Consider the following 62857-nt stretch of genomic DNA (forward strand, 5'->3'; position numbering starts at 1 on the left):
TGCATGGACGGGCTCTATGCTATGCATAACATGCTAGCATATTCCTATATATATATATATATGAGTTAGGCTGGGGTGCTATGGATAGCATAGTGGCCTCTATGCTACGGCTCAGTATTCGAGTTTTCAAAATCCAAACGGTCGATCCGAACCGTTCATCTTATTCTCCATATTAATATCTGCTTGGAGACCAAATTTTATAATTTTCTGAATTTTTTTACTATTTATTAAGCCACTTTGAAAATCGCTAATCCAACGGTTTTACTGTTTTGTGCAGCCACCGTTGGATCAACAATTTTGTAAAATACTTAATAAATAGTAAAAAAATTCAGAAAATTATAAAATTTGGTCTCCAAGCAGATATTAATATGGAGAATAAGATGAACGGTTCGTATCGACCGTTAGGATTTTGAAAACTCGAATATTGAGCCGTAGCATAGAGGTCACTATGTTATCCATAGCACCCCAGCCTAACTCTATATATATATATATATAGGGCATGGCTAAATTGCTGCCGGCAGCATTTCTGTCGACAGTGCTGCCACCGTTTTTTTTATTTTCTGATATCCAAACAACAAATCCAAACCGTTAGATGTTTAATCTATATTATAATCTACTTGAAGACCAAATTTTACATTTTTTGGAATTTTTTTACTATTTACTAAGCTGGTTTGAAAACTGTTGATTTCAATGCTATAGAAATTTACTGAAATCAGCAGTTTTCAAACCATCTTAATAAATAGTAAAAAAATTCCAAAAAATGTAAAATTTGGTCTCCAAGTAGATTATAGTATAGATTAAACATCTAACTGTTTGGATTTATTGTTTGGACATCAGAAAATAAAAAAAACGGTGGCAGCACCACCGGCAGCAATTTAGCCGTGCCCTATATATATATATATGCAATTTAATAAATTATTCATCCAGTATGCAATTTAAACAATCAATTTAAGAACATATATCACATTTGTTGTGGTTTAAAAGTGTAAACGGTCGGATACGAATAGTTAAAGGTCTTACCGTATCCGTATCCATTATAATTTTTCGGATACGGATACGGATACGGTCGGATAATTTTAGTGCTTTTCCAGATTCGAATCCGGATGAAATCGGATATTATCCGATCCGTTTACACCCCTAAGTTTCGCGGATTCAAATATATATTTGAATACAAATAATTGTCAGATATGGATACAAGTATGATTTTAATTTCGAAAGCAGATATGACTACTGATATGAATAATTATCAGTATCAGTGTTTTAATTTTTAAATACATGTATGTTTCTAGTGCTTCAGGTAGCGTACACAACTAAGCAAGAAAATTATTAAATAAGATTAATTAGTTAATTATGTAGTCGTGGAATGGAAATTGCTGGTAAGTTGAAGATTGGCATGACAAGGATGGTTATCTTCTTATTATATTATAGCTTCTGATACGGTGCTGCGTTGGACATTGACACAAATGTTATCTACATGATAACGACGCAACGAAATCTCCTTTTAATTTAACAGTGAAGTGTTCGAACGGTTTCGTGCTGCAACTTTCCAAGTCCAGTCTTCATATTTGCAAAAAGAAAGTTTAAAAGGGTACTTTTTTTTCTTTTAAATAAAGGAGTGATAGATATTGTGTTGGGTTTTAGGCCCAAATAAGCTCAGCCTAATAATTGCCTTGTTCTCCTCTATTTCTTTGCCGCGATTCATATCCTCTGCATTAACTCAAAAGAGAATATTTTGAGTTAATGTATCTCAACTATTTTATTGGCTTTAAGATCTGTGTGGACTAGATCTGCACTAACATTAAAGATCTGTGTAGACTAGATCCTCACTAATTTTTTGAGTTAATGCATCTCAATCATTTGATTGGCTTTAAGATCCGTGCAGACTAAATCCACACTAATATTAAAGAGACCCTGTGTTAAAATCAGACGACCAGATTGTCTTCATTTAAAATCAAACAACTGAGATGCATTAACTCAAAAGATTCCCTTTTGAGTTAATGTAGAGGATATGTGTTCCGGCTAACCTACGTTTAATGTGGTTGATGCTTAGCGGCTATTTGTGCTAAATAGAGAAAGAGAGAGAGGAAGAGATAGTGAGATAGAGTGATTGTTTGTATTAATATTTGGAATACTCTTGTTATCTCTTGTTTGATAGTGAAATTTGTCGGTCGTTTGTCTTTCGGTTGAGTAGGCTCGACCGAATCACATAATCTCTATGTTTGCTCTCTTGTATACTTTTTGGAGTCGATCTATCTCCTGGTAACATATTTCATCCACTTTGATATATTTGCTTGTATGCAAGATTGCATTTGTTTCTAACTTCTCGGTTCTTATTGGTATACAATTTTTTGGGTCTATTGCGGGTTTTTTGTAGTTGATACGGAGTGTACCGGTATTCCGCATTTCTAGATTTAACCCGAACAAATTGTATTTCTTATCTGCAACTTTTATGTATACTTTAGATTGGTTTATATTTTTTAAGAAAATATTTATACCTTATCTTATTAAAATAAAGGGTTATTTTTTTAATGAAAATATCTTTTTAGTTTATCTCGAGAGATTTTTTATTTCAATTTTGGGTTGATACGGGCCGACATTTTAGATTCTTATTTACATTCCGATATCTTTTTCTCTTTTGGTAAACAATAGCTCGGCCCTCTGAAAATTGTTTCAAATTACATTAGCAAATTTATTTAGAGTAAATATTATTGACACAAAATTGACTTTTATCCTTTTGGGGAAAAAAGAGGTTGCACGCTAAAGATGAACAAATCTCCACCTCATTCTCAATTTGATCTGTCTTCTTAATTCCTCTTATGAGACAGTTGAATTAATTTGTGGCGTGCATATATTCAAAATGGAACGTTTGTTTCTTTGAAATTTGCCAAGACCTCAAAGTATTAGATATTCCAAGAGAATAAATTATATATATGATAAAACGTCTTAGGAAATACGTTGTGTTTAATTCAAAATACATTTATTTTTTATATTTAATTATCTTCAAAGTAACAATGATCACTATTTTATTTTTATTCTAATTTTCATTTATTTTTGTTGATGTGCTCTATTTTTATTAAGATATAATTTATTATTTTTACAAAGTATCAAACGAAATAGAAGCTTTATCCACCTTAAAAATATTCAATTTTTTTTTATAAAATCAGTATTATTGTTTTATTTAAATGTTAAATTTTGATATATATTTATAAATACATTCTTAAATCTTATTATACTATATTATATTTGTATGAATTTTTACAAATAATATGTAAAAAGATTTGATTATTTTATAATAATTCTCATATCTCATATACATAGTGTTACATCTGTAAATAAATAAAAAATAAAAATAAATAAATAAAAAAAATCGTAAAACGTTATAACGTTTTTCGCTGTAAAACTTGAGAAAAATAGCAATTTTATGAAGGCTAGATTCAATTAAAACGTCATAACGTTTTCAGAAAACGTTATAACGTTTTATACACTAAATTCTGCATTTTATACACTATTTTATGTGTTTCTCACCAGCTGAATCGTTATAACGATTTACCAAAACGTTATAACGTTTTATCCGACAATGTGAGGGTCTATTAGCAAAATTCTGTGTCTCTTCCTCTCTCACTTCGTCCCTTCTCCTTGCCTCTTGGGTGTTCCGCCAAAGAAAGAAGAAAAGAGAGAGAGAGCTTCCCTTCCCTCCAAAACTCACCAAAACTCCCGTGAAATCGAAGGAAGGAGCGAGAAATTGGTTGCTTCTCTCATCTAGCCCTCCCATTTGGTAATCCCTTCTCTCCTCTTCTCTCTCAAAATCCGAATTTCACCATTGTTAGGGTTTTTCGTTTTAAACCCGAGATTTGTGGTTGAATTACTTGTAGACTAGCTCCTTGAGCCTCATTGGTTGTTTATGTGTCGATTCTTTTCCCGATTTCACCACGATTTTAGATTCCCATTTCTAGGGTTTTTGGTACCAAATCCAAAATTTGGAAATGTTGTTGATCGATTAGGCTAATCTGACCAAATAGATTTGTAATCGGTAAACCTCTCTCTCAACTTTGACATAGAGCAATTAATTCAATTTTCAACCAAATTAGGGTTTAATTAATCGGCAAATTGAATTGTTACGAGAACCAAAATAGTGAGAGGAATTGTTACCCAATTCAAATTGTGTATGGTCTAGAGGACCCAAACGTAAAAATGAGAATTGATAAGAGATGTTAAGTAATTAAGACCAATGAAGAAAGGGTTGACACTAAAATATATGAATTTCGTTAAGGAAAGTATAAAGAGATTAATACAACTCAAGCAAGCACTCGAACAAAGGTTAAACCAAGGGTACATGTAATATAGGTGTAGGCTCGGTCGAGCAAGACTTTGCAGGACATTTCGAGACGCCTGATCCATAAGTAAGCGGTACGCTCGTCGTAATCAGGTGCGGGATTCTTGGACTTGTTTGATACCTTATTTTCAGGAATTAAACTGTTTATTCGTTTGTCATGTTGAATGCTTAATTGTTGCATACTTTGAAATTCATGTTGCATATTGATTCTCGCATAAATGAGAATGATTGAATTGTTCGGTTAAGGTAAATTGGCATGTTGGTATGGTTATTATTTGATTAGTTCTATTAATTGTTCTATACGTGAATGGATCTGTCAGGCCGACCTGTTTAGGTGGCTGGATCAGGTGACGGTGACCTATCCGTTGATCTGTTTCTGAATTTGCCAGGCCGACCTGTTTAGGTGGCTGGATCAGGTGACGGTGACCTATCCGTTGATCTGTTTCTGAATTTTCCAGGCCGACCTGTTTAGGTGGCTGGATCAGGTGACGGTGACCTATCCGTTGATCTGTTTCTGAATTTGCCAGGCCGACCTGTTTAGGTGGCTGGATCAGGTGACGGTGACCTATCCGTTGATCTGTTTACTGAATTTTGCAAGGCTGATAGCCGACTTTGGTTCTATTTGAATGAAATTGGAAAGTTGAGCAGTATGGCTGACTTTGATTCCGCGTGATTGCATTTTTGTCAAGTTGACCTGTATAGGTGACTTGTAACCAGATCTTAAGAAATGGTTAAGCCAAACAGCTACAGATGGGTGTCAGATAAAGGGTCCAGCTTGGTTGGCCATCTGTAGGCGCCTGTAACCCTACAGATGTGGGTTTGATAACGATCCAGCTCGAAAGAACATCTATAGTTGCTACAAGGCCTAATGAATTAAGTTAAGCCAAATATATGTTGGGTTTTGAAATTCATCGTGGAAATTCCGTAAACTGTGATTCGATTTATTATTTGTTGTCGAGCATATGCATTCCTTTTTATTATGAATATGTATTTGTTTGAATTGCTATTGAATGGGTTTCATTTTTGAATATGGAGTTTGATTGCAAGTCCAATAATCTAACTGTGGCAAATACGCACTGAGAATTTATTCTCACCCCCTCCCTTTGGGTCATTTTCAGGTTTATTACACGAATACAGCAAATGAGGATATTGCTAATGCATATAAAAGATCCACTGCCTTGCGTATATATATGTCTTAATAAATATACACGGCAGGCTGTCAGACCCGGGATTTGGGGTGTGACACATAGGTAGTTAAATAAACTAGCAATTGAACTGGTTGAACTATCGGTTTGACTAATAAACCGTTAACATGAAGCTTTACGTATTAGACAGATAATTTGACGCTACAAATTGTAACACCGTGAACTTTCAAAATTCAGATTTAATTAAAATAATAAGTGGTTAAATCAAATAATATATATATACGTATATAGGAAATTAGTGACGTGGATGGTGAAAAATAATTATACGATTAATTGTGTTAAGAGAGAGGAGCAATTGGAGTTATATAAATCATTTAAACAATATCGAACAAGTGGAGGGTTTATTTTGCAAAAATACCACTTACAAGTGGGGGCCCCTTGTCATTCCCTCCTCTTCCCCTCCTTCCTTTCCTTTCCTGCCCCATCTCTTTTCTTCTTCTTTTCCTTCGTTTCCGCCAAGAGAGAAAGAACGAGAGAGAGAGAGAGTGAGAGAGAGACACCCCGGTGACCGTTTTGCCCGAAAACCGAGATTTAAGAAGAGGAGCTCAAATCTCGCACATCCATCCATTCCATTGGTAATTTCCGTTTCTATTTCTCTCTCATTTCTCGATTCCGTGTTTTTAGGGTTTCGGTGAAAACCCGTAGAATCGTACCAAATTGATTATTCCGTGCCTTTGTTGTTTATATAGTGTAAATTGACTGATTCCGTGTTCCAAAGTGCAACCAAATTCCAATTTACGAATTTTTCCCAAAAAAATTGATTTGAGGGTTTAAATTGTAAAAATGCCGGAATTTAATAAATTGACCTATGTATAGATCCTAACGAGCACGGCTAGCGGGATTGACGAGCTTACCGAGTCGCGAGATCGCGGACCCTCTACGTGCCCTACGTAACCAGGTGCGGGGGTTCACGAGATCTGTTTTGGGGTTTATTCGTAGAACTAAATAACGGTGCATATTATTATATTTATGTTGATTGCTTGATTTAAATAAACTGTGCATAGCATGTTGAATCTCTGATCGAAAGCATTTGTTGCCGCATTGCATTAATTGTGATATTAGTGAAATTGAATTGTATAACTGTTATGATTCTCATGTTGGTACGGTTTATCGATTGTTGATCTGTCGTTTTGAATAAGTGAGTGGAACCACAGTATGACTTGGATTGATTGTGTGAAGTGAACAGTGTATCATAGTGGAAAGTCTAGCTAGCTACTAGACTTTCATCCAGGACCCTTATGCGCATCTGGAGAATGGCCCTAGTGAACCCAGTACCGGTTGGGTAAGGGAAGTGCAGTGTAATTTTAGGTAGAACTGTGGTTCAGTGATTCAGTGAAAGTATCAGTGATTTCTTTTTGAGAAAAGTGATATTTTGTTGCATATTCGAGGAATATGCCCGTGTATATTTTAAGTGATGAATTGATGAGATTGTATGACTTGAAACCAGAAAATAGAACGGTTAAGCCGGAGGTGACCGATAGTTGATATCTGTACCTCATAACCAGACTTATATATATTATATCTGTGAAACCAAATCTTTCTGGAAATTCGTTGATTGATGTTGATTTTATGTGAATTGAAATCCGTTTGAATCTATTCCCGGTACATGTGCATTTATGATTATTGGTGAATAAATAAATAGATGCCCTATTGCTAGTGTATTTAGTTCTGGTGATGGATTTCGCACAAATCCAGTAGCCCTTTAAATTCCGCACTGAGAAAACGGATGACAGGTTTTCTCACCCCCTCCCCTCGGGGAATTTTTCCCTTTGAATTGATATGTGCAGGTAAACGCGAGTGAAGTGGGACTCGGGCTCGACACGTGAGTTTAGGCCGGGCTAATAGGTTATGCCAAACCCTTTTATGTCCATTTTGAATGTGTAGTTGAACCCGTAGTCGGTTATTTTGATGTATAGGTTGTTATCGAACCGTATTATGTTATAAAACCCTAACGGTATGTTTTAAATGGTTGTTATGATTTAAATGTTGAAATTGCATTTTAAATGTCATTAAAATTGCTAGTGAATGGGGAATAATTGTTTAGTTATACGGGGATTTGATCGGGTTTGAAAACGGGGTGAAATTTCACGAAAATGGGCAAAGGAATGAAAATCAGTACCCTTATTGCGGGCCGCAATAACCCTATTGCGGGCCGCAATGAGAGTAGACAAAAAAATTCGCAGCTTAACAAGCCAACCAGGTCATTGCGGGCCGCAATGAATGGAGGCAGAAGCGCTTTGCAGAGGCTGGGAATTTTGGAATTTGTTGCGGGCCGCAATAAATTCATTGCGGGCCGAAATGAATGGAGACAGAGGCAAATTTCAAAGGCTGGAAATTTTGGGAAGTGTTGCGGGCCGCAACAGCCCTATTGCGGGCCGCAATGGGTTCCCAAAAATACTGTTTTGGGTATAACTTAGCCAAATTAAATCGGTTTTGAACCAAACTTGTTTTAAATCAAATCATATGATAATTTGACTAATCTGGACCGTCGGTTAAAGGATTTTCATACCATTTGACTTCTCCAAAATCAAATTTTCCGGGCTCTATTGAGCGGTGCTTCGTAACCTCAAACAACGCTCGCAGGGGGCTGCCGCCCCCCTGCCACCCCCCGCATACCAATAGAATCGGGCCCACACACATAAACATAACGTTTTATATATATATATATATATAGATCTGCATGAACGAAACCGCATTTTAAAACAAAACTGCGCGACCCCCTGTTCCGGGGTGTGACACAAATTGACATAACTGCGCATCAGACTCTATCAAAACGACTCCTTTGTTGTAATTGTAAAAAAAATTGAATTGTTACAGAATTATCCAGTGACCAATAGCCGTAGTTTGAGGCGGATTCATAATTTTTGTTAGGACAAAAAAATAATTAATTGGACTTAAACTCATTAACTAATTGTCAAAAAAATTATTAATATCCAAAAAACATTAAATTTCAGAAATTACCCAGATTTTCGTGTTTTTTTTAAATCTACCCAAACCGCAATTTCTTTTTGCAGTTTTAGATAGAATTATCGCAAACAAATTTGCAGTTTTGGAAAAATTTTGCGGTTTGAAAATAGAAATTGTAAAACCTCAAAAAAATTTTGCGGTTATTCATTTTTAATATTTTTTAATTAAATAAAAATATTTATAATTTATTTATCTTTTGTATTGAAATATTAGAATTTTTTATATATAAAATAGATGAAATACTATATAATTTGATTTATTAGAAAGACTACCACAAATAATCCGAATGAACATTTTTCATGTCATATTTTTTGCTTGTGTGGCGATGAGCCCGAAAGTATGTCATCATGAATCTCATTTGAAAGATAAAATTGCGTAGAATACGTTCGTAGTTTTAGATTCGCAAAACTCTTTATAGATCGTTAGAAATGTGGACGACATTGAAAAAAGAAAAAGAAAAAAACCACCTCTAAAAATGTGTATGATTTTTCTTCCCATGTAGTTTGAGTGGTCCCCCATATAGTCGTATCAAGTTAGACATGTAATTATTAATATCTTAGTTTGTAAGTATTAATTAATTATCTTTCAAGTATTTATACCTATAAATTTAATTAAATTTGGAAGAGCACATTGTTTTGAATAAATTTAATTAAACTAGTTAATTAAGTTAGTTTATGGAAATTAAACACGATTGGGGAAGATAAATACTTATAAGTATAGGTATAAATACTTGTGTGACGATGAGCCTGAAAATATGTCATCCTAAATCTCATTTAAAATATAAAATTGCGTAGAATACGTTCGTGGTTTTAAATTCACAAAATTCCTCATAGATCGTGAGAAATGTGGACGACATTGAAAAAAAGAAAAAAAACACACTTTTAAAAATATGTATGGAGAGTTTAAAAAATGGAAGATGATGGAAGATGGGAGTGGAAGGATTCATATAATTATTCATAAAAAAAAATTCTCCAAATGCTCCTTCAATATTTCCGTCCATTCCACTCCTGCATTCTCAAAAGTCAAAATTCTCCGAATGCTGAATGGTGGTTTCCAGTGACTTTCAAATGGAGAGAACAAAAATTCATATCGGTGCTCCATATATAAATATTTACAAGTACCAAGCCACTTGTTCTAATCTATTGTACAAAAACGATTGGGAAGCCACCCACCTAAAAGGTATCAATTCTCAATTATCCATGAAAAAGCGCAAGTGATCGATCTACATTTGGTTAAAGTGCAGAGATTATGGGGATCAAGAAGAAAACCTTCATGGCCGCAGCCTTTTATCTTCTCTGCTTCCTCTCCTTGCTTGTCGAGGGATTCGACCGAAGCGACTTCCCTGATTCCTTCCTCTTTGGCACTGCCACCTCTTCTTATCAGGTTCTCTCTCCCTCTCTCCTCTCTTTCTTTTTGAAAAGATTGCAAGAATCATAAGCACCATATAAGATCATATAGGTAGAGCCACATAACATCCCTGCGTTTCGCCCTAACAGAGCAATTGCATCACTTAAAAGAAAAAAATACAGAGCAATTACCAATTGCATTTCAAATTTCCAATATTTGCTACTAAGACCAAAAATGGAGTTAGGCAATTATATGATTATCCACATTTGGTATTAAGAAGAAGAGCATCTAATTAAATAAAAGAAAATATATATTTAGCATACGGCTTGATATTGACATATAATATAATATTTAGCATGTCTTTATTGCTTGATATTGACATGTACAAAAAATGTTTAGCATGCTTTATGGCTTGATATTGACATATACAAAAATATTTAGCGTCATCTTGTAAGCATTTCTATCAAGGGGCACGGGTATAGAAACATATCCAATATTAATTTAAATTATATAAAAAAAATATGACATAAAACATTCACGGATGTTACCTGATAAGTTCCAATATTGTTCGGAGGAGCATTTCCGAAATTTTTATTTATACCCTTTTAAAAAAATAAATAAATCAAAAAAATAAATAAATCAAAACACTTTCAAAATAGAAGAATTCAACATTTAAGTGAATTGCTAAGCCAATCAGTAGTCCATTTATGGGAGGTCCCAGATTAGCTTAGAGTTCTCTTAAAACCGTAATATATTTAACATTACAGTGTATTTTTTGGGCTTTTGGGAGCCGCTAATTCAATCTGCGCCATCCCCATAAATGAGCTGCAGATTAACTTAGCGATCCAGATAAACGTGGAATTCTTCCATTTTGGAGGTGTTTTGTTTTGTTTTTTTATTTATTTTTTAATGCTATTAGGGAGCATGTGCTTACATTTCCCAAGATTTGTCTCTAGCTAAAAGTAGTTATTTAGTCCAAGTTTATTCTTAAATATTGTTGTGGACTATAGTACTGAAGTGGTATAATAAAAGACTTAAACATAGGTGAATATAATATTTCTGTTTAGATTCTGACCATCTGATCATAATCTGCACGAATATTAAAGAGGTCTCGTGCATTTCATCTGGACATAATTGATCCGAATCTTGATCAGATGGTCCAGATTTCCGAATTTTTTATTAATAGAAAATAAATAAATAAAATATCGAAATAGGGGATAGCTTTTGATTTTTGTTGAAAAATAAGTAGACCGGGTCCGTTTATTCCGTCCAGCGGTCCAGCGGACGGGACTAATTATCCCGTCCAGCTTAATTTAATTAACAATCAAATTAATCAAACTCAGCGGAGAGAAAAGAAAAAAAAATCCGAACGGTATAATCCGTGTCTGGGGTTTTAAAAAAAAAAATGGGACAGTATAGTTAAACCCGTCCGGACTCCGGGTTAAGAAAAAAAAATGCGGTTAAGGCATATCCAAATAATAATCTGCGACAACAAATACTTTTTAAGTACCATTTAATTTATACATTAATTTAATTAGCCTGGTGCCGATTTCAACCTATGTAACAGCTGCACTTCGTTTGGAGACATTCATTATATTGACTTTGTGGTTAGTCAATCCTTGATTTATAACCAGATGACCTTATTACCTTGATTAATGGATCATTTATAATATATTTTATTTTTACTTGTATGGTAACAAGTCAAGCATCAATAGTTTTATAATACACGGTTTATATATGCTTAATTAACAAATGCATTCAGATATATATATACCAGTGCAAATCTTTGTTTATGTACTATTTAAGTATGTACATTCAAAGGCTGTTAGTGTCGGCTGATTAATCGGTGACGGTGGCCAAACCGTCACGCATATCTTTAACGGAGGCATGTTTGCGGTGAAAAACGTTTAATCGGCTGTTTTTCCCGATTAATCGGCCGTTTTACTGATTAATCGACCGATTATTCCCGTTTATTGCAGTTTATTCTAATTTATTTCAGTAATTTTTTTCACATTGATTTTTTTTATGTGATAGTGTGTGATAATAAGTTTTATAAATCATGTATTGCGGTTTTGTTTATGCTTGGACATACATTCAATATTTTTTGTATATGTTTTTTCTTCTTACTTACTTTAAAATTTATTAATTCTTCTTCTATTTATTTATCATATATTTTTCTTACTAATTACTGATGTAATTTTTTCAATTAGTACGACATATTCATTTATGAAACTAAGTTATTATTATAAACTAAATTTAGTGATTTTATGTTGGAATGCTTCATTTCTTTCACATAATATGTTATTAGTATTTGAAAAAAGTTTTAACTCTTGAATTTATTTTTTCATTAAATAAATGTGTTACTGACACATGTAAAGTGCTTGTGCGTTAAAAAAAAAAGTGCAATGTCATGTTATAATAATGAAATTAAGTTAAATTAAGTTAAATTAAGTTTATTTGATAAGTTTAATGAGTTAAATAAATTATTTTTAATAAATTATGATATATATAAATAAATTTAATAAAAACGTTAAATTGTCCGCATAATTCTGATTAATTGGCCACATACCAATTAATCGCTTGACGGTACTCTGTCCGTCTGACAACCGCATACCGTTATTTAAACCACTGGTGTGTGTATATATATATCTATGCTACCCTGACACTCCTAGAAGGTCACCGTACCCGTGTCCGACACGTATCCGACACCGACACTCCTCTGACACGGCCACGATACGTGTCAGGTACGCCAGCTGGCGTGTCAGATGAGCTGGCGCGTCCCTACCCTCTTGATACAGTCTCCGACACCTCGTTGAATGCGCTGATACGGTTGGACACGGTCGGGACACTTCTAATTTTTTTTTTATCTCCGCAGATTGCTCATGGAGTCCTGTCCTAAGCTTTCACAGCATATATAATTATTTTTTTCTCCTGGACCTGGTCCAATACACCCCGCCAACAAAGTAATAATTAGACTATTTTTTGCTCTGGGCGTGATTCGAACCCAAGCTTTCCTGTTAAGAGCCAAAATACTTTCTCACTGTAATAGACTATGTTATGTGTTACATTATAGTAGGTATGGTATTTAATTCATACTTGAGTAAGTCTTTGTACAAGTTTAGTTTAAATTTAATATTAATCTAAATATCATAATTAAAATAGAAAAATAATATATATAATAGCCGTGTCGTATCCTCTATTTTTGAGAATTGCCGTATCGCCGTACCCGTGTCGTGTCCGACACGATACCCGTACCCGTATCCATGCAACATAGATATATATATATATGAGGAGGGTTCAAATGCACCCAAATTTTTGTGCACCCAAATGTACTCTATCTTTCAAATCCTTTTTCTCCGTTTTCAAAGTCCGAATAGTCAATCCGAACCGTTAGATGCGATCTATATATTAAGATGTGCTTGGAGACCAAATTTTACATTTTTTTGGAATTTTTTTACTATTTATTAAACACTTTGAAAATCGCTGATCCAATGGTCCAGAAAATGTAAAATCAGCGATTTTCAAAGTGGCTTAATAAATAGTAAAAAAATTCCAAAAAATGTAAAATTTGGTCTCCAACCACATCTTAATATATAGATCGCATCTAACGGTTCGGATTGACTATTCGGACTTTGAAAATGGAGAAAAAGAATTTGAAAGATAGGATGCATTTGAGTGCACAAAAATTTGGATGCATTTGAACCCTCCTCTATATATATATATATATATATATATATTGACTTGATCTAATGCTGCACCAGTATGCTTCTGATAACGAGGAATGGCGTGCTCCTTTTTTTAAAAAGAAAAATTCATTTTGGCATCTTTCATTTCAAGTGCACTACTATACTATAATTATAGTATAGTTAGCTGTTGAGGATTAGTTGAACGTGTGTTTTCATTGATCCTTTTTATCCGGGTATTTTCGCTGGGGACGGGATCCCTTAATCCGTCTTTTTTTTTTTTTTACCTCAGAGCCCGGACGGGTTTAACCATATCGTTCCATATATATATATATTTTTTACTCCGAACAGGTCAGATTATACCGTCCAGTTTTTTCTTTCCTCTCCTCTGAGTTTGATTAATTTGATTATTAATTAAATTAAGTCGGACGGGATAATTAGTCCCGTCCGCTGGACGAGATAAACGAACTCGTTCTACCTATTTCTCGACAAAAATAAAAAACTATCCCCTATTTCGATATTTAAAAAATTCGGTCCAGATTTTGGTTGGTAGGTACCAAATTGTTCTCCTACATGAATAGGATAGTTTACATAATTATGTCAATTAATTCTGATAGCGAAACCTAACCACTGCCAAATACCTTCTGGCCCAGTACACGTAATATTTTGGAACCGTTAGTATTAAATATTATTAATTAATCTGTCTCAACTGTTGACATATCTAATAAATGTACTATTTAATTAAAAACTACAAATATTTCAAATAATTTTGCAAGACAATATTTTGTATATTTTAGTACAAATATACATGTGTAGTCAGCCTTTGCTTTTTTCATTCGCAGATTGAAGGTGCTTATTTGCAAGGAAACAAAGAACTAAGCAATTGGGATGTTTTGTCCCATATACCGGGTTTGTTTTTATCAATTCCAAAGAATAATTAAGTCATCAGTTGCATAAACAATGGATTAAGCAACTGTTGAATTAACAGATCAGGGTTGTAAAGAATAATTAAGCCAGTACTTGTGGAAATATCAATTCCCATGATATCTCATATATATATATATATAGGGTGATTGTTTCTATTCATCAATGAATAGCAGCAGAATAGTTCAGAGTTTTGGATCTTGCAATTTGGATCATACATTTCAACATCAGTTCCCAAAAATGGGGCCAGGATTGAAAAAAACCATTATAAGACATCAGTTGTTTCTTTTCAAGATGTGAAAAACAAGCATATAAGACCCCTCTTGTATCTACTGAAACCATAAGGTTTTTCGGTTTTGTAATAACAAGTGATTTGTAATATAAGCAACTTTTTATTTCTTTTGAATTAGGAAAAATTGACGATAGTAGCAATGGAGATATTGCGGATGACCACTACCATCTCTACATGGTGAGTTGAGAAAAAACTGAAAAGTAAAGGAACCAAAAATAATATTCTTCACAAATAATTCCAATAATTCTCAAATGTCTAACTCAGTCCTGAAATTTTGGTGCAGAATACATCTTTTTAATACACTTGTAGAATATAATGGGAAGAATATATTTTTTCGATAGTTGTTATATTTTTCATATCATTTACATAATTTCATCGATGTAATTGAAATAGAATTCGATGTTGATTTTTTATAGGATGATATCGAGTTGATGCATTCTCTTGGGGTCAATTCTTATCGATTCTCAATTTCTTGGTCCAGAATTCTTGCTGGTAAGCTAGTATTATTTTTGGCTGATTTATTTTAAATTTCTATATCTCTCTAGCAGGTAAAATAAATAGTACCAGATATTAGTTGAGAACTAAATTTTCATGGTAAATGGATAAACCTTTGATTGCCTTAAAGCATTTGACAATTGGTGCTTCAATAATTAAACTAAAAGGACACTTGAAAGATCAGGAAAAGATAAAAGAAGGGAAAAGAGTTAAACCGAGATATTCGTGAAGTGACTAAATTTGAATAACTATCAAAGTTCAGTGACTTAAGTTGAATAAATCAAGTTTGTTAACTTTTCTGAGGTGAAGTTCGTGATTCCAAGAAATTCACCCTAAAAAAGTTGAAAAACACAGATTAAATAAGGTAGCTAGGTCCACAGAGCAAAAAACCAGACACTATGCATAAAGTACAATTAATGGAAATTTGGTAAAACAAAGTATTTTAATCATTGACAGGAGATAGATTTCAAGGCGTAAATCAAGATGGTATTCAATTCTACAACAATCTTATAAATGCACTATTGCTTAAAGGTACTTTTTATCACAAGCTTATATGATTGCAAGTTTGCTACCTGTACAATTTTTATTTTATTTTATAATCTTCTATTCTTGAGAATGTCCCTGTGGCTAACTTAATTTGTTCATTGATGTTTTACGGTCAATCAGGAATAGAGCCATTTGTTACTCTCAATCACTATGACATTCCTCAATATCTGGAAGACAAATATGGAGGATGGCTTAATCCAGAGATTCAGTACAAATATTTTTTTTTTCTTTTTTATTTCTTTTTTTATTTTTGTTTAGTTTTATTTTATGTCATGAACTGGATAAATTACAGACCATGATGCATTAAGCCAATTTGTCTTTGTTTGCTTGCTTACATACTCGTAAAAATAGAGCTAATGAATAGAAACCACCAAAACAAGGCACATAAGTAATCCTTATTTCTACAAGAAAAAACACAAGTGATCACAAAAAAGAAAACAAATAAAATGTTACTCAATTTTTTTTGGTTTACAGGAAGGATTTTGGGTACTTTGCAGAAGTATGTTTCAGAGAATTTGGCGACCGAGTGAAATACTGGGAAACATTTAATGAGCCCAATGTCATGATTAAAAGGGGATATTTGGTTGGTACATATCCCCCTCTTCACTGTTCAGCACCATTTGGTGAGTGCCTCAGCGGAAATTCATCTGTGGAACCATATGTTGCTGCTCATAATGTCATACTATCACATGGAATTGCGGTTCAAATATATAAGAAAAAATATCAGGTATGTAGATGCATATTATGTAAAGTCGTGGATCTTGGTACTTTACCAGTCAGCAACTCTGATGCTTTGCATCATTGCATGAAGTTCAATGAAATTCAAGTATGCTTGATTGATTTACATAGTATTAAATCAATATCAGGTATATGTGTATTCTGATTCTGGTGCTTTACATAAAATTGATTAATGTATGTTAAATTCATAGGCAAAACAAGGTGGTAGAATTGGTATTGTAATGTCTGCAACCTGGTATGAACCGCTAAGGAACTTGACAAATGATTGGGTGGCCACTAAGCGACTTCTTGCATTTGATGTGCCATGGTAATTTGAGACAAATCATAATGATTAATTTTCATCAAAAATTTAAATTAATTAGAAAAATAATAATGTACGATATTAAACTAAAGTAAAATTCTTTTTTAATATAGTACCACAATGAACTAGGTTCACATATAGGGCACTCAAACTGCTGCATAGCTCTAATTTGAAAAACAAAAGGCTGCAGTATTGTGGTACTGCTGGTTAACTCTGTAATTACTGAAAAAGAGGAACTTATTCTATATAATTCTCTACAGCAAAGTTCATTTGATTTGTATTACTCACTACAAAGTTCGTATTGACTTACTATACTTGTTTGTTTAAGATGTTATATTTTCTATCGAACATTTTATTGGCAAATTAATTAGTGGTATATAAATGCATATATGTCCATGTCTGTATAGAATTTTTATCACAATTGATTTCAGAAACTTTTTACTATAGTATCAATTCAAATAGAAAATTAGATTTTGACATATGATGTTAATAAGATAGTTATACATTCAGTCATAACATTATCCTTTAAAACATGACCAACATAGAGAATATCATAATAAAATTTGAAAATTTCAAAGAACACCATATATTTGTCTGATTTTACTCTCTTACTGAGTACAGGTTTCTCGATCCAATCATTTTTGGAGATTACCCTTCAGAAATGCGGCAAATATTAGGCTCCAATCTGCCAATATTCTCATCTAAGGATAAGAAAAAACTAAGGTACAAGATGGACTTCATTGGTGTAAACCACTACACTACTCTATATGTGAGGGACTGCTTGTATTCTCCCTGCGAGGTAGCGGATTTTAATGGAAATGCCTTTACATACACTACAGGCGAGAGAAATGGCATCCCCATTGGAACCCCTGTAAGTGCAAAATGCAAATAATGGTTTCTCTGATTTCATCTGACAATTTTATGTTAATAGCTTCACCCAGAACCTCAGGCTCTTGATTGAAATGAAGAATTAGTTAAGGTGTGTCTGTTTGTGTCGGTGTTAATTTTTAGGTCAACAAAGTTTTAGGACCTTCTGTTGTTTTGCCAATTTGATTGAACAAGTTGAGTTGACAGTATATCAGGTCCAGTATAGTTGCATATCCTCTGAATTTGGTTGTTCTGAAATTTTGCGCATGCACACATTTTAATTAAATTTCTGTTCTGGGTATATGGGTAATTATAACACAAATATTGAGGTGTCTGGGTATATGGGTAATGAAGCCCGGCCATGCACATTTAATTTTCTTTCAAGGAAAATGGGGTGGATATTTGAAAAATTACTCTTTAGTGCCACTATCTGATCTGTTGGTCCTGCTGGAAAATTAATAAATTGAACCATACCCAGCCCATTGAGGTACTGGGTCTGTTCAGATCCAATTCATATTTGGTCGGGTTCTAGTAATCATATATAGGGGGGCCTCCTAATTCAAACTTCATATTTTTCATGTTTTTACAGACTGCAATGCCAACATTCTATGTTGTTCCTCATGGTCTAGAAATGATGGTCAATTACATCAAGGAAAGATACAACAACATGCCTATGTTTCTCACTGAAAATGGTACATCATATATATCATATTTATGACCTTTTTACTCCTTTTCAAGTCATCATGGGTCTTACAATTTTCCTAAACAAGGTTATGCACAAGGCGTAAGCAACTACACCACGGTGAAGGATTTCGTCAATGACTTGGACCGGGTGGATTATCTGAACAAGTATCTTGGAATGCTGCTTAAAACCATCCGGTAAAACATATCTCTGCACTTAATTAGTTACATTAAAGAGTTAGGGTATTGATTTTTGCTACAAATTAATTAAGTCTCTTTTCCTAATGTCAACAATCCTAATACATTTTAGTTTTTATATGTACTTTTTTATGTCATATATCTTTTTTATGTACTATGTTAGGGTTTATGGTTTGGAGTTTAGGGGTTCAGGTTTCAGGGTTTAAGGTTTAGGAGTAGTTTCTAAACAGCATGTTCCAAGTTCAAAAAATGGGGGTTCGTGATAGGTTTGGCGAGCGAGCGGTAAAAAAAACTTCTTTATGAAAATGAAACCCTCACAAATTGTTGCTGATTTTGGTTGAATTTCATTTCTAGCCTATCCGAACTTGTTTGGTAATAAAGACTTTGAATATTATTATTATTATGTTAGTTGCAACTTAATTAATTCTTGAAATTAATCAATGTGTGCCCTCTTAATATAGTGAACTTATTAGTTTACCTTTGTTTTTATAGGAATGGAGCAGATGTAAGAGGCTACTTCATATGGTCCATAATGGACAACTTTGAGTGGCTGTATGGCTATACTCTCAGATTTGGGCTTTACCATGTTGACTTCACCACACAAGTAAGGACACCTAAGCTATCTGCCATGTGGTACAAAGAGTTTCTTCAAGGGTCAGATTCACTGTTGAAAGCAGATTAAATTATAGTAAAACAATTGTATGTAATTTCAAAATTACAGTTCTTTTAGATTAAAAAAAAAAAGAGGCAAATGAATTTTAAAAATTAGCTACCTCTTTTGAATAAGCCAATAAGGATTTTTTTCCATATGAGGCAAACCCTACATTAAAAAAAGAATAATGAGATTTATAGTTGGATGCTATTTTGTAAATGGACTTGCTTGGTTTTTTTATTTTTTAGTTTTTATCATATATGTACAGTGTAATTATGAACATATGGGAAATAACATATGTACAGTGTAATTATTAACATATGGGTATATATGCCTCCTTATTTAGAATGCTTCTGTAATTAGAAATCTCAATGCTCAACACAAGTTAACAGTACAATTTTAGCACAACCCAGATTTTTCTGCATGAATATTTACTGTGTATTCTGATTTTTAAATTTCTTTTTAATGACAACATCCTTAATTTTTTTAGGTTTTATAATTTTATGTCTATTTTCTGAACACATATGTTCGACAATTTTGACTGAACTTGTATTTTATACAGTTGACAAATGTTGGAAAATATTTCCAAGTACAGAAATAAATAGACTAAATACAGGCACCAAACGAATACATTCAGACTGATTAATCCATCCGACTTTTACTTTTACGGACAATTCATCATTATTAATAGAATATATATAAGAGATAATAATATAGTTCGTACAAAATATAATAAAATTTACAACACTAAACATTAATTATACGAACTAACATTTGTGAATGATCAACCATCATTATTTATAATTATTCAAACAAAAATCTAGCTTTTTAAATTTCTATATTCATAAAAGATTCATATTCCAATTCGAACCAACAACATAGATTATTGTCTTTTGTTACTAAATTAAAGGCTAGTTCTCTCATATTTTAAATTATACACTAGTGGAAAATGTACAAGTAGTATCGCCTCATTAGTGAACGGGTTGATCACTTTCAACTAGCTTCATTTGCGAGAACTTGGGAGAGGAGATGGAGAGCGCATGGACTACTGTTAGCCGACGGAAAGGAAACCCTACCACCTCCCAGCAACCTGCGTCGATTAACCTCTCTACACCCCATATAACAACATGCCACTGTTCTCCCAAGTAGTCACTACCCCTCTCCTTCCTCAGCAGCTCTCCAAAACCACCCCCAATCAAGCTCCCATGGCCACTCCCTCTCCTCCCCATTCACCCCCGCCGGCCAACCCAACCTACTACTTCTTGCCGCACAGCCCCACTCAGCTCCAATTTCCCCCCTCTGCTCACTTCACCGAATGGCATGACCGTTGTTTTAGGTGCTGCCGCACGGGCCACACGGCTGCCTCTTGCTGAAATCCAATGTGTTGCGGCAAGTGCTGGGGCGAAGGTCACATGAGATCAAGATGCAACACAAAAACCCTCAATCTGGCAGTCATGCCATACTGGGCCGGCAAGCCCAGGCGCCTAGCTTCTCCTCCAAAGCAAGCATCGCCTTTTGATGAGTTGCTCAAGCCATGTCAGGGGGCTATTGAAGCCTTCCCCAACAACCGTCCCAAGAGGTTGTCATATCACATAACTAGGGACTCAACTACCAAATCAGAGCTCATGAAGCTCAGCTCTGCTGTGGTCTTTGACACCCATGGCAGGGAATATGGCTTCTCGTTGCAAGGTGTTATGGGCTTTGCCATGAGGACTGAGCTGATCCAACCTGCTGAGGTCTTCATTGGCAGGCTACAGAGGGATAAGTTCCTCATTGTTTTCCACATGGCATGGCGGCTGAAACTTTCATCAATGCTACAACGCCAGAGCTCTGGGATACGGATACAGATAGTCTCGGATACGGATACAGATCGGATATTAAATGTCACAGATAATATCGGACGGATACGGATATTTTTCATAATTAGCTTGTAAGTTACAAAACATTTATTATATTATTAAAATATTAGTCACTAATTATGTCATAGTGTCATATTGTTCATATATATATATTGGAATATGCTAGCATGCTATGCATAGCATAGAGCCCCTCCATGCAACGCCTTGGATTTCGACTTTTCAAAATTCTAACGGTCGATCCGAACCGTTCATCTTGTTCTCCATATTAATATGTATTTAGAGACCAAATTTTACATTTTTTGAATTTTTTTACTATTTCTTTAGATTTATTGAAAATCGCTGTTTTTTATGGTCCAGATTTGCTGAAAACACATATTAATATGGAGAACAAGATGAACGGTTCGGATCGACCGTTAGGATTTTGAAAAGTCAAAATCCAATGCGTTGCATGGAGGGGCTCTATGCTATGCATAGCATGCTAGCATATTCCTATATATATATAGTGATGCTTCTATGGACATAAGGACCTATTTGTAAAATGAACATATTTTTATTTTCAAAGTTCAAACAGTCGATCCGAACCGTTCATCTTGTTCTCCATATTAATATGTGGTTGGAGACCAAATTTTACATTTTTCTGAATTTTTTTTACTATTTATTAAGATGGGTACAAAAAATATCAAATTCAGACCATTGAATTTTGTACCCATCTTAATAAATAGTAAAAAAAATCAGAAAAATGTAAACTTTGGTCTCCAAACACATATTAATATGGAGAACAAGATGAACGGTTCGGATCGACTGTTTGAACTTTGAAAATAAAAAGATATTCATTTTACAAATAGGTCCTTAGTGGCTAATATCAAAACGTTTGCACCAACCCTCCCGTGCAACCGAGTTAGTTTCCGATTTTTAAAGTCTAAATGATAAATCTAAACCGTTAGATGTGTTCTCCATATTAAAATGTGCTTGGAGACCAAATTTTACATTTTTTGGAATTTTTTTACTATTTATTAAGCCACTTTGAAAATCGCTGATCCAACGGTGGCTTCTGATTTTACTGTTCCAAACAGCCACCGTTGGATCAGCGATTTTCAAAGTGGCTTAATAAATAGTAAAAAAATTCCAAAAAATGTAAAATTTGGTCTCCAAGCACAATTTAATATGGAGAACACATCTAACGGTTTAGATTTATTATTTGAACTTTAAAAATTGGAAACTGACTCGGTTGCACGGGAGGGTTGGTGCAAACGTTTTGATATTAGCCACTCTCTCTCTCTCTCTCTCTATATATATATATATATATGCAATTTAATAAATTATTCATTTAGTATGCAATTTAAAAAATCAATTTAAAAACATATATCACATTTGTTGTGATTTAAAAGTGTAAACAGTCGGATACGGATAGTTAAAGGTCTTACCGTATCCGTTATAATTTTTCGGATACGGATACGGATACGGTCGGATAATTTTAGTGTTTTTCCGGATTCGAATCCGGATGAAATTGGATATTATCCGATCCGTTTACACCCCTAAGTTTCGCGGATTCAAATATATATTTGAATACGAATAATTGTCAGATATGGATACAAGTATGATTTTAATTTCGAAAGCAGATATGACTACTGATATGAATAGTTATCAGTATCAGTGTTTTAATTTTTAAATACATGTATGTTTCTAGTGCTTCAGGTAGCGTACACAACTAAGCAAGAAAATTATTAAATAAGATTAATTAGTTAATTATGTAGTCGTGGAATGGAAATTGCTGGTAAGTTGAAGATTGGCATGACAAGGATGGTTATCTTCTTATTATATTATAGCCTCTGATACGGTGCTGCGTTGGACATTGACACAAATGTTATCTACATGATAACGACGCAACGAAATCTCCTTTTAATTTAACAGTGAAGTGTTCGAACGGTTTCGTGCTGCAACTTTCCAAGTCCAGTCTTCATATTTGCAAAAAGAAAGTTTGAAAGGGTACTTTTTGTTCTTTTAAATAAAGGAGTGATAAATAGTGTTGGGTTTTAGGCCCAAATAAGCTCAGCCTAATAATTGCCTTGTTCTCCTCTATTTCTTTGCCGGGATTCATATCCTCTGCATTAACTCAAAAGAGAATATTTTGAGTTAATGTATCTCAACTATTTTATTGGCTTTAAGATCTATGTGGACTAGATCTGCACTAACATTAAAGATCTGTGTAGACTAGATCCTCACTAATCTTTTGAGTTAATGCATATCAATCATTTGATTGGCTTTAAGATCCGTGCGGACTAGATCCGCACTAATGTTAAAGAGATCCTGTGTTAAAATCAGATAGCCAGATTGTCTTCATTTAAAATCAAACAGCTGAGATGCATTAACTCAAAAGATTCCCTTTTGAGTTAATGTAGAGGATACGTGTTCCTGCTAACCTACGTTTAATGTGGCTGATGCTTGGCGGCTCTTTGTGCTAAATAGAGAGAGAGAGAGAGAGAGGAAGAGATAGTGAGATAGAGTGATTGTTTGTATTAATATTTGGAATACTCTTGTTATCTCTTGTTTGATAGTGAAATTTGTCGGTCGTTTGTCTTTCGGTAGAGTAGGCTCGACCGAGTCACATAATCTCTATGTTTGCTCTCTTGTATACTTTTTGGAGTCGATCTATCTCCCGGTAACATATTTCATCCACTTTGATATATTTGCTTGTATGCAAGATTGCATTTGTTTCTAACTTCTCGGTTCTTATTGGTATACAATTTTTTGGGTCTATTGCGGGTTTTTTGTAGTTGATACGGAGTGTACCGGTATTCCGCATTTCTAGATTTAACCCCAACAAATTGTATTTCTTGTCTGCAACTTTTATATATACTTTAGATTGGTTTATGTTTTTTAAGAAAATATTTATACCATATCTTATTAAAATAAAGGGTTTTTTTTTATGAAAATATCTTTTTAGTTTATCTCGAGAGATTTTTTATTTCAATTTTGGGTTGATACGGGCCGACATTTTAGATTCTTATTTACATTCCGATATCTTTTTCTCTTTTGGTAAACAATAGCTCGGCCCTCTGAAAATTGTTTCAAATTACATTAGCAAATTTATTTAGAGTAAATATTCTTGACACAAAATTGACTAATTTTATCCTTTTGGGGAAAAAAAGAGGTTGCACGCTAAAGATGAACAAATCTCCACCTCATTCTCAATTTGATCTGTCTTCTTAATTCCTCTTATGAGACAGTTGAATTAATTTGTGGCGTGCATATATTCAAAATGGAACGTTTGTTTCTTTGAAATTTGCCAAGACGTCAAAGTATTAGATATTCCAAGAGAATAAATTATATATATGATAAAACGTCTTAGGAAATACGTTGTGTTTAATTCAAAATACATTTATTTTTTATATTTAATTATCTTCAAAGTAACAATGATCACTATTTTATTTTTATTCTAATTTTCATTTATTTTTGTTGATGTGCTCTATTTTTATTAAGATATAATTTATTATTTTTACAAAGTATCAAACGAAATAGAAGCTTTATCCACCTTAAAAATATTCAATTTTTTTTTTATAAAATCAGTATTATTGTTTTATTTAAATGTTAAATTTTGATATATATTTATAAATACATTCTTAAATCTTATTATACTATATTATATTTGTATGAATTTTTACAAATAATATGTAAAAAGATTTGATTATTTTATAATAATTCTCATATCTCATATACATAGTGTTACATCTGTAAATAAAAAAAAAATAAAAAAAAATAAATAAAAAAAATCGTAAAACGTTATAACGTTTTTCGCTGTAAAACTTGAGAAAAATAGCAATTTTACGAAGGCTAGATTCAATTAAAACGTCATAACGTTTTCAGAAAACGTTATAACGTTTTATACACTAAATTCTGCATTTTATACACTATTTTATGTGTTTCTCACCAGCTGAATCGTTATAACGATTTACCAAAACGTTATAACGTTTTATCCGACAATGTGAGGGTCTATTAGCAAAATTCTGTGTCTCTTCCTCTCTCACTTCGTCCCTTCTCCTTGCCTCTTGGGTGTTCCGCCAAAGAAAGAAGAAAAGAGAGAGAGAGCTTCCCTTCCCTCCAAAACTCACCAAAACTCCCGTGAAATCGAAGGAAGGAGCGAGAAATTGGTTGCTTCTCTCATCTAGCCCTCCCATTTGGTAATCCCTTCTCTCATCTTCTCTCTCAAAATCCGAATTTCACCATTGTTAGGGTTTTTCGTTTTAAACCCGAGATTTGTGGTTGAATTACTTGTAGACTAGCTCCTTGAGCCTCATTGGTTGTTTATGTGTCGATTCTTTTCCCGATTTCACCTCGATTTTAGATTCCCATTTCTAGGGTTTTTGGTACCAAATCCAAAATTTGGAAATGTTGTTGATCGATTAGGCTAATCCGACCAAATAGACTTGTAATCGGTAAACCTCTCTCTCAACTTTGACATAGAGCAATTAATTCAATTTTCAACCAAATTAGGGTTTAATTAATCGGCAAATTGAATTGTTACGAGAACCAAAATAGTGAGAGGAATTGTTACCCAATTCAAATTGTGTATGGTCTAGAGGACCCAAACGTAAAAATGAGAATTGATAAGAGATGTTAAGTAATTAAGACCAATGAAGAAAGGGTTGACACTAAAATATATGAATTTCGTTAAGGAAAGTATAAAGAGATTAATACAACTCAAGCAAGCACTCGAACAAAGGTTAAACCAAGGGTACATGTAATATAGGTGTAGGCTCGGTCGAGCAAGACTTTGCAGGACATTTCGAGACGCCTGATCCATAACTAAGCGGTACGCTCGTCGTAATCAGGTGCGGGATTCTTGGACTTGTTTGATACTTTATTTTCAGGAATTAAACTGTTTATTCGTTTGTCATGTTGAATGCTTAATTGTTGCATACTTTGAAATTCATGTTGCATATTGATTCTCGCATAAATGAGAATGATTGAATTGTTCGGTTAAGGTAAATTGGCATGTTGGTATGGTTATTATTTGATTAGTTCTATTAATTGTTCTATACGTGAATGGATCTGTCAGGCCGACCTGTTTAGGTGGCTGGATCAGGTGACGGTGACCTATCCGTTGATCTGTTTCTGAATTTGCCAGGCCGACCTGTTTAGGTGGCTGGATCAGGTGACGGTGACCTATCCGTTGTTCTGTTTCTGAATTTTCCAGGCCGACCTGTTTAGGTGGCTGGATCAGGTGATGGTGACCTATCCGTTGATCTGTTTCTGAATTTGCCAGGGCGACCTGTTTAGGTGGCTGGATCAGGTGACGGTGACCTATCCGTTAATCTGTTTACTGAATTTTGCAAGGCTGATAGCCGACTTTGGTTCTATTTGAATGAAATTGCAAAGTTGAGCAGTATGGCTGACTTTGATTCCGCGTGATTGCATTTTTGTCAAGTTGACCTGTATAGGTGACTTGTAACCAGATCTTAAGAAATGGTTAAGCCAAACAGCTACAGATGGGTGTCAGATAAAGGGTCCAGCTTGGTTGGCCATCTGTAGGCGCCTGTAACCCTACAGATGTGGGTTTGATAACGATCCAGCTCGAAAGAACATCTATAGTTGCTACAAGCCCTAATGAATTAAGTTAAGCCAAATATATGTTAGGTTTTGAAATTCATCGTGGAAATTCCGTAAACTGTGATTCGATTTATTATTTGTTGTCGAGCATATGCATTCCTTTTTATTATGAATATGTATTTGTTTGAATTGCTATTGAATGGGTTTCATTTTTGAATATGGAGTTTGATTGCAAGTCCAATAATCTAACTGTGGCAAATACGCACTGAGAATTTATTCTCACCCCCTCCCTTTGGGTCATTTTCAGGTTTATTACACGGATACAGCAAATGAGGATATTGCTAATGCATATAAAAGATCCACTGCCTTGCGTATATATATGTCTTAATAAATATACACGGCAGGCTGTCAGACCCGGGATTTGGGGTGTGACACATAGGTAGTTAAATAAACTAGCAATTGAACTGGTTGAACTATCGGTTTGACTAATAAACCGTTAACATGAAGCTTTACGTATTAGACAGATAATTTGACGCTACAAATTGACATAACTGCGCATCAGACTCTATCAAAACGACTCCTTTGTTGTAATTGTAAAAAAAATTGAATTGTTACAGAATTATCCAGTGACCAATAGCCGTAGTTTGAGGCGGATTCATAATTTTTGTCAGGACAAAAAAATAATTAATTGGACTTAAACTCATTAACTAATTGTCAAAAAAATTATTAATATCCAAAAAACATTAAATTTCAGAAATTACCCAGATTTTCGTGTTTTTTTTAAATCTACCCAAACCGCAATTTCTTTTTGCAGTTTTAGATAGAATTATCGCAAACAAATTTGCAGTTTTGGAAAAATTTTGCGGTTTGAAAATAGAAATTGTAAAACCTCAAAATTTTTTTGCGGTTATTCATTTTTAATATTTTTTAATTAAATAAAAATATTTATAATTTATTTATCTTTTGTATTGAAATATTAGAATTTTTTATATATAAAATAGATGAAATACTATATAATTTGATTTATTAGAAAGACTACCACAAATAATCCGAATGAACATTTTTCATGTCATATTTTTTGCTTGTGTGGCGATGAGCCCGAAAGTATGTCATCATGAATCTCATTTGAAAGATAAAATTGCGTAGAATACGTTCGTAGTTTTAGATTCGCAAAACTCTTTATAGATCGTTAGAAATGTGGACGACATTGAAAAAAGAAAAAGAAAAAAACCACCTCTAAAAATGTGTATGATTTTTCTTCCCATGTAGTTTGAGTGGTCCCCCATATAGTCGTATCAAGTTAGACATGTTAGTATTAATATCTTAGTTTGTAAGTATTAATTAATTATCTTTCAAGTATTTATACCTATAAATTTAATTAAATTTGGAAGAGCACATTGTTTTGAATAAATTTAATTAAACTAGTTAATTAAGTTAGTTTATGGAAATTAAACACGATTGGGGAAGATAAATACTTATAAGTATAGGTATAAATACTTGTGTGACGATGAGCCTGAAAATATGTCATCCTAAATCTCATTTAAAAGATAAAATTGCGTAGAATACGTTCGTGGTTTTAAATTCACAAAATTCCTCATAGATCGTGAGAAATGTGGACGACATTGAAAAAAAGAAAAAAAAACACACCTTTAAAAATATGTATGGAGAGTTTAAAAAATGGAAGATGATGGGAGATGGGAGTGGAAGGATTCATATAATTATTCATAAAAAAAAATTCTCCAAATGCTCCTTCAATATTTCCGTCCATTCCACTCCTGCATTCTCAAAAGTCAAAATTCTCCGAATGCTGAATGGTGGTTTCCAGTGACTTACAAATGGAGAGAACAAAAATTCATATCGGTGCTCCATATATAAATATTTACAAGTACCAAGCCACTTGTTCTAATCTATTGTACAAAAACGATTGGGAAGCCACCCACCTAAAAGGTATCAATTCTCAATTATCCATGAAAAAGCGCAAGTGATCGATCTACATTTGGTTAAAGTGCAGAGATTATGGGGATCAAGAAGAAAACCTTCATGGCCGCAGCCTTTTATCTTCTCTGCTTCCTCTCCTTGCTTGTCGAGGGATTCGACCGAAGCGAATTCCCTGATTCCTTCCTCTTTGGCACTGCCACCTCTTCTTATCAGGTTCTCTCTCCCTCTCTCCTCTCTTTCTTTTTGAAAAAATTGCAAGAATCAAAAGCAACATATAAGATCATATAGGTAGAGCCACATAACATCCCTGCGTTTCGCCCTAACAGAGCAATTGCATCACTTAAAAGAAAAAATACAGAGCAATTACCAATTGCATTTCAAATTTCCAATATTTGCTACTAAGACCAAAAATGGAGTTAGGCAATTATATGATTATCCACATTTGGTATTAAGAAGAAGAGCATCTAATTAAATAAAAGAAAATATATATTTAGCATACGGCTTGATATTGACATATAATATAATATTTAGCATGTCTTTATTGCTTGATATTGACATGTACAAAAAATGTTTAGCATGCTTTATGGCTTGATATTGACATATACAAAAATATTTAGCGTGATCTTGTAAGCATTTCTATCAAGGGGCACGGGTATAGAAACATATCCAATATTAATTTAAATTATATAAAAAAAATATGACATGAAACATTCACGGATGTTATCTGATAAGTTCCAATATTGTTCGGAGGAGCATGTCCGAAATTTTTATTTATACCTTTTAAAAAAATAAATAAATCAAAACACTTTCAAAATAGGAGAATTCAACATTTAAGTGAATCGCTAAGCTAATCTGCAGTCTATTTATGAGAGGTCCCAAATTGGCTTAGAGTTCTCTTAAAACTGTAATATATTCAATATTACAGTTTTTTTTTTGGGCTTTTGAGGGCCGCCAATCCAATCTGCACCATCCCCATAAATGAGCCGCAGATTAACTTAGCGATTCAGGTAAACGTAAAATTATCCCATTTTGGAGGTGTTTTGTTGTTTTTGTTTGTTTTTTTAATGCTATTAGGGAGCATGTGCTGCCATTTCCCAAGATTTGTCTCTAGCTAAAAGTAGTTATTTAGTCCAAGTTTATTCTTAAATATTGTTGTGGACTACAGTACTGAAGTGGTATAATAAAAGACCTAAACATAGGTGAATATAATATTTCTGTTTAGATTCTGACAATCTGATCATAATCTGCACGAGTATTAAAGAGGCCTCGTGCATTCCATCTGGACATAATTGGTCCGAATCTTGATCAGATGGTCCAGATTTTGGTTAGTAGGTACCAAATTGTTCTCCTACATGAATAGGATAGTTTACATAATTATGTCAATTAATTATAATAGCGAAACCTGACCACTGCCAAATACCTTCTGGCCCAGTACACGTAATATTTTGGAACCGTTAGTATTAAATATTATTAATTAATCTGTCTCAACTGTTGACATATCTAATAAATGCACTATTTAATTAAAAACTAGAAATATTTCAAATAATTTTGCAAGACAATATTTTGTATATTTTAGTACAAATATACATGTGTAGTCAGCCTTTGCTTTCTTCATTCGCAGATTGAAGGCGCTTATTTGCAAGGAAACAAAGGACTAAGCAATTGGGATGTTTTGTCCCATATACCGGGTTTGTTTTTATCAATTCCAAAGAATAATTAAGTCATCAGTTGCATAAACAATGGATTAAGCAACTGTTGAATTAACAGATCAGGGTTGTAAAGAATAATTAAGCCAGTACTTGTGGAAATATCAATTCCCATGATATCTCCTATATATATATATATATATATATATATATATATATATAGAGTACGGCTAACGCGCTTCCTCTAGCATATGGGCCGAAATGCTTCTGATGAAAAGTTGAAATTTCAAAATCCAAAAAGTCGATCTGAACCATTCATCTTCTTCTCCATATTAATATCTGCTTGGAGACCAAATTTTACATTTTTCTGAAATTTTTTACTATTTATTAAGCCATTTTGAAAATCGCTGATCCAACGGTAGCTTCTGATTTTTACTGTTTGGTAAGCCACCGTTGAATCAGTGATTTTCAAAATGGCTTAATAAATAGTAAAAAATTTCATAAAAATGTAAAATTTGGTCTCCAAGCAGATATTAATATGGAGAAGAAAATGAACGGTTCAGATCGACTTTTTGGATTTTGAAATTTCAACTTTTCACCAGAAACATTTCGGCCCATATGCTAGAGGAAGCGCGTTAGCCGTACTCTATATATATATATATATATAGGGTGATTGTTGCTATTCATCAATGAATAGCAGCAGAATAGTTCAGAGTTTTGGATCTTGCAATTTGGATCATACATTTCAACATCAGTTCCCAAAAATGGGGCCAGGATTGAAAAAAACCCATATAAGACATCAGTTGTTTCTTTTCAAGATGTGAAAAACAAGCATATAAGACCCCTCTTGTATCTACTGAAACCATAAGGTTTTTCGGTTTTGTAATAACAAGTGATTTGTAATATAAGCAACTTTTTATTTCTTTTGAATTAGGAAAAATTGACGATAGTAGCAATGGAGATATTGCGGATGACCACTACCATCTCTACATGGTGAGTTGAGAAAAAACTGAAAAGTAAAGGAACCAAAAATAATATTCTTCACAAATAATTCCAATAATTCTCAAATGTCTAACTCAGTCCTGAAATTTTGGTGCAGAATACATCTTTTTAATACACTTGTAGAATATAATGGGAAGAATATATTTTTTCGATAGTTGTTATATTTTTCATATCATTTACATAATTTCATCGATGTAATTGAAATAGAATTCGATGTTGATTTTTTATAGGATGATATCGAGTTGATGCATTCTCTTGGGGTCAATTCTTATCGATTCTCAATTTCTTGGTCCAGAATTCTTGCTGGTAAGCTAGTATTATTTTTGGCTGATTTATTTTAAATTTCTATATCTCTCTAGCAGGTAAAATAAATAGTACCAGATATTAGTTGAGAACTAAATTTTCATGGTAAATGGATAAACCTTTGATTGCCTTAAAGCATTTGACAATTGGTGCTTCAATAATTAAACTAAAAGGACACTTGAAAGATCAGGAAAAGATAAAAGAAGGGAAAAGAGTTAAACCGAGATATTCGTGAAGTGACTAAATTTGAATAACTATCAAAGTTCAGTGACTTAAGTTGAATAAATCAAGTTTGTTAACTTTTCTGAGGTGAAGTTCGTGATTCCAAGAAATTCACCCTAAAAAAGTTGAAAAACACAGATTAAATAAGGTAGCTAGGTCCACAGAGCAAAAAACCAGACACTATGCATAAAGTACAATTAATGGAAATTTGGTAAAACAAAGTATTTTAATCATTGACAGGAGATAGATTTCAAGGCGTAAATCAAGATGGTATTCAATTCTACAACAATCTTATAAATGCACTATTGCTTAAAGGTACTTTTTATCACAAGCTTATATGATTGCAAGTTTGCTACCTGTACAATTTTTATTTTATTTTATAATCTTCTATTCTTGAGAATGTCCCTGTGGCTAACTTAATTTGTTCATTGATGTTTTACGGTCAATCAGGAATAGAGCCATTTGTTACTCTCAATCACTATGACATTCCTCAATATCTGGAAGACAAATATGGAGGATGGCTTAATCCAGAGATTCAGTACAAATATTTTTTTTTTCTTTTTTATTTCTTTTTTTATTTTTGTTTAGTTTTATTTTATGTCATGAACTGGATAAATTACAGACCATGATGCATTAAGCCAATTTGTCTTTGTTTGCTTGCTTACATACTCGTAAAAATAGAGCTAATGAATAGAAACCACCAAAACAAGGCACATAAGTAATCCTTATTTCTACAAGAAAAAACACAAGTGATCACAAAAAAGAAAACAAATAAAATGTTACTCAATTTTTTTTGGTTTACAGGAAGGATTTTGGGTACTTTGCAGAAGTATGTTTCAGAGAATTTGGCGACCGAGTGAAATACTGGGAAACATTTAATGAGCCCAATGTCATGATTAAAAGGGGATATTTGGTTGGTACATATCCCCCTCTTCACTGTTCAGCACCATTTGGTGAGTGCCTCAGCGGAAATTCATCTGTGGAACCATATGTTGCTGCTCATAATGTCATACTATCACATGGAATTGCGGTTCAAATATATAAGAAAAAATATCAGGTATGTAGATGCATATTATGTAAAGTCGTGGATCTTGGTACTTTACCAGTCAGCAACTCTGATGCTTTGCATCATTGCATGAAGTTCAATGAAATTCAAGTATGCTTGATTGATTTACATAGTATTAAATCAATATCAGGTATATGTGTATTCTGATTCTGGTGCTTTACATAAAATTGATTAATGTATGTTAAATTCATAGGCAAAACAAGGTGGTAGAATTGGTATTGTAATGTCTGCAACCTGGTATGAACCGCTAAGGAACTTGACAAATGATTGGGTGGCCACTAAGCGACTTCTTGCATTTGATGTGCCATGGTAATTTGAGACAAATCATAATGATTAATTTTCATCAAAAATTTAAATTAATTAGAAAAATAATAATGTACGATATTAAACTAAAGTAAAATTCTTTTTTAATATAGTACCACAATGAACTAGGTTCACATATAGGGCACTCAAACTGCTGCATAGCTCTAATTTGAAAAACAAAAGGCTGCAGTATTGTGGTACTGCTGGTTAACTCTGTAATTACTGAAAAAGAGGAACTTATTCTATATAATTCTCTACAGCAAAGTTCATTTGATTTGTATTACTCACTACAAAGTTCGTATTGACTTACTATACTTGTTTGTTTAAGATGTTATATTTTCTATCGAACATTTTATTGGCAAATTAATTAGTGGTATATAAATGCATATATGTCCATGTCTGTATAGAATTTTTATCACAATTGATTTCAGAAACTTTTTACTATAGTATCAATTCAAATAGAAAATTAGATTTTGACATATGATGTTAATAAGATAGTTATACATTCAGTCATAACATTATCCTTTAAAACATGACCAACATAGAGAATATCATAATAAAATTTGAAAATTTCAAAGAACACCATATATTTGTCTGATTTTACTCTCTTACTGAGTACAGGTTTCTCGATCCAATCATTTTTGGAGATTACCCTTCAGAAATGCGGCAAATATTAGGCTCCAATCTGCCAATATTCTCATCTAAGGATAAGAAAAAACTAAGGTACAAGATGGACTTCATTGGTGTAAACCACTACACTACTCTATATGTGAGGGACTGCTTGTATTCTCCCTGCGAGGTAGCGGATTTTAATGGAAATGCCTTTACATACACTACAGGCGAGAGAAATGGCATCCCCATTGGAACCCCTGTAAGTGCAAAATGCAAATAATGGTTTCTCTGATTTCATCTGACAATTTTATGTTAATAGCTTCACCCAGAACCTCAGGCTCTTGATTGAAATGAAGAATTAGTTAAGGTGTGTCTGTTTGTGTCGGTGTTAATTTTTAGGTCAACAAAGTTTTAGGACCTTCTGTTGTTTTGCCAATTTGATTGAACAAGTTGAGTTGACAGTATATCAGGTCCAGTATAGTTGCATATCCTCTGAATTTGGTTGTTCTGAAATTTTGCGCATGCACACATTTTAATTAAATTTCTGTTCTGGGTATATGGGTAATTATAACACAAATATTGAGGTGTCTGGGTATATGGGTAATGAAGCCCGGCCATGCACATTTAATTTTCTTTCAAGGAAAATGGGGTGGATATTTGAAAAATTACTCTTTAGTGCCACTATCTGATCTGTTGGTCCTGCTGGAAAATTAATAAATTGAACCATACCCAGCCCATTGAGGTACTGGGTCTGTTCAGATCCAATTCATATTTGGTCGGGTTCTAGTAATCATATATAGGGGGGCCTCCTAATTCAAACTTCATATTTTTCATGTTTTTACAGACTGCAATGCCAACATTCTATGTTGTTCCTCATGGTCTAGAAATGATGGTCAATTACATCAAGGAAAGATACAACAACATGCCTATGTTTCTCACTGAAAATGGTACATCATATATATCATATTTATGACCTTTTTACTCCTTTTCAAGTCATCATGGGTCTTACAATTTTCCTAAACAAGGTTATGCACAAGGCGTAAGCAACTACACCACGGTGAAGGATTTCGTCAATGACTTGGACCGGGTGGATTATCTGAACAAGTATCTTGGAATGCTGCTTAAAACCATCCGGTAAAACATATCTCTGCACTTAATTAGTTACATTAAAGAGTTAGGGTATTGATTTTTGCTACAAATTAATTAAGTCTCTTTTCCTAATGTCAACAATCCTAATACATTTTAGTTTTTATATGTACTTTTTTATGTCATATATCTTTTTTATGTACTATGTTAGGGGCTCAGGTTTCAGGGTTTAAGGTTTAGGTGTAGTTTCTACACAGCATGTTCCAAGTTCAAAAAATGGGGGTTCGTGATAGGTTTGGCGAGCGAGCGGTAAAAAAAACTTCTTTATGAAAATGAAACCCTCACAAATTGTTGTTGATTTTGGTTGAATTTCATTTCTAGCCTATCTGAACTTGTTTGGTAATAAAGACTTTGAATATTATTATTATTATGTTAGTTGCAACTTAATTAATTCTTGAAATTAATCAATGTGTGCCCTCTTAATATAGTGAACTTATTAGTTTACCTTTGTTTTTATAGGAATGGAGCAGATGTAAGAGGCTACTTCATATGGTCCATAATGGACAACTTTGAGTGGCTGTATGGCTATACTCTCAGATTTGGGCTTTACCATGTTGACTTCACCACACAAGTAAGGACACCTAAGCTATCTGCCATGTGGTACAAAGAGTTTCTTCAAGGGTCAGATTCACTGTTGAAAGCAGATTAAATTATAGTAAAACAATTGTATGTAATTTCAAAATTACAGTTCTTTTAGATTAAAAAAAAAAAGAGGCAAATGAATTTTAAAAATTAGCTACCTCTTTTGAATAAGCCAATAAGGATTTTTTTCCATATGAGGCAAACCCTACATTAAAAAAAGAATAATCAGATTTATAGTTGGATGCTATTTTGTAAATGGACTTGCTTGGTTTTTTTATTTTTTAGTTTTTATCATATATGTACAGTGTAATTATGAACATATGGGAAATAACATATGTACAGTGTAATTATTAACATATGGGTATATATGCCTCCTTATTTAGAATGCTTCTGTAATTAGAAATCTCAATGCTCAACACAAGTTAACAGTACAATTTTAGCACAACCCAGATTTTTCTGCATGAATATTTACTGTGTATTCTGATTTTTAAATTTCTTTTTAATGACAACATCCTTAATTTTTTTAGGTTTTATAATTTTATGTCTATTTTCTGAACACATATGTTCGACAATTTTGACTGAACTTGTATTTTATACAGTTGACAAATGTTGGAAAATATTTCCAAGTACAGAAATAAATAGACTAAATACAGGCACCAAACGAATACATTCAGACTGATTAATCCATCCGACTTTTACTTTTACGGACAATTCATCATTATTAATAGAATATATATAAGAGATAATAATATAGTTCGTACAAAATATAATAAAATTTACAACACTAAACATTAATTATACGAACTAACATTTGTGAATGATCAACCATCATTATTTATAATTATTCAAACAAAAATCTAGCTTTTTAAATTTCTATATTCATAAAAGATTCATATTCCAATTCGAACCAACAACATAGATTATTGTCTTTTGTTACTAAATTAAAGGCTAGTTCTCTCATATTTTAAATTATACACTAGTGGAAAATGTACAAGTAGTATCGCCTCATTAGTGAACGGGTTGATCACTTTCAACTAGCTTCATTTGCGAGAACTTGGGAGAGGAGATGGAGAGCGCATGGACTACTGTTAGCCGACGGAAAGGAAACCCTACCACCTCCCAGCAACCTGCGTCGATTAACCTCTCTACACCCCATATAACAACATGCCACTGTTCTCCCAAGTAGTCACTACCCCTCTCCTTCCTCAGCAGCTCTCCAAAACCACCCCCAATCAAGCTCCCATGGCCACTCCCTCTCCTCCCCATTCACCCCCGCCGGCCAACCCAACCTACTACTTCTTGCCGCACAGCCCCACTCAGCTCCAATTTCCCCCCTCTGCTCACTTCACCGAATGGCATGACCGTTGTTTTAGGTGCTGCCGCACGGGCCACACGGCTGCCTCTTGCTGAAATCCAATGTGTTGCGGCAAGTGCTGGGGCGAAGGTCACATGAGATCAAGATGCAACACAAAAACCCTCAATCTGGCAGTCATGCCATACTGGGCCGGCAAGCCCAGGCGCCTAGCTTCTCCTCCAAAGCAAGCATCGCCTTTTGATGAGTTGCTCAAGCCATGTCAGGGGGCTATTGAAGCCTTCCCCAACAACCGTCCCAAGAGGTTGTCATATCACATAACTAGGGACTCAACTACCAAATCAGAGCTCATGAAGCTCAGCTCTGCTGTGGTCTTTGACACCCATGGCAGGGAATATGGCTTCTCGTTGCAAGGTGTTATGGGCTTTGCCATGAGGACTGAGCTGATCCAACCTGCTGAGGTCTTCATTGGCAGGCTACAGAGGGATAAGTTCCTCATTGTTTTCCACATGGCATGGCGGCTGAAACTTTCATCAATGCTACAACGCCAGAGCTCTGGGATACGGATACAGATAGTCTCGGATACGGATACAGATCGGATATTAAATGTCACAGATAATATCGGACGGATACGGATATTTTTCATAATTAGCTTGTAAGTTACAAAACATTTATTATATTATTAAAATATTAGTCACTAATTATGTCATAGTGTCATATTGTTCATATATATATATTGGAATATGCTAGCATGCTATGCATAGCATAGAGCCCCTCCATGCAACGCCTTGGATTTCGACTTTTCAAAATTCTAACGGTCGATCCGAACCGTTCATCTTGTTCTCCATATTAATATGTATTTAGAGACCAAATTTTACATTTTTTGGAATTTTTTTACTATTTCTTTAGATTTATTGAAAATCGCTGTTTTTTATGGTCCAGATTTGCTGAAAACACATATTAATATGGAGAACAAGATGAACGGTTCGGATCGACCGTTAGGATTTTGAAAAGTCAAAATCCAATGCGTTGCATGGAGGGGCTCTATGCTATGCATAGCATGCTAGCATATTCCTATATATATATAGTGATGCTTCTATGGACATAAGGACCTATTTGTAAAATGAACATATTTTTATTTTCAAAGTTCAAACAGTCGATCCGAACCGTTCATCTTGTTCTCCATATTAATATGTGGTTGGAGACCAAATTTTACATTTTTCTGAATTTTTTTTACTATTTATTAAGATGGGTACAAAAAATATCAAATTCAGACCATTGAATTTTGTACCCATCTTAATAAATAGTAAAAAAAATCAGAAAAATGTAAACTTTGGTCTCCAAACACATATTAATATGGAGAACAAGATGAACGGTTCGGATCGACTGTTTGAACTTTGAAAATAAAAAGATATTCATTTTACAAATAGGTCCTTAGTGGCTAATATCAAAACGTTTGCACCAACCCTCCCGTGCAACCGAGTTAGTTTCCGATTTTTAAAGTCTAAATGATAAATCTAAACCGTTAGATGTGTTCTCCATATTAAAATGTGCTTGGAGACCAAATTTTACATTTTTTGGAATTTTTTTACTATTTATTAAGCCACTTTGAAAATCGCTGATCCAACGGTGGCTTCTGATTTTACTGTTCCAAACAGCCACCGTTGGATCAGCGATTTTCAAAGTGGCTTAATAAATAGTAAAAAAATTCCAAAAAATGTAAAATTTGGTCTCCAAGCACATTTTAATATGGAGAACACATCTAACGGTTTAGATTTATTATTTGAACTTTAAAAATTGGAAACTGACTCGGTTGCACGGGAGGGTTGGTGCAAACGTTTTGATATTAGCCACTCTCTCTCTCTCTCTCTATATATATATATATATATGCAATTTAATAAATTATTCATTTAGTATGCAATTTAAAAAATCAATTTAAGAACATATATCACATTTGTTGTGATTTAAAAGTGTAAACAGTCGGATACGGATAGTTAAAGGTCTTACCATATCCGTTATAATTTTTCGGATACGGATACGGATACGGTCGGATAATTTTAGTGTTTTTCCGGATTCGAATCCGGATGAAATTGGATATTATCCGATCCGTTTACACCCCTAAGTTTCGCGGATTCAAATATATATTTGAATACGAATAATTGTCAGATATGGATACAAGTATGATTTTAATTTCGAAAGCAGATATGACTACTGATATGAATAGTTATCAGTATCAGTGTTTTAATTTTTAAATACATGTATGTTTCTAGTGCTTCAGGTAGCGTACACAACTAAGCAAGAAAATTATTAAATAAGATTAATTAGTTAATTATGTAGTCGTGGAATGGAAATTGCTGGTAAGTTGAAGATTGGCATGACAAGGATGGTTATCTTCTTATTATATTATAGCCTCTGATACGGTGCTGCGTTGGACATTGACACAAATGTTATCTACATGATAACGACGCAACGAAATCTCCTTTTAATTTAACAGTGAAGTGTTCGAACGGTTTCGTGCTGCAACTTTCCAAGTCCAGTCTTCATATTTGCAAAAAGAAAGTTTGAAAGGGTACTTTTTGTTCTTTTAAATAAAGGAGTGATAAATAGTGTTGGGTTTTAGGCCCAAATAAGCTCAGCCTAATAATTGCCTTGTTCTCCTCTATTTCTTTGCCGGGATTCATATCCTCTGCATTAACTCAAAAGAGAATATTTTGAGTTAATGTATCTCAACTATTTTATTGGCTTTAAGATCTATGTGGACTAGATCTGCACTAACATTAAAGATCTGTGTAGACTAGATCCTCACTAATCTTTTGAGTTAATGCATATCAATCATTTGATTGGCTTTAAGATCCGTGCGGACTAGATCCGCACTAATGTTAAAGAGATCCTGTGTTAAAATCAGATAGCCAGATTGTCTTCATTTAAAATCAAACAGCTGAGATGCATTAACTCAAAAGATTCCCTTTTGAGTTAATGTAGAGGATACGTGTTCCTGCTAACCTACGTTTAATGTGGCTGATGCTTGGCGGCTCTTTGTGCTAAATAGAGAGAGAGAGAGAGAGAGGAAGAGATAGTGAGATAGAGTGATTGTTTGTATTAATATTTGGAATACTCTTGTTATCTCTTGTTTGATAGTGAAATTTGTCGGTCGTTTGTCTTTCGGTAGAGTAGGCTCGACCGAGTCACATAATCTCTATGTTTGCTCTCTTGTATACTTTTTGGAGTCGATCTATCTCCCGGTAACATATTTCATCCACTTTGATATATTTGCTTGTATGCAAGATTGCATTTGTTTCTAACTTCTCGGTTCTTATTGGTATACAATTTTTTGGGTCTATTGCGGGTTTTTTGTAGTTGATACGGAGTGTACCGGTATTCCGCATTTCTAGATTTAACCCCAACAAATTGTATTTCTTGTCTGCAACTTTTATATATACTTTAGATTGGTTTATGTTTTTTAAGAAAATATTTATACCATATCTTATTAAAATAAAGGGTTTTTTTTTATGAAAATATCTTTTTAGTTTATCTCGAGAGATTTTTTATTTCAATTTTGGGTTGATACGGGCCGACATTTTAGATTCTTATTTACATTCCGATATCTTTTTCTCTTTTGGTAAACAATAGCTCGGCCCTCTGAAAATTGTTTCAAATTACATTAGCAAATTTATTTAGAGTAAATATTCTTGACACAAAATTGACTAATTTTATCCTTTTGGGGAAAAAAAGAGGTTGCACGCTAAAGATGAACAAATCTCCACCTCATTCTCAATTTGATCTGTCTTCTTAATTCCTCTTATGAGACAGTTGAATTAATTTGTGGCGTGCATATATTCAAAATGGAACGTTTGTTTCTTTGAAATTTGCCAAGACGTCAAAGTATTAGATATTCCAAGAGAATAAATTATATATATGATAAAACGTCTTAGGAAATACGTTGTGTTTAATTCAAAATACATTTATTTTTTATATTTAATTATCTTCAAAGTAACAATGATCACTATTTTATTTTTATTCTAATTTTCATTTATTTTTGTTGATGTGCTCTATTTTTATTAAGATATAATTTATTATTTTTACAAAGTATCAAACGAAATAGAAGCTTTATCCACCTTAAAAATATTCAATTTTTTTTTTATAAAATCAGTATTATTGTTTTATTTAAATGTTAAATTTTGATATATATTTATAAATACATTCTTAAATCTTATTATACTATATTATATTTGTATGAATTTTTACAAATAATATGTAAAAAGATTTGATTATTTTATAATAATTCTCATATCTCATATACATAGTGTTACATCTGTAAATAAAAAAAAAATAAAAAAAAATAAATAAAAAAAATCGTAAAACGTTATAACGTTTTTCGCTGTAAAACTTGAGAAAAATAGCAATTTTACGAAGGCTAGATTCAATTAAAACGTCATAACGTTTTCAGAAAACGTTATAACGTTTTATACACTAAATTCTGCATTTTATACACTATTTTATGTGTTTCTCACCAGCTGAATCGTTATAACGATTTACCAAAACGTTATAACGTTTTATCCGACAATGTGAGGGTCTATTAGCAAAATTCTGTGTCTCTTCCTCTCTCACTTCGTCCCTTCTCCTTGCCTCTTGGGTGTTCCGCCAAAGAAAGGAGAAAAGAGAGAGAGAGCTTCCCTTCCCTCCAAAACTCACCAAAACTCCCGTGAAATCGAAGGAAGGAGCGAGAAATTGGTTGCTTCTCTCATCTAGCCCTCCCATTTGGTAATCCCTTCTCTCATCTTCTCTCTCAAAATCCGAATTTCTCCATTGTTAGGGTTTTTCGTTTTAAACCCGAGATTTGTGGTTGAATTACTTGTAGACTAGCTCCTTGAGCCTCATTGGTTGTTTATGTGTCGATTCTTTTCCCGATTTCACCTCGATTTTAGATTCCCATTTCTAGGGTTTTTGGTACCAAATCCAAAATTTGGAAATGTTGTTGATCGATTAGGCTAATCCGACCAAATAGACTTGTAATCGGTAAACCTCTCTCTCAACTTTGACATAGAGCAATTAATTCAATTTTCAACCAAATTGGGGTTTAATTAATCGGCAAATTGAATTGTTACGAGAACCAAAATAGTGAGAGGAATTGTTACCCAATTCAAATTGTGTATGGTCTAGAGGACCCAAACGTAAAAATGAGAATTGATAAGAGATGTTAAGTAATTAAGACCAATGAAGAAAGGGTTGACACTAAAATATATGAATTTCGTTAAGGAAAGTATAAAGAGATTAATACAACTCAAGCAAGCACTCGAACAAAGGTTAAACCAAGGGTACATGTAATATAGGTGTAGGCTCGGTCGAGCAAGACTTTGCAGGACATTTCGAGACGCCTGATCCATAAGTAAGCGGTACGCTCGTCGTAATCAGGTGCGGGATTCTTGGACTTGTTTGATACTTTATTTTCAGGAATTAAACTGTTTATTCGTTTGTCATGTTGAATGCTTAATTGTTGCATACTTTGAAATTCATGTTGCATATTGATTCTCGCATAAATGAGAATGATTGAATTGTTCGGTTAAGGTAAATTGGCATGTTGGTATGGTTATTATTTGATTAGTTCTATTAATTGTTCTATACGTGAATGGATCTGTCAGGCCGACCTGTTTAGGTGGCTGGATCAGGTGACGGTGACCTATCCGTTGATCTGTTTCTGAATTTGCCAGGCCGACCTGTTTAGGTGGCTGGATCAGGTGACGGTGACCTATCCGTTGTTCTGTTTCTGAATTTTCCAGGCCGACCTGTTTAGGTGGCTGGATCAGGTGATGGTGACCTATCCGTTGATCTGTTTCTGAATTTGCCAGGCCGACCTGTTTAGGTGGCTGGATCAGGTGACGGTGACCTATCCGTTAATCTGTTTACTGAATTTTGCAAGGCTGATAGCCGACTTTGGTTCTATTTGAATGAAATTGCAAAGTTGAGCAGTATGGCTGACTTTGATTCCGCGTGATTGCATTTTTGTCAAGTTGACCTGTATAGGTGACTTGTAACCAGATCTTAAGAAATGGTTAAGCCAAACAGCTACAGATGGGTGTCAGATAAAGGGTCCAGCTTGGTTGGCCATCTGTAGGCGCCTGTAACCCTACAGATGTGGGTTTGATAACGATCCAGCTCGAAAGAACATCTATAGTTGCTACAAGCCCTAATGAATTAAGTTAAGCCAAATATATGTTAGGTTTTGAAATTCATCGTGGAAATTCCGTAAACTGTGATTCGATTTATTATTTGTTGTCGAGCATATGCATTCCTTTTTATTATGAATATGTATTTGTTTGAATTGCTATTGAATGGGTTTCATTTTTGAATATGGAGTTTGATTGCAAGTCCAATAATCTAACTGTGGCAAATACGCACTGAGAATTTATTCTCACCCCCTCCCTTTGGGTCATTTTCAGGTTTATTACACGGATACAGCAAATGAGGATATTGCTAATGCATATAAAAGATCCACTGCCTTGCGTATATATATGTCTTAATAAATATACACGGCAGGCTGTCAGACCCGGGATTTGGGGTGTGACACATAGGTAGTTAAATAAACTAGCAATTGAACTGGTTGAACTATCGGTTTGACTAATAAACCGTTAACATGAAGCTTTACGTATTAGACAGATAATTTGACGCTACAAATTGACATAACTGCGCATCAGACTCTATCAAAACGACTCCTTTGTTGTAATTGTAAAAAAAATTGAATTGTTACAGAATTATCCAGTGACCAATAGCCGTAGTTTGAGGCGGATTCATAATTTTTGTCAGGACAAAAAAATAATTAATTGGACTTAAACTCATTAACTAATTGTCAAAAAAATTATTAATATCCAAAAAACATTAAATTTCAGAAATTACCCAGATTTTCGTGTTTTTTTTAAATCTACCCAAACCGCAATTTCTTTTTGCAGTTTTAGATAGAATTATCGCAAACAAATTTGCAGTTTTGGAAAAATTTTGCGGTTTGAAAATAGAAATTGTAAAACCTCAAAATTTTTTTGCGGTTATTCATTTTTAATATTTTTTAATTAAATAAAAATATTTATAATTTATTTATCTTTTGTATTGAAATATTAGAATTTTTTATATATAAAATAGATGAAATACTATATAATTTGATTTATTAGAAAGACTACCACAAATAATCCGAATGAACATTTTTCATGTCATATTTTTTGCTTGTGTGGCGATGAGCCCGAAAGTATGTCATCATGAATCTCATTTGAAAGATAAAATTGCGTAGAATACGTTCGTAGTTTTAGATTCGCAAAACTCTTTATAGATCGTTAGAAATGTGGACGACATTGAAAAAAGAAAAAGAAAAAAACCACCTCTAAAAATGTGTATGATTTTTCTTCCCATGTAGTTTGAGTGGTCCCCCATATAGTCGTATCAAGTTAGACATGTTAGTATTAATATCTTAGTTTGTAAGTATTAATTAATTATCTTTCAAGTATTTATACCTATAAATTTAATTAAATTTGGAAGAGCACATTGTTTTGAATAAATTTAATTAAACTAGTTAATTAAGTTAGTTTATGGAAATTAAACACGATTGGGGAAGATAAATACTTATAAGTATAGGTATAAATACTTGTGTGACGATGAGCCTGAAAATATGTCATCCTAAATCTCATTTAAAAGATAAAATTGCGTAGAATACGTTCGTGGTTTTAAATTCACAAAATTCCTCATAGATCGTGAGAAATGTGGACGACATTGAAAAAAAGAAAAAAAAACACACCTTTAAAAATATGTATGGAGAGTTTAAAAAATGGAAGATGATGGGAGATGGGAGTGGAAGGATTCATATAATTATTCATAAAAAAAAATTCTCCAAATGCTCCTTCAATATTTCCGTCCATTCCACTCCTGCATTCTCAAAAGTCAAAATTCTCCGAATGCTGAATGGTGGTTTCCAGTGACTTACAAATGGAGAGAACAAAAATTCATATCGGTGCTCCATATATAAATATTTACAAGTACCAAGCCACTTGTTCTAATCTATTGTACAAAAACGATTGGGAAGCCACCCACCTAAAAGGTATCAATTCTCAATTATCCATGAAAAAGCGCAAGTGATCGATCTACATTTGGTTAAAGTGCAGAGATTATGGGGATCAAGAAGAAAACCTTCATGGCCGCAGCCTTTTATCTTCTCTGCTTCCTCTCCTTGCTTGTCGAGGGATTCGACCGAAGCGAATTCCCTGATTCCTTCCTCTTTGGCACTGCCACCTCTTCTTATCAGGTTCTCTCTCCCTCTCTCCTCTCTTTCTTTTTGAAAAAATTGCAAGAATCAAAAGCAACATATAAGATCATATAGGTAGAGCCACATAACATCCCTGCGTTTCGCCCTAACAGAGCAATTGCATCACTTAAAAGAAAAAAATACAGAGCAATTACCAATTGCATTTCAAATTTCCAATATTTGCTACTAAGACCAACAATGGAGTTAGGCAATTATATGATTATCCACATTTGGTATTAAGAAGAAGAGCATCTAATTAAATAAAAGAAAATATATATTTAGCATACGGCTTGATATTGACATGTACAAAAAATGTTTAGCATGCTTTATGGCTTGATATTGACATATACAAAAATATTTAGCGTGATCTTGTAAGCATTTCTATCAAGGGGCACGGGTATAGAAACATATCCAATATTAATTTAAATTATAGAAAAAAAAATATGACATAAAACATTCACTGATGTTATCTGATAAGTTCCAATATTGTTCGGAGGAGCATGGCCGAAATTTTTATTTATACCCTTTTAAAAAAATAAATAAATTAAAACACTTTCAAAATAGGGGAATTCAACATTTAAGTGAATTGTTAAGCCAATCTACAGTCCATTTATGGGAGGTCCCAGATTTGTTTAGAGTTCTCTTAAAACTGTAATATATTTAACATTACAGTGTATTTTTTGGGCTTTTGGGGGCCGCTAATTCAATCTGCGCTATCCCCATAAATAAGCTGCAGATTAACTTAGCGATCCAGGTAAACATAGAATTCTCCCATTTTGGAGGTGTTTTGTTTTTGTTTTTGTTTTTGTTTTTGTTTTTAATGCTATTAGGGAGCATGTGCTTCCATTTCCCAAGATTTGTCTCTAGCTAAAAGTAGTTATTTAGTCCAAGTTTATTCTTAAATATTGTTGTGGACTATAGTACTGAAGTGGTATAATAAAAGACCTAAACATAGGTGAATATAATATTTCTGTTTAGATTCTGACCATCTGATCATAATCTGCACGAATATTAAAGAGGCCTCGTGCATTTTATCTGGACATAATTGGTCCGAATCATGATCAGATGGTCCAGATTTCTGATTTTTTTATTAATAGAAAATAAATAAATAAAATATCGAAATAGGGGATAGTTTTTTATTTTTGTCGAAAAATAAGTAGACTGGGTCCGTTTATTCCGTCCAGCGGACGGGACTAATTATCCCGTCCAGCTTAATTTAATTAACAATCAAATTAATCAAACTCAGCGGAGAGAAAAGAAAGAAAAAAAAAATTCGAACGGTATAATCCAACCCGTCTGGGTTTAAAAAAAAAATGAGACGGTATGATTAAACCCGTCCGGATAATAATCTGCGACAACAAATACTTTTTAAGTACCATTTAATTTATACATTAATTTAATTAGCCTGGTGCCGATTTCAACCTATGTAACAGCTGCACTTCGTTTGGAGACATTCATTATATTGACTTTGTGGTTAGTCAATCCTTGATTTATAACCAGATGACCTTATTACCTTGATTAATGGATCATTTATAATATATTTTATTTTTACTTGTATGGTAACAAGTCAAGCATCAATAGTTTTATAATACACGGTTTATATATGCTTAATTAACAAATGCATTCAGATATATATATACCAGTGCAAATCTTTGTTTATGTACTATTTAAGTATGTACATTCAAAGGCTGTTAGCGTCGGCCGATTAATTGGTGACGGTGGTCAAACCGTCACGCATATCTTTAACGGAGGCATGTTTGCGGTGAAAAACGTTTAATCGGCTGTTTTTCCCGATTAATCGGCCGTTTTACTGATTAATCGACCGATTATTCCCGTTTATTGCAGTTTATTCTAATTTTTTTCACATTGATTTTTTTTATGTGATAGTGTGTGATAATAAGTTTTATAAATCATGTATTGCGGTTTTATTTGTGCTTTGACATACATTCAATATTTTTTGTATATGTTTTTTCTTCTTACTTACTTTAAAATTTATTAATTCTTCTTCTATTTATTTATCATATATTTTTCTTACTAATTACTGATGTAATTTTTTCAATTAGTACGACATATTCATTTATGAAACTAAGTATTATAAACTAAATTTAGTGATTTTATGTTGGAATGCTTCATTTCTTTCACATAATATATTATTAGTATTTGAAAAAAGTTTTAACTCTTGAATTTATTTTTTCATTAAATAAATGTGTTACTGACACATGTAAAGTGCTTGTGCGTTAAAAAAAAAATAAGTGCAGTGTCATGTTATAATAATGAAATTAAGTTAAATTAAGTTTATTTGATAAGTTTAATGAGTTAAATAAATTATTTTTAATAAATTATGATATATATAAATAAATTTAATAAATACATTAAATTGTCCGCATAATTCTGATTAACTGGCCACATACTAATTAATCGCTTGACGGTACTCTGTCCGTCTGACAACCACATACCGTTATTTAAACCACTGGTATATATATATATATATATATATATATAGAATTAGGCTGGGGTGCTATGGATAGCATAGTGGCCTCTATGCTACGGCTCAATATTCGAGTTTTCAAAATCCAAACGGTCGATCCGAACCGTTTATCTTATTCTCCATATTAATATCTGTTTGGAGACCAAATTTTATAATTTTCTGAATTTTTTTACTATTTATTAAGCTACTTTGAAAATCGCTAATCCAACGGTTTTACTGTTTTGTGCAGCCACCGTTGGATCAACAATTTTGTAAAATACTTAATAAATAGTAAAAAAATTCAGAAAAATGTAAAATTTGGTCTCCAAGCAGATATTAATATGGAGAATAAGATGAACGGTTCGGATCGACCGTTTGGATTTTGAAAACTCGAATATTGAGCCGTAGCATAGAGGCCACTATGCTATCCATAGCACCCCAGCCTAACTCTATATATATATATTGACTTGATCTAATGCTGCACCAGTATGCTTCTGATAACGAGGAATGGCGTGCTCCTTTTTTTAAAAAGAAAATTTCATTTTGGCATCTTTCATTTCAAGTGCACTACTATACTATAATTATAGTATAGTTAGCTGTTGAGGATTAGTTGAACGTGTGTTTTCATTGATCCTTTTTATCCGGGTATTTTCGCTGGGGACGGGATCCCTTAATCCGTCTTTTTTTTTTTTTTACCTCAGAGCCCGGACGGGTTTAACCATATCGTTCCATATATATATATATTTTTTACTCCGAACAGGTCAGATTATACCGTCCAGTTTTTTCTTTCCTCTCCTCTGAGTTTGATTAATTTGATTATTAATTAAATTAAGTCGGACGGGATAATTAGTCCCATCCGCTGGACGAGATAAATGAACTCGTTCTACCTATTTCTCGACAAAAATAAAAAACTATCCCCTATTTCGATATTTTATTTATTTATTTTCTATTAATAAAAAATTCGGTCCAGATTTTGGTTGGTAGGTACCAAATTGTTCTCCTACATGAATAGGATAGTTTACATAATTATGTCAATTAATTCTGATAGCGAAACCTAACCACTGCCAAATACCTTCTGGCCCAGTACACGTAATATTTTGGAACCGTTAGTATTAAATATTATTAATTAATCTGTCTCAACTGTTGACATATCTAATAAATGTACTATTTAATTAAAAACTACAAATATTTCAAATAATTTTGCAAGACAATATTTTGTATATTTTAGTACAAATATACATGTGTAGTCAGCCTTTGCTTTTTTCATTCGCAGATTGAAGGTGCTTATTTGCAAGGAAACAAAGAACTAAGCAATTGGGATGTTTTGTCCCATATACCGGGTTTGTTTTTATCAATTCCAAAGAATAATTAAGTCATCAGTTGCATAAACAATGGATTAAGCAACTGTTGAATTAACAGATCAGGGTTGTAAAGAATAATTAAGCCAGTACTTGTGGAAATATCAATTCCCATGATATCTCATATATATATATATATATATATAGGGTGATTGTTGCTATTCATCAATGAATAGCAGCAGAATAGTTCAGAGGTTTGGATCTTGCAATTTGGATCATACATTTCAACATCAGTTCCCAAAAATGGGGCCAGGATTGAAAAAAACCCATATAAGACATCAGTTGTTTCTTTTCAAGATGTGAAAAACAAGCATATAAGAACCCTCTTGTATCTACTGAAACCATAAGGTTTTTCGGTGTTGTAATAACAAGTGATTTGTAATATAAGCAACTTTTTATTTCTTTTGAATTAGGAAAAATTGACGATAGTAGCAATGGAGATATTGCGGATGACCACTACCATCTCTACATGGTGAGTTGAGAAAAAACTGAAAAGTAAAGGAACCAAAAATAATATTCTTCACAAATAATTCCAATAATTCTCAAATGTCTAACTCAGTCCTGAAATTTTGGTGCAGAATACATCTTTTTAATACACTTGTAGAATATAATGGGAAGAATATATTTTTTCGATAGTTGTTATATTTTTCATATCATTTACATAATTTCATCGATGTAATTGAAATAGAATTCGATGTTGATTTTTTATAGGATGATATCGAGTTGATGCATTCTCTTGGGGTCAATTCTTATCGATTCTCAATTTCTTGGTCCAGAATTCTTGCTGGTAAGCTAGTATTATTTTTGGCTGATTTATTTTAAATTTCTATATCTCTCTAGCAGGTAAAATAAATAGTACCAGATATTAGTTGAGAACTAAATTTTCATGGTAAATGGATAAACCTTTGATTGCCTTAAAGCATTTGACAATTGGTGCTTCAATAATTAAACTAAAAGGACACTTGAAAGATCAGGAAAAGATAAAAGAAGGGAAAAGAGTTAAACCGAGATATTCGTGAAGTGACTAAATTTGAATAACTATCAAAGTTCAGTGACTTAAGTTGAATAAATCAAGTTTGTTAACTTTTCTGAGGTGAAGTTCGTGATTCCAAGAAATTCACCCTAAAAAAGTTGAAAAACACAGATTAAATAAGGTAGCTAGGTCCACAGAGCAAAAAACCAGACACTATGCATAAAGTACAATTAATGGAAATTTGGTAAAACAAAGTATTTTAATCATTGACAGGAGATAGATTTCAAGGCGTAAATCAAGATGGTATTCAATTCTACAACAATCTTATAAATGCACTATTGCTTAAAGGTACTTTTTATCACAAGCTTATATGATTGCTAGTTTGCTACCTGTACAATTTTTATTTTATTTTATAATCTTCTATTCTTGAGAATGTCCCTGTGGCTAACTTAATTTGTTCATTGATGTTTTACGGTCAATCAGGAATAGAGCCATTTGTTACTCTCAATCACTATGACATTCCTCAATATCTGGAAGACAAATATGGAGGATGGCTTAATCCAGAGATTCAGTACAAATATTTTTTTTTTCTTTTTTATTTCTTTTTTTATTTTTGTTTAGTTTTATTTTATGTCGTGAACTGGATAAATTACAGAGCATGATGCATTAAGCCAATTTGTCTTTGCTTGCTTGCTTACATACTCGTAAAAATAGAGCTAATGAATAGAAACCACCAAAACAAGGCACATAAGTAATCCTTATTTCTACAAGAAAAAACACAAGTGATCACAAAAAAGAAAACAAATAAAATGTTACTCAATTTTTTTTGGTTTACAGGAAGGATTTTGGGTACTTTGCAGAAGTATGTTTCAGAGAATTTGGCGACCGAGTGAAATACTGGGCAACATTTAATGAGCCCAATGTCATGATTAAAAGGGGATATTTGGTTGGTACATATCCCCCTCTTCACTGTTCAGCACCATTTGGTGAGTGCCTCAGCGGAAATTCATCTGTGGAACCATATGTTGCTGCTCATAATGTCATACTATCACATGGAATTGCGGTTCAAATATATAAGAAAAAATATCAGGTATGTAGATGCATATTATGTAAAGTCGTGGATCTTGGTACTTTACCAGTCAGCAACTCTGATGCTTTGCATCATTGCATGAAGTTCAATGAAATTCAAGTATGCTTGATTGATTTACATAGTATTAAATCAATATCAGGTATATGTGTATTCTGATTCTGGTGCTTTACATAAAATTGATTAATGTATGTTAAATTCATAGGCAAAACAAGGTGGTAGAATTGGTATTGTAATGTCTGCAACCTGGTATGAACCGCTAAGGAACTTGACAAATGATTGGGTGGCCACTAAGCGACTTCTTGCATTTGATGTGCCATGGTAATTTGAGACAAATCATAATGATTAATTTTCATCAAAAATTTAAATTAATTAGAAAAATAATAATGTACGATATTAAACTAAAGTAAAATTCTTTTTTAATATAGTACCACAATGAACTAGGTTCACATATAGGGCACTCAAACTGCTGCATAGCTCTAATTTGAAAAACAAAAGGCTGCAGTATTGTGGTACTGCTGGTTAACTCTGTAATTACTGAAAAAGAGGAACTTATTCTATATAATTCTCTACAGCAAAGTTCATTTGATTTGTATTACTCACTACAAAGTTCGTATTGACTTACTATACTTGTTTGTTTAAGATGTTATATTTTCTATCGAACATTTTATTGGCAAATTAATTAGTTGTATATAAATGCATATATGTCCATGTCTGTATAGAATTTTTATCGCAGTTGATTTCAGAAACTTTTTACTATAGTATCAATTCAAATAGAAAATTAGATTTTGACATATGATGTTAATAAGATAGTTATACATTCGGTCATAACATTATCCTTTAAAACATGACCAACATAGAGAATATCATAATAAAATTTGAAAATTTCAAAGAACACCATATATTTGTCTGATTTTACTCTCTTACTGAGTACAGGTTTCTCGATCCAATCATTTTTGGAGATTACCCTTCAGAAATGCGGCAAATATTAGGCTCCAATCTGCCAATATTCTCATCTAAGGATAAGAAAAAACTAAGGTACAAGATGGACTTCATTGGTGTAAACCACTACACTACTCTATATGTGAGGGACTGCTTGTATTCTCCCTGCGAGGTAGCGGATTTTAATGGAAATGCCTTTACATACACTACAGGCGAGAGAAATGGCATCCCCATTGGAACCCCTGTAAGTGCAAAATGCAAATAATGTGGTTTCTCTGATTTCATCTGACAATTTTATGTTAATAGCTTCACCCAGAACCTCAGGCTCTTGATTGAAATGAAGAATTAGTTAAGGTGTGTCTGTTTGTGTAGGTGTTAATTTTTAGGTCAACAAAGTTTTAGGACCTTCTGTTGTTTTGCCAATTTGATTGAACAAGTTGAGTTGATAGTATATCAGGTCCAGTATAGTTGCATATCCTCTGAATTTGGTTGTTCTGAAATTTTGCGCATGCACACATTTTAATTAAATTTCTGTTCTGGGTATATGGGTAATTATAACACAAATATTGAGGTGTCTGGGTATATGGGTAATGAAGCCCGGCCATGCACATTTTCTTTCAAGGCAAATGGGGTGGATATTTGAAAAATTACTCTTTAGTGCCACTATCTGATCTGTTGGTCCTGCTGGAAAATTAATAATTTGAACCATACCCAGTCCATTGTGGTACTGGGTCTGTTCAGATCCAATTCATATTTGGTCGGGTTCTAGTAATCATATATAGGGGGGCCTCCTAATTCAAACTTCATATTTTTCATGTTTTTACAGACTGCAATGCCAACATTCTATGTTGTTCCTCATGGTCTAGAAATGATGGTCAATTACATCAAGGAAAGATACAACAACATGCCTATGTTTCTCACTGAAAATGGTACATCATATATATCATATTTATGACCTTTTTACTCCTTTTCAAGTCATCATGGGTCTTACAATTTTCCTAAACAAGGTTATGCACAAGGCGTAAGCAACTACACCACGGTGAAGGATTTCGTCAATGACTTGGACCGGGTGGATTATCTGAACAAGTATCTTGGAATGCTGCTTAAAACCATCCGGTAAAACATATCTCTGCACTTAATTAGTTACATTAAAGAGTTAGGGTATTGATTTTTGCTACAAATTAATTAAGTCTCTTTTCCTAATGTCAACAATCCTAATACATTTTAGTTTTTATATGTACTTTTTTATGTCATATATCTTTTTTATGTACTATGTTAGGGTTTAGGGGTTTAGGTTTCAGGGTTTGAGGTTTAGGTGTAGTTTCTACACAGCATGTTCCAAGTTAGAAAAAGGAGGAGAGTTCGTAATTGGTTTGGCGAGCGAGCGGTAAAAAAAACCTCTTTATGGAAATGAAACCCTCACAAATTGTTGCTGATTTTAGTTGGATTTCATTTCTAGCCTACCTGAACTTGTTTGGTAATAAAAGGCTTTGAATATTATTATTATTATGTTAGTTGCAACTTAATTAATTCTTGAAATTAATAAATGTGAGCCCTCTTAATATAGTGAACTTATTAGTTTACCTTTGTTTATATAGGAATGGAGCAGATGTAAGAGGCTACTTCATATGGTCCATAATGGACAACTTTGAGTGGCTCTATGGCTATACTCTCAGATTTGGGCTTTACCATGTTGACTTCACCACACAAGCAAGGACACCTAAGCTATCTGCCATGTGGTACAAAGAGTTTCTTCAAGGGTCAGATTCACTGTTGAAAGCAGATTAAATTATAGTAAAACAATTGTATGTAATTTCAAAATTACAGTTCTTTTAGATAAAAAAAAAAAAGAGGCAAATGAATTTTAAAAATTAGCTACCTCTTTTGAATAAGCCAATAAGGATTTTTTTCCATATGAGGCAAACCTTACATTAAAAAAAAGAATAATGAGATTTATAGTTGGATGCTATTTTGTAAATGGACTTGCTTGGTTTTTTTATTTTTTATTTTTTATCATCTATGTACAGTGTAATTATGAACATATGGGAAATAACATATGTACAGTGTAATTATTAACATATGGGTATATATGCCTCCTTATTTAGAATGCTTCTGTAATTAGAAATCTCAATGCTCAACACAAGTTAACAGTACAATTTTAGCACAACCCAGATTTTTCTGCATGAATATTTACTGTGTATTCTGATTTTTAAATTTTTTTTATGTTTTATAATATTATGTCTATTTTCTGAACACATATGTTCGACAATTTTGACTGAACTTGTATGTTTATACAGTTGACAAATGTTGGAAAATATTTCCAAGTACAGAAATAAATAGACTAAATACAGGCACCAAACGAATACATTCAGACTGATTAATCCATCCGACTCTTACTTTTACGGACAATTCATCATTATTAATAGAATATATATAAGAGATAATAATATAGTTCGTACAAAATATAATAAAATTTACAACACTAAACATTAATTATACGAACTAACATTTGTGAATGATCAACCATCATTATTTATAATTATTCAAACAAAAATCTAGCTTTTTAAATTTCTATATTCATAAAAGATTCATATTCCAATTCGAACTAACAACATAGATTATTGTCTTTTGTTACTAAATTAAAGGCTAGTTCTCTCATATTTTAAATTATACACTAGTGGAAAATGTACAAGTAGTATCGCCTCATTAGTGAACGGGTTGATCACTTTCAACTAGCTTCATTTGCGAGAACTTGGGAGAGGAGATGGAGAGCGCATGGACTACTGTTAGCCGACGGAAAGGAAACCCTACCACCTCCCAGCAACCAGCGTCGATTAACCTCTACACCCAATATAACAACATGCCACTGTTCTCCCAAGTAGTCACTACCCCTCTCCTTCCTCAGCAGCTCTCCAAAATCACCCCCAATCAAGCTCCCATGGCCACTCCCTCTCCTCCCCATTCACCCCCGCCGGCCAACCCAACCTACTACTTCTTGCCGCACAGCCCCACTCAGCTCTGATTTCCCCCCTCTGCTCACTTCACCGAATGGCATGGTCGTTGTTTTAGGTGCTGCCGCACGGGCCACACGGGCCACATGGGTGCCTCTTGCTGAAATCCAATGTGTTGCGGCAAGTGCTGAGGCGAAGGTCACATGAGATCAAGATGCAACACAAAAACCCTCAATCTGGCAGTCATGCCATACTGGGCCGGCAAGCCCAGGCGCCTAGCTTCTCCTCCAAAGCAAGCATCGCCTTTTGATGAGTTGCTCAAGCCATGTCAGGGGGCTATTGAAGCCTTCCCCAACAACCGTCCCAAGAGGTTGTCATATCACATAACTAGGAACTCAACTACCAAATCAGAGCTCATGAAGCTCAACTCTGCTGTGGTCTTTGACACCCATGGCAGGGAATATGGCTTCTCGTTGCAAGGTGTTCTGGGCTTTGCCATGAGGACTGAGCTGATCCAACCTGCTGAGGTCTTCATTGGCAGGCTACAGAGGGAAAAGTTCCTCATTGTTCTTCCACATGGAATGGCGGCTGAAACTTTCATCAATGCTACAACGCCAGAGCTCTGGGATACGGATACAGATAGTCTCGGATACGGATACAGATCGGATATTAAATGTCATAGATACGAATCAGATATCGGACGGATACAGATATTTTTCATAATTAGCTTGTAAGTTACAAAACATTTATTATATTATTAAAATATTAGTCACTAATTATGTCATAGTGTCATATTGTTCATAAATATATATATATAGGAATATGCTAGCATGCTATGCATAGCATAGAGCCCCTCCATGCAACGCCTTAGATTTTGACTTTTCAAAATCCTAACGGTCGATCCGAACCGTTCATCTTGTTCTCCATATTAATATGTATTTGGAGGCCAAATTTTACATTTTTTGGAATTTTTTTACTATTTCTTTAGATTTATTGAAAATCGCTGTTTTTTTATGGTCCAGATTTGCTGAAAACAACGATTTTCAATAAATCTAAAGAAATAGTAAAAAAATTTCAAAAAATGTAAAATTTGGTCTCCAAACACATATTAATATGGAGAACAAGATGAACGGTTCGGATCGACCGTTAGGATTTTGAAAAGTCAAAATCCAAGGCGTTGCATGGACGGGTTCTATGCTATGCATAACATGCTAGCATATTCCTATATATATATATATATGAGTTAGGCTGGGGTGCTATGGATAGCATAGTGGCCTCTATGCTACGGCTCAGTATTCGAGTTTTCAAAATCCAAACGGTCGATCCGAACCGTTCATCTTATTCTCCATATTAATATCTGCTTGGAGACCAAATTTTATAATTTTCTGAATTTTTTTACTATTTATTAAGCCACTTTGAAAATCGCTAATCCAACGGTTTTACTGTTTTGTGCAGCCACCGTTGGATCAACAATTTTGTAAAATACTTAATAAATAGTAAAAAAATTCAGAAAATTATAAAATTTGGTCTCCAAGCAGATATTAATATGGAGAATAAGATGAACGGTTCGTATCGACCGTTAGGATTTTGAAAACTCGAATATTGAGCCGTAGCATAGAGGTCACTATGTTATCCATAGCACCCCAGCCTAACTCTATATATATATATATATAGGGCATGGCTAAATTGCTGCCGGCAGCATTTCTGTCGACAGTGCTGCCACCGTTTTTTTTATTTTCTGATATCCAAACAACAAATCCAAACCGTTAGATGTTTAATCTATATTATAATCTACTTGAAGACCAAATTTTACATTTTTTGGAATTTTTTTACTATTTACTAAGCTGGTTTGAAAACTGTTGATTTCAATGCTATAGAAATTTACTGAAATCAGCAGTTTTCAAACCATCTTAATAAATAGTAAAAAAATTCCAAAAAATGTAAAATTTGGTCTCCAAGTAGATTATAGTATAGATTAAACATCTAACTGTTTGGATTTATTGTTTGGACATCAGAAAATAAAAAAAACGGTGGCAGCACCACCGGCAGCAATTTAGCCGTGCCCTATATATATATATATGCAATTTAATAAATTATTCATCCAGTATGCAATTTAAACAATCAATTTAAGAACATATATCACATTTGTTGTGGTTTAAAAGTGTAAACGGTCGGATACGAATAGTTAAAGGTCTTACCGTATCCGTATCCATTATAATTTTTCGGATACGGATACGGATACGGTCGGATAATTTTAGTGCTTTTCCAGATTCGAATCCGGATGAAATCGGATATTATCCGATCCGTTTACACCCCTAAGTTTCGCGGATTCAAATATATATTTGAATACAAATAATTGTCAGATATGGATACAAGTATGATTTTAATTTCGAAAGCAGATATGACTACTGATATGAATAATTATCAGTATCAGTGTTTTAATTTTTAAATACATGTATGTTTCTAGTGCTTCAGGTAGCGTACACAACTAAGCAAGAAAATTATTAAATAAGATTAATTAGTTAATTATGTAGTCGTGGAATGGAAATTGCTGGTAAGTTGAAGATTGGCATGACAAGGATGGTTATCTTCTTATTATATTATAGCTTCTGATACGGTGCTGCGTTGGACATTGACACAAATGTTATCTACATGATAACGACGCAACGAAATCTCCTTTTAATTTAACAGTGAAGTGTTCGAACGGTTTCGTGCTGCAACTTTCCAAGTCCAGTCTTCATATTTGCAAAAAGAAAGTTTAAAAGGGTACTTTTTTTTCTTTTAAATAAAGGAGTGATAGATATTGTGTTGGGTTTTAGGCCCAAATAAGCTCAGCCTAATAATTGCCTTGTTCTCCTCTATTTCTTTGCCGCGATTCATATCCTCTGCATTAACTCAAAAGAGAATATTTTGAGTTAATGTATCTCAACTATTTTATTGGCTTTAAGATCTGTGTGGACTAGATCTGCACTAACATTAAAGATCTGTGTAGACTAGATCCTCACTAATTTTTTGAGTTAATGCATCTCAATCATTTGATTGGCTTTAAGATCCGTGCAGACTAAATCCACACTAATATTAAAGAGACCCTGTGTTAAAATCAGACGACCAGATTGTCTTCATTTAAAATCAAACAACTGAGATGCATTAACTCAAAAGATTCCCTTTTGAGTTAATGTAGAGGATATGTGTTCCGGCTAACCTACGTTTAATGTGGTTGATGCTTAGCGGCTATTTGTGCTAAATAGAGAGAGAGAGAGAGGAAGAGATAGTGAGATAGAGTGATTGTTTGTATTAATATTTGGAATACTCTTGTTATCTCTTGTTTGATAGTGAAATTTGTCGGTCGTTTGTCTTTCGGTTGAGTAGGCTCGACCGAATCACATAATCTCTATGTTTGCTCTCTTGTATACTTTTTGGAGTCGATCTATCTCCTGGTAACATATTTCATCCACTTTGATATATTTGCTTGTATGCAAGATTGCATTTGTTTCTAACTTCTCGGTTCTTATTGGTATACAATTTTTTGGGTCTATTGCGGGTTTTTTGTAGTTGATACGGAGTGTACCGGTATTCCGCATTTCTAGATTTAACCCGAACAAATTGTATTTCTTATCTGCAACTTTTATGTATACTTTAGATTGGTTTATATTTTTTAAGAAAATATTTATACCTTATCTTATTAAAATAAAGGGTTATTTTTTTAATGAAAATATCTTTTTAGTTTATCTCGAGAGATTTTTTATTTCAATTTTGGGTTGATACGGGCCGACATTTTAGATTCTTATTTACATTCCGATATCTTTTTCTCTTTTGGTAAACAATAGCTCGGCCCTCTGAAAATTGTTTCAAATTACATTAGCAAATTTATTTAGAGTAAATATTATTGACACAAAATTGACTTTTATCCTTTTGGGGAAAAAAGAGGTTGCACGCTAAAGATGAACAAATCTCCACCTCATTCTCAATTTGATCTGTCTTCTTAATTCCTCTTATGAGACAGTTGAATTAATTTGTGGCGTGCATATATTCAAAATGGAACGTTTGTTTCTTTGAAATTTGCCAAGACCTCAAAGTATTAGATATTCCAAGAGAATAAATTATATATATGATAAAACGTCTTAGGAAATACGTTGTGTTTAATTCAAAATACATTTATTTTTTATATTTAATTATCTTCAAAGTAACAATGATCACTATTTTATTTTTATTCTAATTTTCATTTATTTTTGTTGATGTGCTCTATTTTTATTAAGATATAATTTATTATTTTTACAAAGTATCAAACGAAATAGAAGCTTTATCCACCTTAAAAATATTCAATTTTTTTTTATAAAATCAGTATTATTGTTTTATTTAAATGTTAAATTTTGATATATATTTATAAATACATTCTTAAATCTTATTATACTATATTATATTTGTATGAATTTTTACAAATAATATGTAAAAAGATTTGATTATTTTATAATAATTCTCATATCTCATATACATAGTGTTACATCTGTAAATAAATAAAAAATAAAAATAAATAAATAAAAAAAATCGTAAAACGTTATAACGTTTTTCGCTGTAAAACTTGAGAAAAATAGCAATTTTATGAAGGCTAGATTCAATTAAAACGTCATAACGTTTTCAGAAAACGTTATAACGTTTTATACACTAAATTCTGCATTTTATACACTATTTTATGTGTTTCTCACCAGCTGAATCGTTATAACGATTTACCAAAACGTTATAACGTTTTATCCGACAATGTGAGGGTCTATTAGCAAAATTCTGTGTCTCTTCCTCTCTCACTTCGTCCCTTCTCCTTGCCTCTTGGGTGTTCCGCCAAAGAAAGAAGAAAAGAGAGAGAGAGCTTCCCTTCCCTCCAAAACTCACCAAAACTCCCGTGAAATCGAAGGAAGGAGCGAGAAATTGGTTGCTTCTCTCATCTAGCCCTCCCATTTGGTAATCCCTTCTCTCCTCTTCTCTCTCAAAATCCGAATTTCACCATTGTTAGGGTTTTTCGTTTTAAACCCGAGATTTGTGGTTGAATTACTTGTAGACTAGCTCCTTGAGCCTCATTGGTTGTTTATGTGTCGATTCTTTTCCCGATTTCACCTCGATTTTAGATTCCCATTTCTAGGGTTTTTGGTACCAAATCCAAAATTTGGAAATGTTGTTGATCGATTAGGCTAATCCGACCAAATAGACTTGTAATCGGTAAACCTCTCTCTCAACTTTGACATAGAGCAATTAATTCAATTTTCAACCAAATTAGGGTTTAATTAATCGGCAAATTGAATTGTTACGAGAACCAAAATAGTGAGAGGAATTGTTACCCAATTCAAATTGTGTATGGTCTAGAGGACCCAAACGTAAAAATGAGAATTGATAAGAGATGTTAAGTAATTAAGACCAATGAAGAAAGGGTTGACACTAAAATATATGAATTTCGTTAAGGAAAGTATAAAGAGATTAATACAACTCAAGCAAGCACTCGAACAAAGGTTAAACCAAGGGTACATGTAATATAGGTGTAGGCTCGGTCGAGCAAGACTTTGCAGGACATTTCGAGACGCCTGATCCATAAGTAAGCGGTACGCTCGTCGTAATCAGGTGCGGGATTCTTGGACTTGTTTGATACTTTATTTTCAGGAATTAAACTGTTTATTCGTTTGTCATGTTGAATGCTTAATTGTTGCATACTTTGAAATTCATGTTGCATATTGATTCTCGCATAAATGAGAATGATTGAATTGTTCGGTTAAGGTAAATTGGCATGTTGGTATGGTTATTATTTGATTAGTTCTATTAATTGTTCTATACGTGAATGGATCTGTCAGGCCGACCTGTTTAGGTGGCTGGATCAGGTGACGGTGACCTATCCGTTGATCTGTTTCTGAATTTGCCAGGCCGACCTGTTTAGGTGGCTGGATCAGGTGACGGTGACCTATCCGTTGATCTGTTTCTGAATTTTCCAGGCCGACCTGTTTAGGTGGCTGGATCAGGTGACGGTGACCTATCCGTTGATCTGTTTCTGAATTTGCCAGGCCGACCTGTTTAGGTGGCTGGATCAGGTGACGGTGACCTATCCGTTGATCTGTTTACTGAATTTTGCAAGGCTGATAGCCGACTTTGGTTCTATTTGAATGAAATTGGAAAGTTGAGCAGTATGGCTGACTTTGATTCCGCGTGATTGCATTTTTGTCAAGTTGACCTGTATAGGTGACTTGTAACCAGATCTTAAGAAATGGTTAAGCCAAACAGCTACAGATGGGTGTCAGATAAAGGGTCCAGCTTGGTTGGCCATCTGTAGGCGCCTGTAACCCTACAGTTGTGGGTTTGATAACGATCCAGCTCGAAAGAACATCTATAGTTGTTACAAGGCCTAATGAATTAAGTTAAGCCAAATATATGTTGGGTTTTGAAATTCATCGTGGAAATTCCGTAAACTGTGATTCGATTTATTATTTGTTGTCGAGCATATGCATTCCTTTTTATTATGAATATGTATTTGTTTGAATTGCTATTGAATGGGTTTCATTTTTGAATATGGAGTTTGATTGCAAGTCCAATAATCTAACTGTGGCAAATACGCACTGAGAATTTATTCTCACCCCCTCCCTTTGGGTCATTTTCAGGTTTATTACACGAATACAGCAAATGAGGATATTGCTAATGCATATAAAAGATCCACTGCCTTGCGTATATATATGTCTTAATAAATATACACGGCAGGCTGTCAGACCCGGGATTTGGGGTGTGACACATAGGTAGTTAAATAAACTAGCAATTGAACTGGTTGAACTATCGGTTTGACTAATAAACCGTTAACATGAAGCTTTACGTATTAGACAGATAATTTGACGCTACAAATTGTAACACCGTGAACTTTCAAAATTCAGATTTAATTAAAATAATAAGTGGTTAAATCAAATAATATATATATACGTATATAGGAAATTAGTGACGTGGATGGTGAAAAATAATTATACGATTAATTGTGTTAAGAGAGAGGAGCAATTGGAGTTATATAAATCATTTAAACAATATCGAACAAGTGGAGGGTTTATTTTGCAAAAATACCACTTACAAGTGGGGGCCCCTTGTCATTCCCTCCTCTTCCCCTCCTTCCTTTCCTTTCCTGCCCCATCTCTTTTCTTCTTCTTTTCCTTCGTTTCCGCCAAGAGAGAAAGAACGAGAGAGAGAGAGAGTGAGAGAGAGACACCCCGGTGACCGTTTTGCCCGAAAACCGAGATTTAAGAAGAGGAGCTCAAATCTCGCACATCCATCCATTCCATTGGTAATTTCCGTTTCTATTTCTCTCTCATTTCTCGATTCCGTGTTTTTAGGGTTTCGGTGAAAACCCGTAGAATCGTACCAAATTGATTATTCCGTGCCTTTGTTGTTTATATAGTGTAAATTGACTGATTCCGTGTTCCAAAGTGCAACCAAATTCCAATTTACGAATTTTTCCCAAAAAAATTGATTTGAGGGTTTAAATTGTAAAAATGCCGGAATTTAATAAATTGACCTATGTATAGATCCTAACGAGCACGGCTAGCGGGATTGACGAGCTTACCGAGTCGCGAGATCGCGGACCCTCTACGTGCCCTACGTAACCAGGTGCGGGGGTTCACGAGATCTGTTTTGGGGTTTATTCGTAGAACTAAATAACGGTGCATATTATTATATTTATGTTGATTGCTTGATTTAAATAAACTGTGCATAGCATGTTGAATCTCTGATCGAAAGCATTTGTTGCCGCATTGCATTAATTGTGATATTAGTGAAATTGAATTGTATAACTGTTATGATTCTCATGTTGGTACGGTTTATCGATTGTTGATCTGTCGTTTTGAATAAGTGAGTGGAACCACAGTATGACTTGGATTGATTGTGTGAAGTGAACAGTGTATCATAGTGGAAAGTCTAGCTAGCTACTAGACTTTCATCCAGGACCCTTATGCGCATCTGGAGAATGGCCCTAGTGAACCCAGTACCGGTTGGGTAAGGGAAGTGCAGTGTAATTTTAGGTAGAAC

General features: G+C 33.6%; 3 protein-coding genes across 3 annotated transcripts; all 3 read left to right on the forward strand.

Moving 5' to 3' along the window:
* Positions 1-9729: 9729 nt before the first annotated feature.
* Positions 9730-19631, forward strand: LOC144561820 (beta-glucosidase 18-like). Its single transcript, XM_078310917.1, has 12 exons — positions 9730-9888; positions 14378-14444; positions 14870-14928; positions 15168-15243; positions 15703-15777; positions 15913-16000; positions 16267-16519; positions 16722-16837; positions 17453-17702; positions 18288-18390; positions 18469-18577; positions 19070-19631. The coding sequence occupies exons 1-12, from the start codon at positions 9754-9756 to the stop codon at positions 19257-19259; spliced, it is 1521 nt and encodes a 506-aa protein (XP_078167043.1). The 5' UTR covers positions 9730-9753; the 3' UTR covers positions 19260-19631.
* Positions 19632-28585: 8954 nt separating this feature from the next.
* LOC144561796 (beta-glucosidase 18-like) lies at positions 28586-35832 on the forward strand. The gene is made up of 12 exons (XM_078310890.1): positions 28586-28786; positions 30195-30261; positions 31154-31212; positions 31452-31527; positions 31987-32061; positions 32197-32284; positions 32551-32803; positions 33006-33121; positions 33737-33986; positions 34572-34674; positions 34753-34861; positions 35333-35832. Exons 1-12 carry the CDS (start codon positions 28652-28654, stop codon positions 35520-35522), a joined length of 1521 nt encoding a protein of 506 aa, XP_078167016.1. The 5' UTR covers positions 28586-28651; the 3' UTR covers positions 35523-35832.
* Positions 35833-44854: 9022 nt separating this feature from the next.
* LOC144561867 (beta-glucosidase 18-like) lies at positions 44855-53979 on the forward strand. Its single transcript, XM_078310965.1, has 12 exons — positions 44855-45048; positions 48789-48855; positions 49287-49345; positions 49585-49660; positions 50120-50194; positions 50330-50417; positions 50684-50936; positions 51139-51254; positions 51870-52119; positions 52702-52804; positions 52883-52991; positions 53474-53979. The coding sequence occupies exons 1-12, from the start codon at positions 44914-44916 to the stop codon at positions 53661-53663; spliced, it is 1521 nt and encodes a 506-aa protein (XP_078167091.1). The 5' UTR covers positions 44855-44913; the 3' UTR covers positions 53664-53979.
* The last annotated feature ends 8878 nt before the right edge of the window (positions 53980-62857 follow it).

Source organism: Carex rostrata, chromosome 11 (assembly GCF_964058835.1).
Source record: "Carex rostrata chromosome 11, lpCarRost1.2, whole genome shotgun sequence".
Classification (NCBI taxonomy): Eukaryota; Viridiplantae; Streptophyta; class Magnoliopsida; order Poales; family Cyperaceae; genus Carex; species Carex rostrata.

Coding starts and splice junctions, on each gene's coding strand:
- LOC144561867 (XM_078310965.1), top strand. CDS start 44,914: ATGGGGATCAAGAAGAAAACCTTCATGGCCGCAGCCTTTTATCTTCTC. Junction 49,661..50,119: donor TTGGTCCAGAATTCTTGCTG/GTAAGCTAGTAT, acceptor AATCATTGACAG/GAGATAGATTTCAAGGCGTA. Junction 50,195..50,329: donor AAATGCACTATTGCTTAAAG/GTACTTTTTATC, acceptor ACGGTCAATCAG/GAATAGAGCCATTTGTTACT.
- LOC144561820 (XM_078310917.1), top strand. CDS start 9,754: ATGGGGATCAAGAAGAAAACCTTCATGGCCGCAGCCTTTTATCTTCTC. Junction 16,001..16,266: donor TGGCTTAATCCAGAGATTCA/GTACAAATATTT, acceptor TTTGGTTTACAG/GAAGGATTTTGGGTACTTTG. Junction 16,838..17,452: donor CTTGCATTTGATGTGCCATG/GTAATTTGAGAC, acceptor TACTGAGTACAG/GTTTCTCGATCCAATCATTT.
- LOC144561796 (XM_078310890.1), top strand. CDS start 28,652: ATGGGGATCAAGAAGAAAACCTTCATGGCCGCAGCCTTTTATCTTCTC. Junction 30,262..31,153: donor TGTTTTGTCCCATATACCGG/GTTTGTTTTTAT, acceptor CTTTTGAATTAG/GAAAAATTGACGATAGTAGC. Junction 33,987..34,571: donor GCATCCCCATTGGAACCCCT/GTAAGTGCAAAA, acceptor ATGTTTTTACAG/ACTGCAATGCCAACATTCTA.